This window comes from Tympanuchus pallidicinctus, unplaced genomic scaffold, assembly GCF_026119805.1.
Source record: "Tympanuchus pallidicinctus isolate F22 unplaced genomic scaffold, pur_lepc_1.0 scaffold5, whole genome shotgun sequence".
Classification (NCBI taxonomy): Eukaryota; Metazoa; Chordata; class Aves; order Galliformes; family Phasianidae; genus Tympanuchus; species Tympanuchus pallidicinctus.
In genome coordinates, this window is record NW_026294769.1 from 7,705,997 (window position 1) to 7,778,085 (window position 72,089).

At 37.4% G+C, this 72,089-nt stretch overlaps 1 long non-coding RNA gene across 1 annotated transcript; it reads left to right on the plus strand.

Annotated features, from left to right (window-relative positions):
* Positions 1-22,927: 22,927 nt before the first annotated feature.
* LOC128091031 (uncharacterized) lies at positions 22,928-27,355 on the plus strand. The gene is made up of 3 exons (XR_008211192.1): positions 22,928-23,094; positions 23,402-23,447; positions 25,891-27,355. It is a non-coding gene; the product is annotated as an uncharacterized LOC128091031 (long non-coding RNA).
* The last annotated feature ends 44,734 nt before the right edge of the window (positions 27,356-72,089 follow it).

Below are 72,089 nucleotides of genomic sequence, written 5' to 3' on the forward strand. Positions count from 1 at the left end.
AACACTGAAATAAGAAAATAAGTCAGTTCTTTTCAAGAACTTTATTCTTTATTCTGAAAAACAAATTGGAAATGCATTAATTAATTTGTAAATGGAAGTAATTAACCTCAAAATATGCAACACTCATTTATGTACTTAATCCTAATCACTTTGCCGTAGGGCACAGATCTTTGCTATAGAATTCCTCTTTTTATTTTATGGAGCTAGAATATAAAAAGTAAAAAGCAAAGTACAGTATACATGACAAATCTTACATAGGTGGCTTTCATACTTTGATTGCTTTTAAAACATACTGATGTTTGGAACTTAAAAGTTGGATTGTTTGTTCCTGCATTATTTATATTCTATTTCCCACTGTATGAAGAAGAGTTTGACTGTTGTGAAAACTGTATTATTCCACTTTGAATCCTATACTGGTGGCGAAACATGAAGTTTTTAAACTTTAAACAAGTGAAAAACCTCAAAACTATATAAATGATGGATCACACCTGGTCTTTATTGGGTAGACTTTTACATTTTAATCTTAATTTTGAGCTTCTCTGTTCTTATTTTTTTATTGCTTTTTTTTCACTCATTTTACTAGTTATTCTATATTTTCATATCATTTGATCTGCTTCTCCATTTTGATTTTTTCACACCTTTCTGGAATTCTTAACTGAAACTGTGCATACCAGTTAGGGAAATTCTAAGTTGTACATTTTATTTCATTAGTATGGTTTATACATTAGTGATTGGAAGTCATTTCTACTTCTCGGACTATGGTTGTAGGAAAAGCTTTTAAATTAGCAACTTGCAAGCACTCATGATGAGTTTTTGCTTCCTTTTCGTTGTTTTATCAGTTTTGCAGTAACTAATCAACAGTATGGTTGCTGGGGCTTTGGGCAATCTGGTCTAGCTGGAGGTATCCCTGCCTATAGTAGGGGGGTTGGAACTGGGTGATACTGGGGAACTGGATGATACTTAAAGGTCCCTTCCGCCCCAAACAATTCTATGATTCTGTGATCATTTTCCCTTATCTAGCAGGGGATAGAATAGATAGGTTGGACACTTTGTCTCTATTGCCCCGACTTACATGAGTTACTTTGCTGAATGAGGAGAGAGATGCCTAAAGCTGGGGTTCGACAAAACTGTTAGAATAGGAATTTCAGAGAAGAATGATACAGGATGTGGTTTAGACTAAGACACAGTCTTTTCTTTCAATGCAATTGAGTTGTATGAAATAACTTCCTTGAGAGTAGGTGTAGGAAATTAAGTATCTCCTTAGTGATGTGTCAAAAGAGTAACATCCAAGGATGTCCCTTAGTCTGCTGGTTGATCCTAGGAGGCTGGAGTTTGTGTTCCTGCTTCTACATTTGAAAACTGTATGTGATATAATGTGATCTTTATCATATGATCATTATAACATGAAGTGATCTTTATCCAAAAGCTCTTCAGTTGAAACTATGCATCTCGGTACGCTATTGATCTGGTAGACCTCATCCAGGTGTGTGTACTGGATTGGATTTTTAACAAGTAAGAAAAACAGAGGGACAGTGTCCAAATTTACTGTAAGGATATGAGTGCTGGAGGAGTCTGGTGAGTGTCTGGCTGCTGTAAAACTTGGTGCCAAAGATCTTCTGGTGTTTCTGCAACTCTACTGGAAATTTCACTGAAGTCTGAATGAGGCTCTGAATTAATCCTCTATTGTGCTTTCTTATCTGCTTCTTCAAAGACCAAAGTAGTTATCTTCTCTGTTTCAAAATCATGTTTGCAATAATTATAATATTTATTATAATATATGTGACTTTAAAAAGTAGTTTGGAGGACCCAAAGCCACCTATCGGTTGAGATAAGAGTCTTCTAGAGCTTCTGGTCTAGCATATCTAGGTCTAGTATCCTGTTGTCTCTTGCAATCATGTGCCCATGGGAACTGTTTGGCAAAAGGAGTTGATGCAAAAAATCTGAATTAGCAGAGACAAAATAGCAGAATCTTTTGCATTGGAAGGGACCCTGAAAGGTTGTATTGTCCCATTCCCCTGTAATGAACAGGGACATCTATGCCTACAGTAGTGTTAGATCCAGTTTGCTTTGGGCAATCAGATGTTCAGATAAAAAAAATGTATTTCTGTGAAGATGTGTATTGCACTTCATGCTCTACAATGTAAATAATATTAACGCTGCTTTATCAAATATTTCTATTTTTCTTAGAACTTAACTTTATCCTTTGTGTCTCACTGTGGAAGATTAAAATGTATCCAGAAACCTGATGGTAATTTTTAGGTAAAAAAAAAAAAATCATTTCTTGTGGAAGGTTTAAAAAACATAATAAATGTGAGTGAGATTTGTCAATAGATATGTAGTTAAGAGTTCTTTATTTTCTCCGAGGTACATGTCAAGATTGTGATACTTTGTTCATAAGGATGGACAATTATTTATTGTTGTGGTTTAACGAACAGAGCTGGTTGGAATTCATTTTTTTTATTTAACTTTTGATGTGGAGAGTAAGAACTTATATTTCTTGCTATTAAAAAAATTCCCAAAGATAAACAAAGCCTTGGTCACTGTCCAAAGGCACATTAATTATTTAAGTCTGTCATCACAAGACTAGATTTTTCCAGTTCCTGCTGGAAGTTCTATGTATCTTTGACAAGCACAAATTGTCCCAACAAGATGTCTCAAGGGAGGCAAAACAGCTTTCCTTGTTCAAAGAACCTCACCTCTGAAATTGACTACTGCTAGAAAATATACATTACTGAGCTAGGAATTAGTCAGAGAAATAGGCCTTTTTCAGGAACTGTTTCCTCAATCACTAGGAAAAACACAGGACAAGAACAGACCTCTGCAGACCAACTGATTAATTCCCCTCTTTCTATGCTTTATTCCCCTGCATGTGGACTTCAGCTGTATTGTTTTATGCTAAGAAATTGTCTAACCTGCTCTTGGATGTCTCCAGTACAGGAGATTCCATGGCAGATTCTAGTCCCTGAATATCCTTTCTCTTTTTCTAATTAAAAATGAAATAAAACTGCAACAGCAAGAAGAATGAAACACTGGAAAGGGATCAAAATGCAGGTCTCCTTCACTCCTGTGTATCCTAACCATAAGGCTGGATAACGTTGCTCACCCTCTTTCCCCTGACTCTTGGCTCAAAATCATTTATTTCTGTATGCAGAGTAGGCAAGAGGGACAGTGATCTTTTCCCCTGTGGCTCTGTAGCCAAGTTGTTTTCTTGCAGTATATTGATTCCCTCTCCTTCACCATAAGGAAAGCTAAACTCGAGTTTTTAATGTTTGAGTTACATTCAGAGGAGATGAGGAACCCTGCTGTCATTTAAATGAAAAATAATCCTTGTTGTGCAATTTCAGTTTTTAAGAAGTATATCCAGGGGAGTACCTCCTGCTGTAAGCATTCTCTTTCTCGCTGTACAGGTATTTACAAGGATAACTACAACAATTTATTGCCTAATCTTGTTAATTAAGAGAGAACAAAATGTGAATGGAATCACCTGGATTTTTGTGAGCAAAGCACAGCTCTTGCACACTACACCTGAAGAAAGGATAGCAGAACTTTTGTAATACATACAGTATAGGGCATTTATGGAAATCCTGATGAAATAGCAGATTTTTACATAAACAATGTCTGCTATTTGTCTTTCCATCTTTTGATTCATCAATATGTTGTTCTTCATTGCTTGAAATCTGTAATGGTGGACTGTTAAGAGACAAAGAATGAGTAGTTATAAGTTTACATAGTTAACCTTATTCTAAATAGGTGGACTTGATTGTGTGTGTATTTAAGTCTATTATTTTTTAGAAACAGATACATTTGTTCAGTCTTCAAACACTACCATATACATAGGTTGTCTCCAAAAGTAAAGCCTACTATTTATTTCCATAGAACTACAACATATACAAAGAGCACAAAAACGCTACTTCATTGGACAAATTCTCAGCTAGAAAGCACAAATTTTCAACACAGTCACCACTGCTATCTCTGCATTTTCACCAGCCATGAAGAAGGGCCTGCATGCCATGTTTGTAAGTCTTCACCAGCAGAAGTGACCTACTGTGGCTGCTGAATCACACCCCGCCACCAGCTCACTGTGCTCACATCCACTGTTTGGTCTCCATAAGTGTTCAGTGAGCATCAATGAACATTAATGGGTGCAATTTTTTCCAAAAAGAGGAATTCAATGACACACCATTGCTCTGTCTGCACTCATGTCACATGCATTCTGTCAGACTGCCCTCTGCTGCCAGCTCTCATCTGGCAACACAATGGGATGGAATATTGGCAGGAAGGTTCAACATCTACTGCCATACCATCAACCTATGCCTTTGTTGTGGGTCAACATCATCAAATAGGAGGGATTTCTTTCAAAGCAGTCCTCAGAATTTCTGTAATGTCTGAGTTTTGGGTGAAGATCTCTCTTCTTAGTAGAGTTTTTATTTGATTGTCAGAAATACTTTTTTTTTTTTTTTTTTTTTTTTTTACAATTCTGATTTTTAATTCTGATTTTTATTTTTTTTTCTTAATATGTATTTTCATTTAAATGGAGAAAAGCTTGTTCAAACACAGAAGTTTTTCATCATTTAATTTAAATGCAGTGAATGTTCTCAGGCCAGTGACAATAAATTAAATAGACAATAGATCTAGTAAATCTATTAGACAATAAATTTATTAGATATGACTTTTTTTTTTATCAAAAAAGCACACCTCTACCAACAAATGCACATGACCCTTTTTATTCCTGTCCAAAACTTTAAGGTAAGTTCTAATCTATGCTTCTATTTTGTATGCCTCCTTTCAAATTGGAAGGGAAATAAAAATCGATAGATCCTCAGCTTCCTAAGTGATTCATTCTGCAAGTCCACTAGCACTCATCGAGAGCCAATGCTTGTTGTAGTCTGAGGATAAATATGCATGCATGACTGGTGTGAGTGAAGTTCATATTAAAATATCGACAGAAAATCTTTTACTTGTCTACCTGTTAACAAAGGTAGTCTTAGATTTAAAGGGTAGTATCAAAAATAACAGAGAATGAGACCTGATTTGAAGGTTAAAAGCTAACCTTTTTGCTAAGGGCAGATAGAATTATCTTGACTGTCCAAAAAACCATACTATCTTCCTGCCTAAGTGGGAGGCCTTCCCACTTAAATGCATGTCAAAAATACATCATTTGTTTAGGGCAGGCCTTCACATCTTCTCTCTCATGTTTTTATTCCCTTGATTCTCAGCTGGATCATTTGAGTTCTGATTTCTTGTCTATGGAAGTAAATGGTGTCTCATTCCATGAACTGAATTTGAAATAAATTCTTTGCAGTATGGAGCTGTTTCAGGGAAGGGTCAGGTTGGATGTTTGTGAAAGGTTCTTCACCAGAGGGTGGTTGGGCACTAGCACAGTCTCACCAGGGCAGCCCCAAGCTGCTGCAGTTCTAGAAGCATTTAGGCATCTCTCTCAGGATTTGCATTTTGTGCAGCCCGATGTGGAGAAAGGAGTAGAACTCGCTGACCTTTGTAGATTTGTTCCAACTTGGGAGGTTATATGATTTACCACAATCATTCTCATTTGTATCGCAAGTGAGTTTGGCTGAAAATCTTTGTGTATCTGTGCTTTTCTCTATTTGAAGATGAGCATGCAATATACATAGAAATAAAAGCGTGCAAATATTTCATGTGAGAATATGGGTATTTACTCTCTTTCTGTTTCAAACAAAGCTTCACTTTTGCTTGTCTAATTTTCAAGTCTACCAATTGTTTTTCTAGTGGTTATACTGATTGTGTGGCAATTATATGTTAAAAGCATTCCCTAAGCAAATATAACATTTCTCCTGTGGTTTCTCCTGTGTTCTAGTTAAAAATAAATAAATAAATCCAATTAGTTGCAATTAAGCTAGTAATTATGTGTATAATATTTAAAGTGTGCTGCTTTGCATAATTATCATAGTATGAGAAAATCTTGAGTGTCTGACTGTAAAGTTGTTTCTTCATCAAAACTGATTTCAGATATGTTTACAAATAGCTTTTTTCAACATTACGTGGTTATCTTTCATCTGAATGCTATCTTCTTTAAGAACTTTGCAGTTGCTGCCAATATTTTAAAAATTTCAATGTGCTTTAAGGCCACCCCACTTCTGTTACTGATACACCATTGTTTAGCTGTCTTTAAACTCTGTAAGGTGTTAAGCTATGCTGAGTTATTTTTAAGGTCCTACTTTTCAGTATTCTGTAATAAAGGTTGAAGTTAATTTTTAGATTAGACAATGGGAAGCAACTATCAATAAAACCCTTCATTTTCCTTCTACCAGACTGCCTACTTTGCTGTATTTAATCTTTTATTTCTTCTTTTGGAAAGGCTAATCTCAGCAGTCTTACTGCTTCTTTTTTCTCTTTTTTCACTTTTTAAAGAATTTTTGGCAGAGGCTTTTTGTCTCACAGTACTTGATTTATTGTTACTGAAAATTCCTTACATGTAAGAGGTAAAAAAGATATTCTGTCTATAGTAACAACAAGAGCAATACCAAGAATAAATATGAAAAGATAACTCGTTTAAACAATATAGGCGAAAGAGAAATTACAAAACTTTTTTTTTTTCTCCACACTTTTGTGCTTTACTGTTAGGCGTTTTGGAAATTAAATAACTTTAATCTGATTCAGTCATCCATCTCATTCTAATAAATTACTTCAAGGAATACATCTGTCTACAAAAGTTTCAGATAAATCCCTGACTGAATTTTGCTCGTCTATCTAAGGATATTCCCAAATCAACTTTATAAATACGCAAGATATATTCAGTGTTTCCTTACAACTCTAATATTAGACATTAGTCTGTATATTACTCTTTTCATGTCTCTAGATTGCCTTAGCAAAACCAGCCTTCATTTTTCTTTATCTCCCTTTATCAAAACCCTTATTTGCTTTGATGACATGAAAATCCTTTGATTTTGTGGCTGCTGCTGCTGTTTGTCCTCAGTGCCTGCCAGTTCGGCAACACATCCATTTCAGTGAGTTTCTTGACTTAGTTGCTGATGTTCTTTGCCTGTTTCACACCTGAGACAAGGGCTCCTTTTTATTTAGATACATTTAGATTGCATCTGTTAGAAGGGATGTTGTTATAAACAGTCATCGTGAAAGATGAGTAACAATGGTTAAATTAGCAGTAATTGTGGAATCTAGCAGCAGTGGCATATACGTAACAGCTGCTTATGGTTGTCACTCCAAGGCGTAGTTCATTACATTTCAGGTCTGCGTGCTCATTGCTGGTTCCTTATGCCAGCGTTCATCGTGGCTGTGAAACCTTCTGCTCCTCAGCATCTCTACTTCGGCTGCATTACGTATGTTACCTTTGGACTTTGTACTTGTGACTATAACTGTCTAGGATGACATGACAAGCCTTATTTGTTTTTGGTGTTATCTCCTCTTAAAATGCCAAATCATTTCTTGTTGCTTTTCAACTGTTAAATATGAAGTGTTTTTATCTGTTCAGATTTCTATTTATTGACTATCTTAGGTAGTTCCTCTGTGTTAGGCTTTTCCCAGACAGAAACTGTCAAAATGAAGTGGCTAAAAAACATGGTAAAAGGAGGCCTGCTGAGAAGCTGTACTGATAGCATTCTAGGTGAATGGATGCTATCAGCTTATTCCTTGGCACAAAACAGATAGCCCTGCAGCAACGTGTCAGATGCGTTGTGCATCTCTGATAGCAGCATTTATCATTGCAAGTACTTCTGAACACATCAGTGTGAAGAGTGTGTTTTATATCCCGGTGTAAGTATGGTACTGTTGGAATTGATGATGAATGAAGGGAAATAAAGATGTTTTGTGTTTAAATTGAATTTTATTCACAGACCAGACATTACGTTTTGCAAGAGGTCAGAAAAGTTCTGTGATATGCTTACTCTTTGAAGGGAAAAGAGCAAGAAAAGGTCAGACAGCAGTTCTGTGTAGTGTGGATATGCAGATTCCATTTCAGAACAGTGGCCTCCTGACCTGCTGACATGTGATATAAACCACAGTTTGACACTCCACCATACCTGACTGCAGAGCAGAGATAAAAAAGCATTTCTCTCCCAGAGAATTACTCATGCTTTTGCAATACAAAGAGTAAAAACTGTGATTGAACACCTAGATTTGAAGAAAGAATAAATGAAATTTATGATGTCTAGTCGGTATCGCAGGCATCAAAAAGGAAATGACAATCATAAAACCATTCAAAGAAAGATACATATGTACTATGTACATTATATTCTCATTGAAGTGATAGATGTGGCAGGTAGCAGTGCAGGGAAAAGATCAGTTCAGGTATTTCAAATTTGTACTGACACATAGATTGACACGATAATTCAGGTAACTTTGTGAGGACTATATTTGTCGGAGCTTTCTGTAACTTGCATGTCATTTCCTGGGACTAGGACTGCATTTCCAGAGCTGCAATGGATTCTCATTCTTTCACTTGTTGTGTATTTTGTGTGTTTGTGTGTGTGTGTGTGTTTACTAATGGAAAACAATTATCACAATCATTGCCACAAAAAATGATTGTATTGCCTTATCGTTCTCTGAATGTCTCAACTTTTCATACAGAGTCCCTGACTATTTTGAGTCAGTGCTTTTTTTTTTTTGGGTGCTGTGACAGTCTTTTCATAAAGGAGTTGAAGAAAAACTGTGTCCTTACGCAGTTTATTTTCTAAAATGGGCTTTTAAGTTCAATTATTCTCCAGGGTTAAGTACAACTGATCCCAGAATGTGTAGATTTGTTGGAAATTATCATGGCTGTGGTGAATTCATGTAAACCAGGATCATATTTGTGCCTCTGTTCACATTTCTGTTTTTGCATTTAAATTACAGCATTTAGCATTGCATGTGAAGTCAGGCTCTGATGAAGTTCATGAGTGGTTATAAGAGAAAATGGCCTTTTAACAGGTTGAACTGAAATATGATGCCTTTCAGAACACTTCTGTCATTAATTTGTGTTTGTAGATCGATGAGCAGCCTAAATGAATTCTCTCAGCTTTTACTCTCCGCTTTTTAGCTTTCCTCTTTTGTAATATTTAAAGAATGAGAACTCTCAACTGTAGATTGGGCTTATTAATCTTAGACACTTTTTTTTACTTGAAAATTTATCATTTCATGTGTGAATAAGCTTCTGGAAGGTCTTCATATCTGTAAAGGAAAAAGGAAAGTTCTCTAAACTTATATTGGAAATAAACTGTGAATATCTGCTTTGAATTTTTTTTATTTTTTTTTTTTCCTGAGATCTTACAGTTCCATTTATGGTTCCAGAAAGGTTAAGAAAGTGGAGAAAAGAGGAATATGAGAGACATTTGAAATATTATTTTAATTTTTCAGGGGAGGTTTTGGTGCTGCTTTTTTCAAAACACATCATCTTTCCTATTACTCAGGGTTGGTTTCTTTTTGTTTGTTTGTTTGTCTGTTTTTTAATTTTCTTGTTTTTTTTGCCCATCTGTCTTAAGAGAAAAGGAGACTTTATTTGTATTTCTTTCATAATGGAATTGAATTCTAATTATAAGCTGTTTATTCTTAATCAGTGGAAATTCTGGAGGGAAGTCATTCTGATAGAAAGACTTCCAACAGACACATATGCACTCTTGTCTGGGCTTCAGTATCCTGAAAGGAAATCAATACCTTTCTGCCCTACTAACAGTATATAATGGCTATCAGTTTGCCACCCACAATCTGTAAAACTTGTTTTGTAAAGGAAGGAAAAAAAAGCAATTTTGGGAACCATATATACCATACATTTATTTCTGTATATATGGGTAGGTAAAGTACTGATTTAGTAGTATGCTGTATTGCAAGAACAAATTGATATGCAGGACTCAAAATTGTCAGTAACAATCTTTTATATTAACTACTGTTTTTTTTTTGTTTTTTTTTTTTTTTTCAGTTATGCAATAAAAAGAAATCCAGTACATTTTTTGTTTCCCCAACTTCTCCTTTTAAGATGTATTCAATTGTCATCTGTATATTTTCTGCATTTCTGAGAGATTTTTAGAAAGTTGTTATAATGAACTTCTTGGTAGCAATATAAGAAACAGCAGTTTAAGTGTGTCAACCAATTTTTGGAAGAAACTTGTCACGGGGGCACTGACTGACAACACAGATAACAGAACTTCCTGAACCAAGTCTGTTTTGGATGTGCAAGTTGATTTCTTCTAGGCCATCTGGTAGTAAACCTGAGCAATACGTCACCTTTGTGAGCCACAATATTGTCTGGGCTCTGAGATGTCTGGGTTTGCCACACGGCTGTTTCCAGACAACTGTTAATTAGGCACAGAGACAAAACTTCATTCTTATCCTGCAGCTGTCATCACTATTTATTTATTTATTTTAAACTTTTGGCTTTGATTGATTTTCATTTAGAATAGCCAGCCTTGTGCTAGTCTCCCAAGAGCACTAGAAATCTATTTACCATTCCTCTAAAGCATTCATAATATGAAGTTGTAGATGAGGTATTGCATAATGAAAACAGCAGCCATTTGACTTGTCGATGTGAAGGTACTTTTCCTTACTAAGCATAATTGTCATAGATGTTTGAAATAGTCCATTTTTCTCCCTCACCTTGTGTTCTCTGGTTGCAGGAAATCTCAGCTATTGATATTAGGGTAATCTGTGCTAAAGTTATGATTATCTTTCAGCATTTTTCCTCAGCCGAGTTCCTTATACTCAGATTTTGAACAGAGCTAGGGTGTGATTATGAAGCAAACTTGGAGTAATTTCACCAAATTGGCAGAGCTACTCAAGGTGAACAGTCTTTAGTCTGGTTTAAATTTCTGTTCTCATCCTCTTCCATCCCTTGTGGCTCTTTGGAGAGGAAAAGGTACTTAAAACAAAAAATTAAGCAGGCTATGATCGCCAGGGTTTTGCCCACAGAGATAAAGCTGGTATGCATGCCTTGCCAAAAGCAGTAAGTGTACGAAGCACTCAACTTCAGAACACTCAGAGCCTCAACACTTCCAGTCTGTGCCTGAAACTGAGTTTCAATGCAGCATGCCCTGCTTTGCCAGTTGGGCTGTTATATATAAGCATTGTTATGCTGTGTATAAAGCCTGTTGCCTTAAAGTTGTTTTGAGATTTGTGTTGATGACCTACATTGGAAGGCAACATTTAATTCCAGATTTTCAAATAAGGTTTGCAATTTATAAAATTTTTGAATAAAATTACTTTCCAGATCAATGCAAACAAGATCAGTAAAGCTGCCATTTATCTCTTTCAACACGTCCCCCCAAAAAGCAAGAATTAAAGAGGTTCAAAAGCCTGAGATTTATTTTATGTGTCAATTTAGGGCTGTCTTCATGTTCTGTGTACAAAAGGCCATTGGGTTATTACAGAAATTGCTGACTAAAATACCCAGAGCAGTTATATTTGTCAGAAGAGTGACAAGCAGCTGATTCAGTAGATGTTTTCAGCCTTTTCTTTGACATTTTGGTGGCTGGTTATCATTGTGAATGGGTTTGTTAGTGCATTATTTCCGTTGTAGAGCTCATGCAGATGTAGCAGTTTATGGCTTTCCGAACCTTCAGACCTAAGACAATATTCTTTTCCTTTCCTTGCATTTAAATGAACTTTGTTTTTAGTAATACCACTTTCCTTTGAGAGAAACAATATTTTTGAAAGGCTGTGACTGTTACTACAGCAGCACACCATTACTGCAAATAGATAATAGTCAAATCAGTTGGTCATTTCCCAGTATTTCATTTTGAATGCCTTCAAGTGATAGAGTGAGCACTTCATCATTCCCAGAGAACACATGTGACAATTAAATAGAAGTGAAAACTTCATGCAAATATTTTTCCTTCTGTGCTAGGAAGATATTATTCAAGGTCCAACTGTTACGATGAGATTTAATATAATAGTTGAATAAACATTTGCTAAGTGGTCTAATGTTTAATATAATATGGCAAGTATGCTATGGATTGTATTGAGTATATTTGTCTTCTCCTTATGCTGTATCATGTGATCTACACTCTATTTCTTGGCAAGTCTTTACTGGATTGAGAGTGCAGAAAGGGTAGTATGGGGAGCACAGGAAGCATCTCTCTCCATTTATACAGCAGTCTGTACTCAATAGTAGAAACCACTGCTCTATACCTGAGCAATAGCATGGCCCCAGTTTTTACTTTGAACCATATATTTCAACTCCCTATTTCTGTCTCAGAGAAGATAATGGAAATAATTATCTATGAATTTGCTACATACAATGGTCACAGTCAGTTTCTGTGCTAAGAGATTTTATCTTTTGGAAAGTGAGGTTAAATTTTCTAAGGGGTCATATGACATCCAGAACTTTCCTGCCTCTAAATGAAAACATTCTGAACCTGGCTATGTTTGCAGATTCTGATTGCTCTGACCGGAATGACAAATGGGGGAAAAAAGGTGCACTTATTTTTGTATAGTCATCTCATGGCAACAGCTTCTTCAGACAAAAAAAAAAAAAAAAAAAAAAAAGAAGATGAGGTTAAATTTATGGACTGTTGCTGCAGATGCCTGGAGACTGAGTAACAATGCACATTTTTGTGTGCCTTGAGTTTCCTTAGGCAACTACCCAAACCATCTTCTATTTACTGTGAATAAAAGACCCATGGTTACTTCTGCTTCTAAATTCTGAGAAACATATAAGTTTGGCCCTAGCTCAAATCAGCTTTCACAGCTTTCATTGTGTGACCTCTTCTAAATGTATGGTATCTCCTAGCTATGTTAGTTGCATTAGGGATCTGCATTCCATTCACTTTTTAGAATCACAGTGTTAAAAATGAAGATTTATGGTGATCTTTGTTGAAAAAGGCATGCTGATATTGCAGTATGCCTTTTTCTCCAGATACATGCCTGCTTTTATAGTTTCTGTTGTTAGCAAAAGTCATAGCTTCTAATGCCAGCCTAAGCTCAGGTTGCATGTCCGGGAAAGCAAGTATAAGAGATTCCCTCACCAAGGCATCTTCGGGCGGTTAATCCTCACGTAAACCCTTTTTACCTTGCCAATATCTCTGAGAGTCTATGAGAGAGCTATTACCTACCTCTTCCTTACTCCTATTTGTTACTGTATAGTTGTTATTTTCCTCCTGATTAGGTGGTATATTAGCTCAGGTAGAAAGTGTTGTTCTCCATCTTGTCATAATAGAAAAGAAAGATGATAAAGGAAAGATGATAACCCATCCTTGGATTAAGGAAGTAGAACTGTTGTATCTGTAGATTTAAGAATGTCATTGTTTTATTATAACCATTAATGGTGAACTGATCTTCAACTTGTTTGATGTAACATCTATTTCTCTGCCATCAGGTAGGAGTGATACATGGAAAAGTTCAGAACTCCAGTGAATCAGGACCATTCCATTCAAAAGACTTATGTTCAAAATCTATTTAACTCTTAAGTTTTTCAGTATTGTGTTATAGCAGCACTCTGTTTCATCTGGGGTTAGCTATTGTTATTACACTTAGATATTTGTTCAAAGAATAGATTCTTTATTTTCTGCAGAATACACTGAGCTCTCGGATACCCCATACTTCAAAACTGGGTGTCCAAATTCAGATAATGCATCCTACATACTCTAAATTTCACTGAGATGGTACTAGGTTTTGTGTTAAAGAAAGCTTTCTGCCTTAAACTAGATTCCTTATGTAGGTGTTACAAACTGTTTTATAATTTAGTCATCTCTTTGTCTCCACTTGGTTTTAAAATAGCTTGCTCTTTCAAGATTTCTAAGTGTTACTATGCCTTCAGTTTTTGTGTTGAGTTTGGCTAAGTACCATGCATTCTTTAGGCAAACATCAATTCTGCTCAGCACAATAGTTCTCCCAGTAATACACTTGGGGTTTTGGATAGTTCAAGTCAGGTTCTGTAAGCAGGTGCTCTTTCCATCTTCTCTCACTTGATGTGACAGACCCTATGCCATCTGCTTATATGTGACCTAATTTGTAAAATATTTCAGATCTGCTTCTGCATACTTAGTACATAACAGTGTCACCAGTACAGTAAAAATACTGTTTTGTACTGAGTTAATCAAGTGACATGGGATTCCCGCCTTTCTTTGGGTGAAGGAGAGCATCATTTGACAAATAGAACTTTGAAATGAGGACTGGAAAGCCCCACTGTTACAAATACCAAGAAAAAGGGTTACATTTTCAGGTCCTTAAATAAGGTTGTATAAAAACACATATCAGACACATATCAGTATTTCTGAAACTCCTTTTTCACTCATCTGTCTGTCCAAGAGTGATTTTAGAGCCTCCCCCCCCCTCCCCCATAGATCCATTCACACCTTTACTTCAAGTCATAAATGCTGAGTATGTCTCATTACTAGGACACTGCTGCTCTTCCTTAAAAAGGGGAGTTTACTCACAATGTAATCCAAATTTCCAGTCTCTTGTTCCTCTTATTTTCTTGGTTCAAGCATAACTACCCACTGGAGAAGAATACTCAATGAAGGAGCAGTCAACCTTCCGCTCAGCTGGAGTTGGAAGATCAATCACAGAATTGTATCACAGAATTGTAGGGGTTGGAAGGGACCTCCAGAGATCATTGTGTCCAACCCCCCCACAAGTTAGATTACAAGTTAAAAAGAAATGTGTAACCTCGGTTGATACAGCAGGCACTCCTGAGCTCCATTTAGGACTGAGCAATACGTTTCCGTTCTGAAAAGACCTTGGGAGAAGTTGAGAACTCTTGGGGGCCAAATGTTTGTATCTCAGGTAATCTGTTTGCTACTCTGTTGTATATCTGAGACTGTATCTTCCAAGAGCTGCTATTTTGACTTGCAAGGGGAGGGGGAGTAATCTGTGTTATTTAGGGATTCTTCTGCTATCTCTAAACAGCTATTTTCAGGTTCAGTGCACTCCTATGTACCGTTGCAAATTTCTTGCCCAGATAGTTGCTAATTTACCCCTCAAGAAATTTTTCTTAACTAAATTCAATTGCTCTAAGTCTGAAGTCGCACCTCTCGTCTTAAGAAAATTCTTATATTTACAGATTCCTTCAAATATTGGAAGGAGTATTTGAATTAATAGCTACAGGTCTAAAAGAAAATCAATTTTCACATAGTTATTGCTTTTTCTGCCCAAACAATACAGTCCACGAGAGCTCAAGCTAGGTCTGGGACCTCACTGAAAAATGTTTTACTCCCTGACGTTTGCTTAGTAGACCGAATCTCATTTTAAAGTTTTGCATTATTGCAGAGGAATTCACTGTTGGGCATGCCTTGGTTGGATAATCCTTCATTTACTGCCTGAATGAAGGGCACCAAGACTCTGGTGACTGAACTTGGAGAGTGTTTAAAGTCACCTTCCTATGGAAATCGATTTGGGCCATCAATGGAAGGTTGCGTTCTGGTAACTACAGCTTGCACATAAATTGAAAGTAAACATGTAAATGTTTTGAAATTCCAGTATCTGAGATTTCTTCAGTCTCCCCAGGAGGAGATCTGATCCAGTGAGGCAGTGTGATTCAGGGTTTGGAAGTTCTACTAGTGCCTGGTAAGTTTCAAAAAAGTTTCAAAGAAAGTTTGAGAATTTCAGTGTTGTTTGTAGTATAGATTTGTACATTTTATAATGATATTAGAAACGTTAAAGAAATATTAGCCTTATTTTGATATAAATTGCAAAGGAAGTTCTCTGGTTTTAAGGGCCCTATGTTATTCTTTTTGTTCCTAATCATCATTGTGCAGTATCAGAATGTTTGGTAACAAATTTGTGGCAAAGTTAAAACAGTTGTATGGTACAGTAGGTTTACTTTATCATCCTGTCAGTCACCAGACAACAATATTAAAACTGAAAAAGGATTAAAATTTAATTAAATCTTTATCGTGGTTTGTGAGCCCACCTAAGTTAAAGCCATATAAAAGTTTCACTGTTTTTTTGAACTACGACTGTATAGGGGAAAATATACCTTTGGGACTATGCTGAATTCTTTTACATGGTTGGTTTTTCCGTAAGGCTGTAACAAGTCCCCAGCAAACAGGAAACAGTGAGAGAAAATGACAATTTGAATTTTAAAAGTAGACCTTAGTATGAATCTTTCATAATTCAGGAAATATTGGTAGGAATACAGTTGTTTTTAAGACTAAAAGGCCCTGCATATTTGCATTTGCAAGATTTTTTTTTTTTCTGTGAGTGTTCAGCCCATTTTGTCCCTTTTTCAAAATACCATGGACTGTTTGCTGTTAAGAGATCCCTTATAGACAGTACTAAACAGGATAAGTATAGTTAAACTATGATGTTTTGAGACTAACATGAACGAGAATCTATCGGATGTGCTATTTACTCAAAACTCTAAGTGAACTTGCAACAGTGGTGTTGATTTGTGATGGAGATCATCTGTAGACTCAGTCCTTCAAGTGTTGCTTACCTTTGTCTACTGCTCTCTATGTACTGTTACAGTCACCACACACTTTTGCTTATAGCAAGTCTAGATGAAAACCCCAGCTACACAAATTTTGAAGCAGACGCTTGTTATGCTTATGCCCATCTGTTTGGCTGATCTGAAGGCTTTTGAGAAGTGTGACTTCAACATGTATTTCAGACAGATGTATTTGCTAGCCAAAGACCAACTTCATAGAAATCTGCAAAACACAAACAACATTCTTCCTTCCAGAAGAAACTTCAATATGATAACAGCACCCAGTATGGGACAGTGACGCAATATATTGCATCTTTCAGTGGGATGTGACTGTGCTAAAGATACTTTCTTTTTGATGTGTCCTTTTAAATGTTTTATCTCTGAGCTTCAGATGGAGTTCATAATTAGATGAAAATATTGAGAACAGTTCTTACCTCCTTTAAGAAACTGGAAGTTTGTCTAATGACTTCTTCTGTTATTGGAGTTCAGAATATTATTTTTCTGTATGTTCTGTCCAGCTGGACATAAAACAGCTTCTTTCTCTTGATCACCTCTTTCTTTTTCTTTGGAGTTCAAGTTGCTTTTTGCTTGGAAATGATCAGCATTTGCCTCAAGCATCTGAGTCCCAAACCAATCTTCCATCATCTGAGATGAATCATCTATTTCTGATGAAGTTATGCAACTATCTTTTCCTCAAATCTTTTTTACAGTTAGTGTTTGTTTCTGAAGTAGCCCCTTCTCAGGATATATATCTTGGACCTTTGCCCGTTTCAAACAACTTAGGCTCTTGTGACTCTATCCAGAAGATATAGTAGTATATAGATACAGTTTGTTGTCTTCAGCTAACCTAGATGCTAGTTCCTTATCAATTCCTTACTCAGGATTCGATTGCCTCCCACTGATTTAGTCTCTTATCTATTTGTGTTTTTGTTTACCACTAAGAAAATAACCTATAGCGTGAAAGCTTGAATTCTACTCTTATTATTTCCTATACAAGAAATAACAATATGGATGATTTGACTATCCAATAGTTCTGGAAGCAGTTTTATAATTCTGGAGATTTGGATCATTAAATTCATAAATTTACTGACTATAGAAAATCTAACCTGAAAATGCATATTTTTCTTCACTGAAGATATAAATCAGAAGCAGAAACACTAGTAATAATGTTGCAGAAGTTTTGAGTGAGCCTTTTGAATGTAAAACATGAATGATAGGATCTAACTTAATATTATATTTCATATATATATATGTTTTAGTCACCAGGTCTTTAGGGCTACTGTGAGAGGACTACAGTGACCTAATTTCTATCTTATTTAAATGAGGGGTCTGGAACACAGGCCATATGAGGAGAGGCTGAAGGAGCTGGGAATGTTCAGCCTGGAGAAGAGGAGGCTCAGGGGAGACCTCATTGCTCTCTATAACTTCCTGAAGGGAGGCTGTAGTGAGCTGGGGGTTGGCCTCTTCTCTCGTGTCATTAGTGATAGGACCAGGGGGAATGGCTTCAAGCTACGGCAGGGGAGATTCAGGCTGGATATGAGGAAGTATTACTTTTCAGAAAGGGTGGTCAGGCACTGGAATGGACTGCCCAGGGAGGTGGTGGAGTCACCGACCCTGGGGGTGTTCAAGGAAAGGCTGGATGTTGTGTTGAGGGACATGGTTTAGTGGGAGCTATTGGGAATAGGTGAACGGTTGGACTGGATGATCTTTTAGGTCTTTTCCAACCTTGGTGATTCTATGATTCTATGATTCTATGAAATACGCTTAAGGCTTTTTAATGCCTGCTTATACAAATATTAAAGGAATGCACTATAGTAGTCAACTTTAAAAGGGATCATATAGGTTAATTTTATTAATAAAGTCTCTTGAAAAATCTGCTCTCTACCATTTTTGAGACTTTCTTTATCCCTTTTTTTTTTTTACTAATCAGATGAGTTAGTTTATCTCATTTTAAAGAGTGTGAGGTTTCTACCAACTGTTTTGCCTAGTATAAACCTATATTAATTCATTGACTGAATGAATTGCAACCTTTCAGGTTTTGTTGGTAGGTTCTTCAGGCTTTTGCATGTTTTGTAAAATTAGTGAATTTCAGGGATTTTCTATGGAAAACATGTAATCTATATTCTGATTTCAAACACTTTCCTAAAGGTTTATATTTTTATCCAATATCCTTGTAATGCTCCCAGTTTGTGGTTTGAAATTTTGACTTTTAAGATAGGAAATAATGTATTAAGTGCTTACTCAAGATCATAAAATCGTCAATTTTGATGTTAGCAGTTTTATTTGGAAAATGGTCATATTCTCCATTTTTATTACTACAGTCTCACAGGTAAATGACTTTGAGTGTGATTTTGTGCAATGATATAATCACAGAATCATAGGAGTTGGAAGGGACCTCCAGAGATCATCGAGTCCAACCCCCCTGCCAAAGCAGGTTCCCTACAGTAGGTTGCACAAGTAGGTGTCCAGGCAGGTCTTGAACATCTCCAGAGACGCCACCACCTCCCTGGGCAGCCTGTTCCAGTGCTCCATCATCCTCACTGTAAAGAAGTTCTTGCGCACATTTGTGTGGAACTTCCTATGCTGCAGTTTCTCGCTGTTTCCCCTTGTCCTGTCTCCACACACTGCTGAAAACAGTCTGGCCACTCTGCCCCCAACACCTTGGATGTTTATAAACCTGGATCAGGAACCCTCACAGTCTTCTTTTCTCAAGGCTGAACAGACCCAGTTCACCTTGCCTTTCTTCACAGGGGAGATGTTCCAGATGAAGTTAAATATCTGAGTGATAATATTATGCATGCTTCTGTGTAATTGTAGGCACCTGTAGTATATAAGCCCCAGAGAACTGGCAAAGTTTTTCTTTTTTAAAAAATTGTACTTCTTTTTGTCACTCATTATAAAGGTTAGAAACCAGTGTACTCTCATTTTGAAAATGCACACTGTGCAAAGAAATTCATATTATACCTCTCTCCACATGAACTTCCAGACTAATGGCCTCAGGAAAATGGATATAGAATTTTTTGCTGTATTACTAATAACATCTGCAGAGATGAAATTATCAAGGTAGCTATTAATACCTCCAAATTAAACCTTACTTATAATCTGCACCATGCTGAAGGTAGTTCTTGACATACTCTTTGGGAAATCTGCTCAAAATAATCAGCCCTGTTTATGCCTGCACAACAGTGAAGGTGCATGCTCCTTTCTCTCCCTCCTCTCTACAAAGTTAGCCTTTGGTAGGTAGATTTTTGATAATGCTATGAAAAAGTATTACACAATTCTCAAGCTAATGCAATGATATCCTGACTGGGTTTTACTCACATTTGTTAATAAGAAAAGTCCACTTCAGTGCATTAATTTGAGAGCTGCTGAAAAAGAGGCATTACAGCAACTAGCAAGTTTAATGTTAAAAGAAACAGGAACAGATGCCATAGATTTATGATTAGATACTAAGACAATGTGGGGCAGGAAAACCTGAGTTATGTATTTTTTCTTTCTTATTTGTATATAGGTTTTAAAGAATAGCAAACTGATGCCATCTGTAAACATTCCCAGAAATAGTAATTACTGACTAATTAATAAATGACCTGAATTTTAACTGATAGATATCTGGTATATAGAGGTTCACATGTCTGCAAAGCTAAACAATGACTAAAAGGATCTAAAATATTTTTTGGTATCTGGGAGAACACTGAGGTACCTAGCTCTCTTCCACATGTTTAGGGTGAAATTTCCTTTGGAAATTTTCAACATTAAATTTGGAGAGACTTCATACACTAAAGGGACTTTTGCTAATGCAATGGAGAGGAGGAATTAAAGCTCTGCAGCAGCATAATGCTTGAGTACCTTCTGCTTAATGTAAACAATTAAGTGGTTATGGATCTCACTAACGTCTGTCATCTCTTCTCTATGCAGTAGATATAGTGGGAGTTCTGATAACATAAGAGCTAGTTGAAGTATTTACTTGAACCTCAATATAAATGTTAATTTGTGATTGGAAATTTTTGATTGAATTATTTTGTCTTCCCAATCTTTTTCAGAATGTGATAAAATAAGGAATAGGATAGGGCAAGGGGCAGTGGGTGCACATGAACATGAGAAAAAACTTTATGCTGAGGGTGACAGAATACTGGAACAGGTTGCCCAGAGAAGTTGCAGACTCACTTCTCTGAAGACATTCAAAACCTACCTGGACGTGTATGACCTAATCTAGGTGTTACTGCCTCAGCAGGGGAATTGGACTAGATGATCTTTTGAGGTCCCTTCCAATCCCTGACATTCTGTGATTCAGTGAAGGAAGATTATTGTTATTTTTTTTTAATGCTGTTGCTTACTTGTGTCCAAGAGATGCTTGAATTTTTGAAAGAAGACTATTATTTAATGGAGTTTTGTCTCTCTACAAGCCTAAATGTTCCATATTGCTAAAAATGCATGAAGAATGGGCTTTTTATGGCTTTTGTTTTTTTTTTTTTGTTTGTTTGTTTCTGGTGTAATATAGAAGAATAAATATATAATGTGTGGAAGGGAGCAACGTACATATAATGCAAATCCACCCAGCATTAGTTTGTAGTTTCAGTACTCAATATTCTGAATTCTATAAGAGGGAATGTTTGTGTGCATTTAGTGTTGTGCCCGTGCTTAAAATCTTACAGAAGTAGGTCCTTCAACATTACGAGAATCTCAAGACATAAATCAGATAAAATTGTACATTTCCAGACTATGTTAATAAAAACATTAAATAATTCACAGGAATAAATGCATAGAAAATACTTAAAATAGGTTTGAAATTTATTTTTGGTTTTTAATAGGTCTGTTCCATTTTTGAAAATTGTAATTTAAAATGTATAATTCAGTAATGCTGGTAGGAGTTATTATCCTGCATTAATACTTTGGCATTTTGGAATGTTCTGTGTAAAACTTTAATGTCTTTGTTTTTATTAAAGTCATTTCAGCAAAAATGTGGTCCTGCACTTCGAGATATCTTCAGATGTGCTAACCTCAGTCAAAGACGTAAATGAAGTTGAAGCAAAAATTGTAGTATTTTTCATTTTCCCATGAAAATGTGATTTGAGTCATTATATGGCAATACCTTAACAGTTTAAAAAGTAATACTAGTTTCAAAAGTCTTACTGCTTTCATGACTGGGCATATGGTAAGGGTGGTGAGAACTAAGTACTAGTATGAGTTGCATTTATCACTAATTTAATTTCTTCTTGACAACTCTTAAAAGCTATCTCTCATTTATCATAATGTAAGTAAGGAGTAGCTCTACTTACAGTAAATGTTTTCAGTTTAATTGTTGAAATGCTGATTTGTATCCACAGAGTAGCAGGAGAGCTCTTGTTAACTCACCTCTAGTTAAATCTGCGCAACTCTTGGGTATAAATAAGGCTCCATATGTCAGTATGTGTAGAAAGCTAACCAGTTCCTTCTGGCTCTGTTTAAAACACTGACAATCCCTGTGCATAACCTTATTTCAGTTTTGAATGGCTTATTTTAATTTTCAATCAAATATAGATTTGAGATTTAATTAAAACAAAAAGTCCAACCAGTTTATAACATCAAAGATCAGCAACTTCCTGGGTTGTATTAGTAAGAATATAGCTAGCAGCTCCAGGGAAGTAATCTTTCCCCTGCATTTCTTGGTACTCCAATATAAAGCACTGATATATGGGAATGAGTCCACTGCAGGGCCATCAGTGTGGCCAGGGAAGTGGAGAACTTGAGATAAAAAGGAGACAATTGAGTTTGTTCCATGAAAAAGAGAGCGATCAGAAGAGACCTTATTGCTGTCTGTGCTGTTTTATTGAGTATTCTTCCTGGTGGTACACAGTGGTAGGATGATATGCAAAGTTGAAAGGACAGAACTTGCAACTTGGAGAAAACTGATTAAGGAAGGAAATAAATTTTTGTAAAGTATGATCAAATACAGGAAAAGGTTGTTCAGGAAAACGGTGGAATCTCTGCCTCTGAGGTAGCTCAAAGCTTGACTGGGCATGGTCTGCACAACCTTACCTAAGGACACCTGTTTTAAACAAGAATTTGGACTAGATAACTCAAGCCTATATTCTGTGTCTATGAAAAAGTGCTACTTGGAAACCTAATAATGTGTTGGCTTCACAAAATTGTCTTAAAACTATGGTAAGAGTAATTTATGTGTAGATGGAGTTCTCACTGAAGGTTTTATTCCTTAATTTATCAAGTTTGGAGAAAACAGCAAGGTACTTACAAGTTAGCTTGCAGGAACAGAAATTTGAAGGGCTTTCTTCCCACTAGAACTTTGTACTCAGTAAGTGCTCTTAATTTAATAACTGTGTCTGTAAGACCTTCCCAAACAAGTAATAGGGGGTATTGAGCAGGACAGTAACGGAGGAAAAAAGAAGTTATGGAGTATGGAGTTATCTAATTCAGTGTTAACATAGCACATGTGATTTCTGTGAAAAATGGAATAAGGCTGGATTGTCTGTCCTAGTCTTGCCCTTATCCTGTCTTAACGTTCCTTGAGGTTTGGGCTTCACCTTTCTTCAAGGCCATATGGAAATTACCAGTTTATATTCTATAGTTGGATTTCTAATGCTTTTTTTGACATTTCATTTCAGAGGGGGCAACACAGAGGATCCCTCAGCCGTATTTTAGTAGCAGCAAATAACCACTCAGATGCAGCATTAATCCGTTACCTGGGACTCCCAGTACATCAAAGAGGATAACACTAATCGTGGACCAGAAAGCAGATCCTTCCTTTTCAGCAGATTATGCTTTAGTTTTCTGAGGTAGACATGAAAAAGTGTTTTCTCATTTAAACTGCACACAGATGCATGTTACATGCTAATTCACTGTTCATGTCTCTTGTGGTAAGGTTTATTTTTAGCAATAAATGTGGTTATGCTATATATACAGGAAAATTTGGAAATACTGGAATTTCATGTAATAGATAAGTATATTTTGCTCTAGCAACATTATATATATATATATATATGTATATGTATATTTTCTGCTGCCTTTCAGAATGCCACAGCCAACTTTATTTGAGGTAAAATGACAATTAAAAATGAACTGTGATGTGTTTCATTGTTCTAGGTTTTTCTGGGAGTCAGTTTCCTCTTGTTTTTACACAAAGACAGAGGTAAGCATTACGACTCTAGTAGGAAGAATTATATTACAACCAGCAAAAGCAAAAACAAATTGGTGATGATGGAAAACGTTTGAATTAGTTTGTGGCATAAATTAAACCTTCACACTATTTCAGACATTTATCTCATTTTAATAAAGGTAGAAGGCAGCAGGCACTCTGTGACTCATTTAACCTCCAAGAGCATGCTGATGTTTTTCACCGTGCCTTCTTCCAGCAAGGGAGAGGGAACATTAACACTTTACAGCACATACATTTTCTGTGCACAATGGTGAAGAGATGCACAGGGCAGACAGCCTCTGCCGTACAATTAGTGTCATTTAACTTAGGTCATATTAATTGCATTGCTTAGGTGAGTAATCTAACAATAAATTCTGATGTGTATCAGGAAAAATTGCTACTGATTGCACAGAAAGATCACTGTGAATTTTTGCCATGAACTTCTTTCTGCACCCAAGGTTTGAACAGAAGAAAAGAGACACTTCAACATGCACTCTCTTCATTTTCTTTATGGTGGAAATACAAGGTAGTGAAACAATGGGTAGAACTAAACTTTTCTTAAATGATTAGTTTAATTCCTGTGTACTTGAAATAGGCATTAAGTTTTCTTTGTGTTTAGATTTGTGGTAGTATTTCACCAACAGTGGGTGGAAACACAACTAGTCAGAGATGAGGAGATAGAGACTTAAGGCAATTAGAGCTTTTGAGTCAAGGAAAATAGCAGTGATTCTCTTGACATCTACCCAGTAGGTCCTGGAAATCTCTACTTTCCTTTTCCTTTGCAAAATGTATTCAGAGAAATGCTTCTGAAACTGATGTGAAACCAAATGTGTTCAGCTTTTTCATACCTAGTCAGAAGAAAAAAATTTGCTTTTCTTGCCTAATCAGACAAATAATTAGCCAGTCAGCCTTTGTTAGAAATTGTTCAACTGATCTACTTAAGTGAAAATTTACTTAATCTGTGTTTTCCTGATTTCTTTTTGTTTTTGTCTTTTCTTCTTATAGTTTGTGGTTTTTTTCTTCTAAATAAGTGAGATTTTATTTTATTTTCCCTAAAAGATGAAGAATATCAGCAAATTAGGAATTAGAATTGCGCCTTATTTTGAGTACTGAATCAAAGGCTCCCTCTTGCATCTTTTGGACTAAATACATTTTCTAGTCAGCACAATTCCTGAGACAGGAATTGAACCTGGCTTTGAGATGTGGTCAACTATAGGCTGAACTATCCAAAACTGCAGAACTATCCAAAACTTTTATGAAAAAATTAATAGGTTTACTTTGTCTTCCATTATCTAACAAAGCAGCGAATAAAGTAGAAAAAAAGTTGCCAGTTTAGAAATTTCATTAAGTAATAATATAGCTTTGAAAAGTCCATCTGGACTTTTGAGGTAATGGAAAAATGCTTCTCTCCCCATCCTGCAATGCAGTTACATTGCTGTAGAGATAGAAATGCTGCATTAAAAAGGGAATAGGAAAAGTGTTCAAGAGATGGAATCTATACGTGATTATACCTTTGATTTTTGCTCTTCCTGCTCTTCATATTACAGCAAATGTGTGAAGTTCTGCCTGCTCTATGAGATGTGCTGAATTAACAAATATTGCTTGTGTTTGGGTATGTGCAAAGATGGATCACTTACAGGATGCTTAATGAGAGCTATAAAAATTAGGCAAATACAGAGTAACATATTCTCCTAAACATCAGCAATTAGGTACAGAAATGTTTTTCATCTTTCATGTCTTGAAAGTGTATGCAGGTACCAGTCTCTTGCTTGGGTAAATATGCAATTTTTATATTGTGATTTTTTTTGTCTCTGAACAATTACTGTGTGTCCTCCATCTTCCTGGGAATCTTCGTTTTTTTTGTCATTCTTTGGGAAGGCTGTACATCTACAGTTTTGTACATGGAGCAATTTTAGCACTACTTTGAATTCCTCTAGTCTTCTGTTTGGAAGCTGGTTATGAAAATTATCTGTATGGGTAAGAAAGGAACAGAAAAACTGATGAGGAATTTTAAAGCTAGAGCCAGTTCTGACCTAGTTTAGGTCTAAAACTAGAACAGTTCTTCATGCAAATATTTATGTTGTGCTTGAGAGGTTTTTCTGTATAGTAATATCAGAATGACATTATGTACCAACTATCTAACCCCCAGCAGAGCTCCTTATTTCAGCCACTGTACATCAGTGACCAACCTTGGCCAATTTGCACTATGCTTGATCATTAGTTGGAAGTATATTTCTTTGCATTTATCACCAATAAAGAAAGGATTAAACTAGTTCTTCTTTCTTGAATAGGTTTCTCCCCAGCCACTCAAAATTATCCCTTTCCTCATGCATTCAGTTAACACAGATAACATGTTAGTAGTATCTGTTGAGATAACAAGATCTTTCTTCCCCTGAGCACAGCAAGTTTTGACCCTGGGTTTTTATCTGCTTTTCAGAAATTTGTGCCTCTGAGAAGAACGGACCACGTGAATTACAGTAGGAAAGAAAATCTAAGGCTTAAATGTTCATGAATAAAATATTGTTAGAAAAATAAATGTGGAAAAAAACCCTAAGTTGAACAGAAATGGTCTAAAAGTGGCCTTCCAGGAAGGTCAAAATGTCTACTGTCAGAGAAGAAATATGCAGTGGTCAGAGCTGCCACTATGCCAGTCCCAGTATTGCACAGCTCCTGCTTGTTGTTCTCAGAAACCCAATCCGAGCTGTCTCAAGGACCACTATAGTATATATCCACAGTTTACTTCAGAGTGTCCTGATGTGAATATACATTTGCAGCAGTCTATAAAAATTAAGTATTCAGTGGTTGTGAACAGTTCAGTGAAATATCCTATATCAGAAGAGCAGTAAGATCATCTTTTTTTTCCTTGTTTGAAGCCTAATACTACTTCTTGCAATCATATTATGTTGTATGCTGTTGTATGCATGTTCTGCAAGATAAGGTTCATGATCCTCTAAACAACTGTTCAGTTTTTCTTCGAATTCAGACAAGAGGTCTGATATTTCACTCAGCTGCTAGGAATTCCTGACTTCTCAGCAATATTAAGGATAATGTTTTGTGTGTCATGCTGGGGCAGCTGACATCACTTCTCCAACACTTGAATACATGGTGTGATGTTTAATTTTCTTTTTAAAATCACTGTTGTGTATTTTGGGGGTCTTGAATTAGAAATTGCTGTTAAATAAAATGGGAGCATTCTATATTTAGTTATCCCTGAAATTCTATGGACTATCTTGTCTCAGTTGCCACTGAGGAAGGCTTCTTGCAGACTTTGTAGCATTAAGGTGCATTTGAAAATGCTTATTGAATACTGTCAGTAGCCAAAGGGTACAACACAAGAAGATACCTTTCCAGAGGACAGGTGGCAGCAGCTGTTACTTTATTCTGATCACCCTAAGATGCTGTTGAACAATTTGATTATCCATTTTAATGATAAAATATTAATTCTTGTATATTAGTGATAAAAATCCTCCAGCAGTATGTCTTCACTGAAAGTATGAGCCATAGAGCAATATCACAAGAAGACTCGTTTGTTTGATTTCTCTTTACTGTGCTAAACATCACACCCTGTACTCACCTTTGTCTAAAACCTGTGTGAGTGAAATTTTAGTGCTACTGAAATCAAAGACGAAACTCCTGCTGATGTTGTTGGGCCAGAGCCTTAGGAGTCCTAACCAAGTCACAAAGAGCCACAGGAATGTTCCCTTTTCTAAACCATCTAACAGAAATTATGAATCATGATGGAAAGAGAACAGATAGGGCAATCTATCCAAAAGAGGCACGGAAGTCAGTGCATCTATAATCAGAGGCATCTCAGCAAGCTTACAAGGCATGAGGTCAGCTGCATACCTTGGTAAAATTCAGAGCTATTAAGTCTTTTTTATGATTCTTCATAACCTACTTACATCAGCTGAATTGACAACAGATATGTGAGCATAAGTGGACAACCTGAGGTTCTCACTGATTTTTCAGTAATCCATACAGAAAAGACAGAAGTGTGGCACAACTCTGTTTCTACTGATAGTACATATGGCTCAGAATATCTGCCTAAATACTTTGGACAAGATTGTTCTTCTCTAATTTAAGACGTGTGTTTTGCAGTGTCCCTCATGGTCAGTGGAGATAAAAACGCGGCAGTAGGTATGGCTCATGATCTGATGTGTATCCTAAGATGAGATAACTGTACCTCAATGTGCATGCTTCTGCTTATTGACTGTGGAAGAGCTTTAGGCAGCTACATTGGATGCAAACGTTTGCTCAGTAGAGCAATCCTTTTCAGTAATCCCTGCGAGTATTAATGAAAACTAGCTGTATCCTTAAGACTCACTTGCGTGTATTTCTAAATGCTTATTGTTACATTTTAGTTCTGTCTTATCCTTATTTTTGCTGATTGTACCGTAAGTTAGAGCATAGCGTGAGTCCTTCTACAGTAACCTTGGCAAAATGCTGAAACAAAATATAAATCTTGTGTATTTTCATATTACAATAACTTTTCCATTATCATTTGAACGAAACAAACTAATGTGACTCTTATTTTTCTCAGTTCATAAACAGATTGTTGTAGTACTCTCAATAATTCTAAGACAAGCCTAGTAAGGATGCTTATACTGAAGATTACTGCCCCAGGAATTGCACTGCGTGATTGGATATTAATCATTGTCACTCAGTGATATCTTGAGATCCTTCTGAGTTCATTCTTCCCTACGACCCAACTTGCTGATGCATTTTGATTTAGTAACAATAGGTGTTCTGGTGCATTATTCAGATGATTAATGAAAATATCTAGCAGAGCTGTGCAGGCCGGTGTGGAGCCCTAACTACACAGCAGTAATGTAATTATTGATTTTGCAACTTTTGTAGCTTTTGACCTTGGTTTCCTAGCTTCCTTAAAAAAAAAAAAAAAAAAAAAAAAAGTTCAGATCATGCAGTAATCTTTATAATTTATAGATTTTGATGCTCTTCCATAACTCACAGGCCATGTAATTCTGCCAAAAGGGCAAATTACTTTGGTTAATACAAATTATTCATAAACAATATGTCTTAGCTATTATTTATGTTTTTTTATCCTTGTGCTTAAAATTTTGTTTATGCAAGTAATGGTTTATGAATGTATGTTAATTGAAAACTCCCCTGATTCTTTTCCTCATTCTTTATATTGTTTTTGTTTCTTTTTCTGATTGCTTACTATTTTCTTTTCCCTTGAGATCCTACAAGTAGTCATTTTGTTGTTGTGAGGCCCCTTCAGCCAGATCTTTAATTATGTTTGCATAAATTCATTCTAACTGGGCAATTTGAGAATATTTAATTTAGCATAGAATATTTAATTCCTCCTCTTTTAAGCTGAATTCCTGTCTATTAATATAAACTCAAAATTGGTAGATTAGCAGAGTTAATGTCTTCCGTTTTATTTTATTTATTTCTTTTTTTTTCATGCTGTTAAACTTCCTGGGGTCCCATGTCAGTAGTTTTTTTTCCTCTGACCTTACTATACTATGGACCTACACTATAATTCTTTTTCCCTTACTACTAACAAAGTCTTTTCCTGTTGGTTTTACGCACTCTGTTTTGTGATTGGGTCTGTTGGTGTTTTTTGGTTTGTGGTTTTGTTGTTATTGTTTTTTTTTTTTCCTTATGTTTGTGCTGTTCTTTAGTATTTCCAGTGATGTGAGCTTTTCTTTTAATAGTTTTCTATATTTTCTTTTCATGTTTGATATCAGTAAAGCCAAGAGCTCATATGTCTTGTCTTTCCTCTCCAGTAGAGTAACTTGGACTTTTATTCTAAGATTTACTTGAAATCTGTCTTCTTTATTTCCAGTGTTTCATTTTGTCCTTCCTCCTTTCTTTTCTCTAAACGTTATGAATGTTGTTTTGTACTTCATCTCACCAAGATTTCTTTCCCAGTCAGTTTTTTTATCTTCACAGAATCACAGAATGGCTGAGTGAACTTTGTGTTCCAGTTTGTCCCCACTGCCTCTTATCCTGTCACTGGGCACTACCAAAAAGGGCCTTGCGTTGTCCTCTTTAACCTTCCTTTCATCTTCGTGGCCTCCTCTGGACCTACACCAGTAGTTCCATGTCTTGTGCTGATGGCCCCAGGTCTGGATGCAGTAAACCAACCTAGACCTCACAGGGGCAGAGCAAAGAAGGAAAATCACCTCCCTTCCACTCCTGGCCACCCTTCTTTTGGTGCAGCCCAGGATACTGTTGTTCATAGCCTTCAAGCACATGGAAGGTTCTGCATAGAAAGGAATAAATTATTTATGGAGTCAGGGGAGAGTAGCAAGTATCCTGAAATAGCAGTAAGGATAAGTCAGATTAGATTCTAGTCATTCTTCCTTAATGATTAAGATAATGAAGCCTCGGGTAGGAGCGCCTATAGAGGCTGTAGAGTATCCATCACTGAGTATTTTTATAAACGGCTGGTCAGATTTTCCTTTCTTTTTGTCTTATCACAGAGGAATATGTTTTGGCTCTGATTTTCTGCTATTCTTGGATAGCTAATATAACATTTCTGCAGCAAAATCAGGTCATAGATATTGTGATCAGAAACTATGAATGAGCTGTGGCTTTGCCTTATCTGTTGTATACTCTTCTGGCGATACTGTGCAATAATCAGTTCAGTTGTGTCTATCTGTATCCCATATGGAGCTCATTGTGTTGCTGCTGAGGACAGCATCAAGTTAGCTAATAGAGAATTCTCTGGGATGACACATGATGGACATCTGGCCAGAAGCTGCAAAAGAGCTAAGGTGTGAACTGGGAGAAGAAAATACTGACTAGCTAAAAAAAAATGAAGACTGACACACTCTAAAATTTTATACCTGTGAACTTCACAAATAGTTTAACATATGTTCTTGCAATGCAAATTTCACATGTTTATTAGGTATTTCCGAATATCATACTTGCTCAATGTTTTGTAGTCTTAAGTATGATGTGATTGTGTATTCCTTAGGCCTCCAGAAAGGGCAGAGAATCTTCTTGCCTTTGAGCAGATACACGTATTTGTGTAATATTTATGGGGAGAGGGAAGGAGGACACAACGAGCAGTTAATTAAGGTTTAGATTGTATGCAAGTCAACTCCATTCTTTGGTATGTAAATAAAACCTAGTACTCATGAGTTTTTTCAAAAAGTTATTTAATTAGTGCTTTAGTGGTGGGAAGCAATGCCAGCCTTTTTTAAACTCTTCAATGCAGACAGTGGCTGTTTTGCTCATAACTTTAATTAATTTGCTTACTTTTGACAACCAGTTGTCATCATGATGGCACTTTGTATCTCTGTGTTCTGCAGATACACTGCAATTTTTTTCCGCAGCATAAGTATGGATATCAATCAACAGAATACCTAATTATTATACAGTTTGTAGCATAGACGTGTCTCTGAAGATTCTCAGGTCTGATAGTCAACTCATTTTTAGAACTAGCTCAGATTCTATAAACTCAGTCCAAACTGGATCATCTGTGCCATACAAAATTGTGGAACAGAAGTTATGCAAGAATTTGAGTAGAGCTCATAAATCAGAAGAGACTTCAGAAGTTGAGGGAAGAGGTCCTTAAAGTGATGGAATTACTATCTTTCAGCAAAGCAAAAAAGTACTGACCCAAAGTTCAAAGACATTAATGTTGAGCTTTCAGTTTTAATTTGGTTACTTCCCTTTTCAGGTGTCACTAATGGGCCTTACTGGCTCTAATTGGACTCATCTAGCTTTTTATCAGCATTCTCTGCCTGTGAGCCCAGAAGCTGCACTTCAGCTTTTCTCATAGGTAAGTCTGCGTCCTGTTGAGTTTTATACTATTCTCAAATTGGATTTCTCACGTTGATCTTGGACCTGGTTGTTTTTTGCTGCCCTGTTACTCTGGGGAGTGAAGGCTGCTTTGTGCCCTCACCAGCCAAGCATCACTTGTCCTCTGTGGGACTATGTTGTGTTCTTGCTTTGTCCTCCCACTGGAATCAGCTGCACAGCCCCTGCATGACCTACAGATCTTTCAGGGACCTATGGTGAGTGTGTAGAGGTAATAATTTTTGTCCCTCTTTGTCCCTCTTTAACATCCTCTGCATCCAGACTGACCCCTGTTCTTTAGCCAAGGTGGAAATTTATCAGTTGTGTCCATCTGATAGTCACTCTTGGGGTGTCCAACCTAAGAGATATTAGCTGCTCAATAGAAATTATTTTCCAGTTCTTATTATCTCTGAACTGAGCCTGACCTCTGTATTCAGCTGCTCAGTGACCTCTGCACCAAAACTCTGACGTCATATTCAGCACTTTAGAGCAGCATTTGGGAACAGTATTCATGCAACTGTGGCTAAATCTGTCTCCCTGAAGCTTTGGTGAGGGAGTAAGCTGGGTGCTAACTACAGGAATCCATTAATGAATCTGGATGTGGAAACGAAATCTCTGCAATTGTTGGAAGCTGCTCATTTCCACCAGATATACATTCTCTGCTTTGGTACTGGCATCTTCATGGTAAAGGGATCACATCTTTGCTAAGGCTGATAATATCACTGTGCATATAAAGGTCACCTACTGTTCCCCTAGAGCAGTCTGTTCCTTTCTCAAAGATGTTACATTTGATTTAAAATTTGAGCTGTGAAGCAGAAGGATAATTGTCTTTGCATCTCTTTGCTCACGGTTGATTTTATTCATAAACCTTTGTGACTTCTGTTCTTAACTTAATGTGCTCTTTCCCAGCATAAAGTCAAGCTCTCTGGTTGTCTTTGAAAGTGGATGTTTCAGATAAAGCTGTACAGCCATCAAGTTTGCCTAAATATAGTTAGCTTTAAGCACAGCAAGCAAAGTTGTGTGAGCTGCTAATGTGTGATCTGAGGGGGATAGCTTTTTTTTTAGGACTATTCATTAATTTACAAGGGTGTTAAACATCTTTCTACTGTCAAAAAATATATCTTTATGATTCATGTATTTATGATCTGTAGATTCATATTGCCAAATGCTTTCCACATTTCTTTGAATTTTTCATAAACAGATTTGACAAAATGAGGTATTTTGTATATACCACACAAGATTTGGAAAGAAGTAACCAAACTTGAATTTAATTTCTTTGGGAGCACATGGGTAGTGTTTTACAAGATTGATTATTTATTTATTTATTTATTTTTGAATGTTCTGGGCAGTTTTCAGTGGGAGTTCTAACAAATGAATAACTTAAGATGGTAAGATATGATCAACTTCTATTGCCTTGTTACCTCACATTTTGGATTTGTTTTAGTCCAGTATGAAAACATGAACATCTATTACATATCCAATTGAGTTTTCAAAGACCTTCAGCCTGCCACTGTCTCTGATATTGCTTGTAAAGTTGATGAGAAATTGTGGCTCAAAATGAAATGTTTCAAACCTAAAAAGATATTAGCTCATCATTTTTATATTGCACTTTTGTGTAGTTAAGTTTATTAACGCTCAGAAAGCTACATTTAGAGTGTGAAAACCAAAGTTAATGCTCTATAAGTTCACTTATTGGCTTCACTTATCACATCGGCTGATCACCAGCAGTGATGAGGAAGGAACCACCTGTAAGTACATTAAAGTTCCATTGTAAATAGCTGTATTTCACCAGTCAGTGAAAAAAAAAAAAAAAAAAAAAAAGAAAAGCACCTGAAAGTACTGAAAATGTTGTGTTTATAGGAGGTGGGATTAGAATCTGCTCTGGTTTGGCAAGCAATGCACTGTTTTTTTCAGGTTTGAAAATAGCTAGCTTTAACCTCTTGATCCTCCTCCAGGATGAACAATCCCAGCTCTCTCAGTCTTTCCTCGTAGGAATTATGCTCTGGTTATTTGATCATCTTGGTTGGATCTCTGATGGACTTACTATGGTGTATCCCCATCTATCCTGTACTGAGCAGCCTGGAACTAGACAGGTATTTCAGGTGTGGCCTCACAGTTCTCAGTAGAGAGGAATGATCATACTGCCTAATGCAGCCAAGAGTGCCATTAGCCTTCTTAGCAGCGAGGGCACATTGCTCTAAAGATGTAAAACTCATTTTAAAAGATTAAAATTGGATTTAAAAGATTAATTGGATTAAAATATTTCATACTAATATCAGCGTATTTTTATGCTGTTCTCTGTACTCCTTTCTAATTCTTCTTCAGAACAAAATTCAGGCATACCTCTTCTTTTGCCATTTCTTTTCATGTAATTTAATACATGAAAGTGAGAGCTGAGACCATTTTCCTAACCTCATAACTGTAGACTTATTCCTGTTGGACAAAGAAGTTTCACTTTATGACTGCTCTGTTTATGAATTCAAAAACAGGATGTTGAGTTCTGTTTCACCTTCATTCCTGAAATGACCTTGGCTTTTATTAGCATGTTGCATATTGTAACTTGGGCATATGATTTTCTTTGCCATTCACGAAAATATTGCACATTTCAGTAAGTTTCAAAGCAGAAACAGCTCAGTAATGGGGAAGCATACTCAAGCTTATAAATCTAAAGTGGGAGGAAATGATGAACTATTGAGGTTACTGTCTGCCATGAAGTGACCTTTCTGCCTTTGGGATGTGTTGTTTCTTTTTTTTGCTTAAATCTTTCTGTAAGTATTGCAAGAAAGTGTTGAATAATACTTTTCCAATGAAAATTTGAAAATTAGTGTTATTATCTGGGTGCATTTGTGATTCAGGAAGTAAAAAGATAGGTATTGGAAATGATGTTTATAATTGGATTTTGCAAAGCAGATTTTTCAGTGGGCTAGGTCCTGAAGTATTAAATATTTTTATATCCTACCTGAAGCCAGCCCATACAAAATCATGGGAAGAGGTCTGACATGTAGAGATTTGGTTCTCTTTCGAGCATGGTCTGCTCTTTGGAGGATATGCCTGAGATTTGCAGCTGTGCAGGCTTGTGAGAGGTATGGGCCCTACCTGGGGGTGAACCAGAATTCCTTTGCGAGAAAGTTTGAATGTACCTTATGCATTTTTAAAACCACAGTGAGAATACTTTTTTCAGAACTTGGAAAACTTCAGTGCTGGCTGCCTTTCTCAGCTGGGAGGGCTTGTTTTTATAATGGCATTAAGTTGTGCCAGGGCAGGTTCAGATTGGATATTAGGAAGAATTTATTCTCAGGAAGAGTGGTGAGGCAGCGGCACAGACTGCCCAGGGAGGTGGTGGAGTCACCATCCCCGGGAGTGTTCAAGAACTGGAGATGTGGCACTGAGGGACATGGTTAGTGGGCATAGTGGTGGTGGGTTTGTGGTTGCACTTGTTCTTAGAGGTCCTTTCCACTTGATGCCGTGCTAGGCTTGGAAATGTACGCTCTCCGTTTGTATCTGCCCTATCGCACAACAAGGAAGGCGAACTTTTCAGGAATTAACGTGAGGCAGCACAGGAGCATGTAATCTATAATATGATATTTCTAACTTAACTGTAGGTGTCAGCAGCTAGCTGTTAATTTTAGGCTGGTGTCAAAACTCCATCACAGTCAGTGGTGGAATCAACCGGTCAGCAATGATCCACCTCACCAACACATCTGCTGTGGGGTGGTAGCTGCTCTCTAGTCTCCTCTATGTTGGTTAGCTCTTTCTAGTATGTAGAGGAACCTTAGACACCTCCATAGGAGATGAATTCCCTGCTTGCTATTTAGCTACAATTGTATGGTCCTCCTGAATCTTTTCGTTTCTTTCAGATCAACTTGTGTATCTGATCCAAGGCCTGCATAATGCAAAATTTAATATAAAAATCCTGAAGCCAGGGGAAGAGCTACAGCTGTGTTTGTAATATACTCAGAGATAGCTACCATCCTGGTGCTTCAGTGGATTTATGTAGAGGATCTCCCATTTCTGAATCCCATTCAAGCTCTGGTGTCAGTGACCTACTGGTGATGGTGCTGTATAGACCTGAAACTCTTCTGAGCATGCAGTTACTGTCTGGCAATTACAGATCAGAGACTGACACACATATAGCATTTGGATGCCTGCATGGTTAGGTGGCAACTGTGAGTGGAAGGTAAAGCAAGGGAGAGGGGGGATTGCAACCCCAGGTCTGGTTGCTTTCAGTTTTGCCTTTGCTCTGTTTTATGCACTTTTTTTTTTTTTTTTTTTTATGTGACCTTCAGAAATGCAATCTGAAGACAGATTTGTTTTTGTCAGCGAGCAGATTTGGTTTGTTTAATGTATAGGTTCTAACACTTTTCTGAAACATATTCTTTAGCAATTTTTCCTTTTGTGAATAGCTTTGACTTTTTTTAAGCCAAAGACATATTAAACAGCAATGTAAGGAAATATTCCTTTTGACTGTGCTAAGATGACAAGTAATATTTAGTCTTCTTTCATCTCAATTTGATCTCTTTCATTTTCCCTGTTTTCATCATTTCTTCCAATGTATTTTGCTTTCTTTGTGATTTTTTTCACACTTCAAATTCTCTGTTAATTTTTTTAATACATTTTAATTATTTGGTTATTATTTGCTTTTGAATTCTTCCTTTTATTAAGATTCCACTTTTTACTGCTTTTATAACCTTTTTTTGGCTGTGAGAAATTGTTACTCATGTACTGTCAATTCCCTGCAGATTTTTTTTCGCATTTCAGGAGGTAAGTCCTCTTTTAAAAAAAAAGAAATGTATGTGTTTGCATATATTACTATTCACGTTATTTAATCTCTTGGGCATTATCACTGTCAGCTATTCAGTAAATAGTTTTTGTAAGTGGTTCCTCTAGATATATTCAACTGGATGAAGGACTCCCTAATCATGATGCAGAGTTTGATCCTTGATGCTTGCTCTATTCAGAAGACTTCAATCATCTTATTTTTAACTGATTAATTAAATCAAATCAAAATTTTATGCCATCAGCAAATTTTGCTACTTTGCTGTTAGGCCTCATTTCAGTGAATCAGTAGTGCATTTGTGAGCACCAAATCTGCTACTGAGATCTGTAGATGGGAACAAACCCTAGGATATCTTTACTCTATGGGAAACAGATATTTTTACCCTGGTTTTCTGTTTGTGTGTGTTTATGGGTATTTTGTTTGTGTACTTTCTTTTCCCTAGTGGATATAACTGATTATGCAATGGGGATAAGTATTTTGCTTTAGGACAATTTTAGATTTGGTCCGGGAATGGAATTAACATGTGCTCCCCAGGCAGAAGAGCTTCGGCTCACTGATAACTGGCAGCCTAGTAATAAATTCTAGCTCCTTTCTAAGGACTTTCTTTATGGCGAAGAGGCTGAGAACATGCTAGTTGGTAGTTTTGAATGTATGATAAACAAGCATTTTGTTCAACTTTACAGAAATACATTTGAATATGTAAATGAAGGCTGTCTAGAGCCAAGTCTGAGCTGCTTTCTGGATGTTATGCATGGTTTGCTGCAGTGATTACTGAGTGTTTCCACAAAAGGGTAGCAATTACCACTGCAACCCTTACATTAGATGACACATACACAAGTACAGAAACACTGGAGTAGAAAAATAAACCTAGTTTGTCCATGAATTAAAACTTCTCTGTGAGACACATAAGGGGGGTAATTGGTGAAAAATGAGGTGCTGGATCTTCAACTAGAGAGCTTCCAGTATCTATCCAATGAGTAGAACAAGAAAGAGGCAAGTGTTTGGAAGTGTGGGGTACAAAAGAAAGGCTATATATTTATGGGGTGCAAAAGCAGTTTCTTTTGTGCACAGACACCTAAGATTAGCTTATTGCACTGTCCTATGTAGTAGCTGTACTCAGTGTACTGCACAACATACTTAAAATCCTCTTAAAATTTATTATTTTATCTTGCTCCCAAATGCCCCCTTAATATCACCACCATGCTTTGTAGGCTTTCACATGAATTTCAAAGAAGTAATTATTTTCTTGTTATGTGGGGGATGGGAAAAAAAGGAAAGTTTAGGCATTTCCATTTTTTTCCTTTTTTTTTTTTTTAAGTTTATTATTATTGTTGTCATTATTATTATTAAGCTTTAATGTAATTGCAAATATGTTTTGGCCAAGCAGCACATGCAGAAGTTCTAGATTACAGTAACACTGTAGATGCTTGTGCATAAGAGGAGGGGGAAGAAAGTAAAGGAAAACGGAGAGTGAGGCTAGAAAGACACTGCAGCTGATTTGTTGATGCAACCAGAAAAGCACTGAAGATGTCGTTTCTTTTGCTATCTGTTCTGAGTGCTCATGCTACAGAAGGTGTTGGAAAACACAAGAAAGATGCACGGGATTCTACTCAGATACTAGTTTATCATGTAAAATCCACTTTATTTTAAACTTACACTCTAGCCATTTCATTACTGCTTTTTTGGTTTTAAGATCTCTTTTTTTTTTTTTCATTCATTTTTTTGTGTGCCCCATCTATTTCTTCCTTCTTTCCCTACACACAACAGAGTACGCTTTCTGAAACCTTGTGTTTCTCCTGTCCACTATGTCATAAGTGTCCAAACTTTTGGCTTGCCTGGGCTGCATTGAGTGAACAGGAATTGTTTTGGGCTACATATACAAAAGACACTCCAAAAGTAATGCTTCCTATTTATTTCCTTGGAAAGTACAACAGATACAAAGAGCACAATAACACTATTTGATAGAACAAATTCTCAGCTACAAAACACTATTTTTCACTATAGTCACCACTGTTAGCTATACGTTTTTGACAGGAATGAACAAGAGCCTGCATGCCACACTCATAAAAGCCTGCACCAGCAGGGGTCACTCGCTGTTGCCACTGCTGAAATACACCACCTAACACCAAGCTGTGCTCACATCCACTGTTTGGTCTCCATGAATATTCAAAGTGCCAACAAATGTCAATGGGTGTCAATTATTTTTCCACATCGAGGAATTCAGTGACACACCTCTGTATCATCCAAACCTCCATGTCAGATACCATTCTGTCAGACTGCCCCTCCATTGCCATCTATCAAACGACAATAAAATGTAATGAGATACTGGTGGGAAAATTTGCCCTCTACTGTCATGCCACCAACATCTGCCTCTGCATCATGGGCCAACATCACAGAATAGTTTGCATTATTTTCAGAGCAGCCCTCATAAAATATATAATATAGTTCATATATATCAGTAACAAAACTTTTTAATATTTTTTATTAAAAGAAGAGAACAATAGAAACACAGAACTAGTGGGAAAGGTGACCTTGTTTTTGTGAAACTAATGCACCAGGCTGGTTTGATGGCAATGGCTGCAATTCTCAAAGCTCTTGAGGTGGTCCTAAGAGATTTGTGATGAAATTTTATTCCTCCTGTACTTCTTCTTTGAAAAGAGTTGTTCACAAATGTATTTAACGCCAAAAACCGATGACATGAATGAGGCGTGATTATGAAGAGAGGAATGTTTTTCTCTTTAAGATAGGGCTTATAAAAGTAAAGAGACCTGGTCAGAGTTTTGAGTTGAATGTCTAATTGTAACTGTACACGTTCTTGATATTTGACTGTTGCTGAGCGATTTCTTGTGTAATGAGAAAAACAGTTATTATCCTGAATTTACTAGTAATAGACATTTAGTGTACTACATATAGATTTTGACAACTCATCAGCGCAGGTGAATTGATGAAGTCAGAAAAGATAAATAATGGTTAACTAGGACAGAGCATGATTGACAGCAGAAACATAGTGAAAGTTTGAGCATAATAACAAATTGCAGGTCATGTTTTCTTATCTTTCTCTTATTTTCTAGCTTTTAAACAAAATTAGTAACAACAGCAACAAGGACAGTATGTACATCAGATAATTTATGCCAAGGGAAAATGAAATGTCACGGAGCTAGCTATCATCAACTCCTAAACCTTAGATTTTGAATTTTCCATCCGATTTTTTTTAGCTCATTGAATATTTAGAAATGAAATTAAGTTTTGATTTTTGCGGCAGTTATCACATTTAATTAGTGGTTTTTGAACATGTCCTGGATTATGAATGTAGGCATGAAAATGCAAATAAAACAGATTCAATTTATAATTTTCCTCTCACTTTTTCTAGTAACAAAATTCCACATTTGACCACTGATTTGAGGTGGAAGGAAAGAAGCCTCTCTATTAGCCACTGATGTTCTTTATGTTTTTTGAGTAGCACTAGGGAAAACTGGGGAGAAATTATTAACAGGGTTGGATTAGGCAGATACAGCCTTTTTTTCAGAGGTAACCTGCACATAGAAATTATATATGACTGGATGCTATTACTCTGTGACAGTAGGAGCCTGGATGCAGAAATTTAAGCAGTAAGTCTTCTGTTCCTGGTCTCTGAGGAAAAAAATAAAATAATTCTGAACTATTTCTATTATTGGTTTCTTTTTTCTCGATATAAATTGAATGCTACATATTAAATAATCTCATCTAGGATAGTGAAGGCCTTGGGACATCTGACTTGTGCTTAATCTTTTGCAAGGGTTACAAACCTATCTTGCTCATTCTTACTGTGGAAATCAATGCAGCTGCATGTATGAAGGTAGTGCTGCATTAGGTTTGATAACACAAAACTTGCTGTCTTCTCTGCAGATTTGGTGAAATGTTTGCCTTGAACTTATAGGTTTAGTTCATATTGTGATGTATTCACACAAACTGGACCTTCAGTAATGCTTTAAGCTGATGTACTGCTCTGTGATCTGGAGTAACTGAGTCATGCATTCCCATCTGATGTGATACAATAACATCTGTAGAGGAATGGTATGGAACTAGGGGAGTCAATAGATTAAACCATTCCTTCTTGATTTGCCAGATTTCTTCTGTCAGAGGCCAAGTCCATGAGTCTAAAGGATGCAATCTACTTCCTGCTTATCAGTGTAGTTCTGAAGTAACTGCAGTTCTGAAGTTCTTGGTCTTAAATCTGAATTGGCTTGATGTAACCAAGGGCAGAACTAAGACTGCAGAATCATTTCGTGTAGAATAGGAAGTAGTTGCTTTTATAAAATACCATCAGACCAGATTCTTTTGTTTAAAAGAAAACAAGTGCATGTGTCTGCTTGAATTTTGCATTTTGCTACATGTTTCTTTGTGTGGTTGTCTGCTCATATACGTAATACTGGACATATTTGCATCATAGTAAGTTCTTTCATGTACAAGTTGGGCAGGAAAAAACATCTGTGTTAATAAAAAAGCGCTTTGAAGGGATCTGGGTGCAATGTGAAGGTATTTATAGGACTGACACAGTGTACTTACTGTCTAGGTGTTTACAACCTAGGTCTAGGTTCCTTTGGATGGCATCCTATTCCTTGGGCATGTTGACCACACCACACAGCTTGGTATCATCTGCAAACCTGCTGAGGGTGCACTCAATCCTGCAGTCAATGTCACTGATTGAAGTTAGAGTATTAGTCCCAGCACTGACCCCACAGGGATACAACTTGCCACCTGTCTCCATCCAGAAATTGAGCCATAGACCACCATTCTCTGGGTACGGTCTCTGAGTACTTGTCTACAGGTACAGGAAAGGAAGGAATTTGGAAGGCCATCCTCCAAATTCATATCTTTCCATTTTGTAGGGAAGGATGTTATGGGTGACCATGTCAAAGGCCTTTCTGAAATCCAGACAGCATCTATAGCTGGTCTACTGATACAGTTACACCATCACAAGAAAACAAGGTTCATCAAGCAGGACCTGCCTTTGGTGAAGCTATGCTGATCATCCCATATCACCTCCCTCTCTTTCATCTGCCTTAGCATACCTTTCAGGAGGGAGTTAGTTGTTACTCTTTACGCTGTTTGTTGTTTTTTTATTGCTGTTCTTGCTTTTTTTTTTTTCTTGTCTTCAGGTGTCAGATTGTTAAGAATTAATGCTGTAAACTGTTTTCACTTTTTTATCAAATGTGTTCCAGATGCTTTTTAGTATTCCTGAGCTTCCACAGGCCTTCTCACTTACACATATCAAAACTCTTCAGCAGCTCCTTTTCACTTTTCAATGAAAAATGTAGCCAGAAATGTTAGATGGTTCCCAGATGGTTTTTTTTTTAATTTTTTTTTTTAAGCAGAAACATAAACCTCATAGCTGCAGTAGCTCTAGAAGAAAAAAGAAATTCATATTCACAGTGCTACTTCAGAGAAAGGGAGAGGGAGATTTTTAAACTGTGCTGTGTCAGTGGCCAGAGCTCCCTATTCCCCTCAGCCTGGATGCAGCTGCATCAACTATTTGCTTTACATTTCTTTAAGATGCTGCCCTCCCTCTGTGCTTTTCGAGCTCAGCAGCAGCTTGGATGTTTCATGCGAAATGTAAGCCAAGTGCTCAGCTGAACTGGAAAGAGCATCTGGGAGTCAGAGACAGCAGAGGAGACCCCCTTCCTTCTTTCCTCTGCCCTCAGTGAAGCCTGAGCAGCCATTGATCTTCATGTTCTGCTGAAGCACACAAGCTGGATCTGCCTAATGCTACTGAGCTTTTTCATTAGAAATGGGAAGATCAGCTGAATTAGAAATCTGTGTAATAGGGAGAGAAGATATAAAGCAAAGACAACAAGAACGCAAGATGAAAATTGTTTAAGCAATGTTTCAAGAAGTTCTTCCGAGGTGCTGTCAATCCTGGTAGTTCTTTTCTGTTCTGTCTGCATTTGGAGAGACGGACTTCTGCAGCTTATTTTGAGATAAATGCTTTTTGAGCTCAATGATCAGCTTTTTCTCTGTGGCTCACTTTAATCAAGTCTAATCAAGATTTTACAGAGATTGTTTTTGTTTTCTCTCCGTACTAAAACTTTTACATTGATTTATTTTCAACAATCTCTTGTCACAATAAAGATGTCTTCTCATCCTGCCCCTAATTCAAATGTGGACAGGGACAGCTATGCTTTGTTGAGTAAAGAAATGGCCAGGCCCAGAGAGCAAGGGTGGTGAATAGAGTTAAATCCAGCTGGTGACCCATTGCTAGTGGTGTTCCCCAGGGATCAGTACTGTGGCCTGTCCTCTTCAACTTCTTTATTGATGACCTGGATGAGGGCATTGAGTGCACCCTCAGTAAGTTAGCAGATGGCACCAAGTTGGCAGTAAGTGTCAATCTGCCTAGAGGTAGAAAGGCTCTACAGAGGGATCTGGACACTCTGGATCACTGGGCTGTGGCCAATGGGATGAAGTTCAGCAACACCAAGTGCTGGGTCCTGCACTTTGGTCACAGCAATCCCAGTCAATGCTACAGGCTTGGGGCAGAGTGGTTTGAAGACCGTGTGGCAGAAATGGATCTTGGGGCCCCTCAGTACAAAAAAGACATTGATGTCCTGGAGAATGTCCAGAGAAGAGCAACAAAGCTGGTGAGAGGTCTGGAGCACAAATCTTATGAGGAGCGGGATTGTTTAGTCTGGAAAAGAGGAGGCTCAGGAGATCTTATCTTTCTCTACTACTACCTGAAAAGAGATCATGGTGAGGTGAGGATTGGCTTCTTCTCCTGTGTAACTACTGACAGGACAAGAGGGAATGGCCTCAAGTTGTGCCAGGGGAAGTTCAGATTGGATAGATATTGGGAAAAATTTCTTTTCTGAAACAGAGGTCATGCACAGGAACAGGCTGCCCAGGGAGGTGGTGAAGTCACTGTCCATGGAGATGTTCAAGAAACCTTTAGATGTTGTGTTAAGAGATACGGTTAATGGGTATTATTGGTGGTAGGTGGATGATTGGACTAGATGATCTCTGAAGTCTTTTCCAACCTTGCTGATTCTATGATTTTATCTATTTATTTATCTATTTAGCCAAGTAGTTCTATTTTTCTTTAAGAACTTCAGCCAATAAAAGCTAAACCACAAAGTCTGTACCGACTTTTCCATTTCTGAAGCTGTGGACTACAACGGCTCCTTTGTATAAGTAACGATTAATTCATAGAAAGCAGTGGATTGTTTGAACTACAGGTGCTATGAGTTAAGAAGATTGGAAACCGTTTTTTTATTGCATGATATTCTGAAAGTCTGCATGAATTAAATTCATTGTAGATATCAAAGTGCACTGGCTGTCAAACCTTTACGGCTCTGCTTAGGCAGACAATAATACTGTCTGGCTGTGTTTTACTTCAGTGTAATTTGACCTGCAAGTAAAACTGAAAGTACGTTATTAGAACCACACCAGTAATACTGCTAACTTTTCTAGACCTATCCAGGAATATTTTTGTTTAATCAGATTTTGCATTAGCTTTTCTTTTTAAAAACTGAAGTCACCTCTCTGCAATTCTTCATGTCCCCTTGTTAGAAGATATGCCTTAATTTGTTGGTTGGATGGGGAAATTTCTTGTCTTCCTTTGATGTTTTCTTTTTAATTCCCTATAAGTTGGGATACTTCTGAAGATATTCAGTCTCTCTAAATGCTTTGTAACCTACCATGTACTGCAAAGTGCGGAATTATGTAAAACAGGTGCCTAAAAGCACAGCTCCTGTACTTGCTGTACAGGATGCTGTAGCTTCATAGGCCACTCTGTGCTTTTCAGCTGCTCTGTTTGGAGGAGGAGGAAAACTATGGTACTGTTGTCAGTCTCTGTGAAAATGGTTGAATGTTTGAGATTTATGAGAAGAGAAGGCTCTGGGGAGACCTGATTGCAACATTCCAGTACTTGAGGAGAACTTAAAAGCAGGAGGGGGACTGACTTTTTACATAATCTGATAGTGGTAGGGCAAGGGTGAATCGCTTTAAAACAAAAGAGGGGAAACAGTGATAGGAAGAAATTCTTCACTCAGAGGGCAGTGAGGCGCTGGCACAGCTGCCAATAAAAGCTGTGGTGCCCCATCCCTGGAGACACTCAAAGCCAGGTTGGATGGGGTCCTGGGCAGCCTGAGCTGCTGAGTGGCAACACTGTCCACTGCGTGGGGTTGGGACTGGGTGGGCTTTGAGTCCCTCCAACCTAAGCCATTCTATGATCAGTATGGCCTTGTGGCTATTTCACTCATTTGCAGAATTAAAAAGAGAGTCATTGTATTTTCTGGAATTTCGGTTTTCATTTCATGGCATGTAAAGTCTAATGATATTGAAAAGTAAAAATTAAGACCCACTAGCAAAAGATTTATGTGTTTCCTTTGTGGTTGACTTGTATATTAAGGACAGCTTGCTGAGTTTTTATTTGTTTCTGGAACAAAGGAATGCATTATGCAACTTAGTTGTAAGGGCAACAAACGAGAAGAGAGACTGAGAGCTGAAGCAAGTACACATGTGTAAGAAAAAAGTAATTGGGAAAAGGTTATTCGTTTCTCAAGACACTGCAGAGAAGTGTTTATACAAATGAAAGGTTTTGACTTTACTCCTAACATGAGAATTTTCCAAGTTGTGTTGCTGTGAATGTAATTAATGCACAGCGATAGGTAAACAGATACATGGTGAGCATTTTAAACAAGTGTGGACTGTGTATTGGTAACAATGCATAGAAAGCAAGGAAAATAACACTCCCAAATTCAATTACTAAGGGATTTATCTAGAATCAGCGTGTGAGAATGCTAAGGGTCAGCATTGATCATCTTCTCTTATTATGTGAGATTTTTAAATTAATGACTTCTGTTTAAATTAGAGACTGAAAAAAGGTCTACCAGATTATTGTTAATAAAACATAGAATCAAGCCCCTCAAGACAAAGACTAGAATCATACTGCCATGTAGGACCTCAGAGGAAAGGTGATGCCTAAGGATGCTGGCTAAAAGCATAAAATCATTCATAATGAACTGCATAGTTGTCTTCTGTGGCTGGTGACTCATAACCAATCATGCTCTTGTTTTAAACTTAAATAGAGTTGCTGTTCTTACAACTGTTGTATCTTACTTTGATATTATTTTATCTTATGATATACACTTCTATTGCTTTACTTTTTTTTTTTTTTTTTTTCCCTAAGGTGGAAAAAACTTCTCCATTCTTAACTCAACCTGAGGGAACAAAGATATTAATCTGTGTTTAACTCCATAGCTTAGATTCCTGATAACTGACAATTCTGGAATGGGGTCTTTCGGTAAGCTCTTGAATTGAGATCCAGCTGTGTAATTATTAAGTATCAGGATGACAATACCAGATTATTTTTCTGGTCTTCTCCTATTTTTATCTATTTATAGTTTGCACTTTAAAATAACTTCCGTTCTGCTTTTATACCATATGTGAGATTGTGACAAGCACCATATAGAGCTGGGAGATTGCAGTACTGTGCCTGTGCTATTCCTTGTCTACTTCTTATTCTCAAATATTTCCAATGGAGGCTGAATTTGCTGTGACTGTAGAGAAAGTTTTTTCCAATAGTGGAGTTATTCTGAAGTATGTTGATAATACTTTGCAATCTATTTGCTGTAGAATGTGCCCTCTGTGCCCCTGAGCTGCTCTTCTGTATTTAGTGAACTCACTCAGGGAGCCTGATAAATTTTAATGTGATTGTTGCTTTTAAAAAGTATCCAACAATAAGGAAAACATTTTCAGGACTTAAAATGTATGCTGTTTCTATCCATGTAGATGTACCTTAGCCTTTCTCCTCCCAACACAATATTAATCATTTGCAAAGGCAAGAGATGCAAAACTTTGCAGATTATTAGCAGGAAAGATGACCAGAGCAGAAGGAAAAAAACCAAAAACAACACGTTGCCACTAGCTCTAATTACTAGTAAAATATTGTTTCTGGTAAAGCCTAATTTCAAATTCTAGATACAGTAGAACTGTCTTGTTTTAGTGGAAAAGAAACAAAGTATGTCTATAAAATTCAACTGCCTCATTGATTCACAACATTCTGCCATGCATCCTTTATGATTAGAGGTTTACAAACCATGCAGGTCGCTGCAGGTCACGTTATTTGCACTTTTGGTTAATTCCTCTCCACTGAGAGCCCTGTGTGTGCTTGGGAACAAAATCTTTGGGCCCTTCAGCATTGGCAGATTTCTACAGCAGTTTTGTGTCTTCATTTTATCATGCTAAACAGAAACATAACCTGCATATTTTCTGGGGAATTTGCTTTTATTTTTTCATTGTGCTTCCATCGTATTTTGAAATAATCAGCTGTACCACAGAGGGAAGGAAAAAAAAACACCAAGAGAACAAAAAAGCTTGTTGAAGGGTGGGTAGCTGAAGACATTGGCAGCCATTCAGATTTCTATTCAGAAATTCTTTCCACTCAGAAGGTTGGCATAGTATTAGCACAGCTCCACGTGCAGGAGTTTCAATATGTGCTATATATGTCAGATGTGTGTGCTATACGAGGGCTGCTCCAAAAGTAATGCCTCCTATTTTATGATGTTGACCCATTATGTCAAAGGTGACTGTTGGTGATATGGCAGTACAGGTTGAACCAGCTCTGAAACTGTGGGCTATCTCCTCTGGTGCACACTATTACAAACACAGCATGCAGGCCCTTCTTCATCACAGGTGAAAACAAATAGCTCAAGGCGGTGACTGTGTTAAAAAAATGGTTTTGTAGCTGAGGATTGTCTCCATAAAATATTATTACTGTGCTCTTTGTATTGGTTGTACTTTCCATGGAAATAAATTGGGGACATTACTTTTGGAGTGATCTGCACATAAGTATATTATGTCAAATTTAAATTTTTATCACAAGGTATTATGGTAAAATCTATTGATGTGTTTTTGTTTATGTAGAATAAATAGTATTATATATTATCTGTATATCATACACATTTTTATAGAGAGATCTATCTGTTGATGACTGTTTAAATTAGCAGAGAAAGGGCCCTTCCTAAGGAAGAACTGTGGTACTCATTCATATTGTCTCAGCATATGAAAGCTGAAAGTATGAAAAGGATTGTTTTGTGGAACTTTATCTAACTGTAGAGGTAGAGATAATTTTGTTTGTTTCATATTCTTTGCAAAAGTCATACTCTTTGAATAAGTTGGTATCCATTGCCCTCATCCTTCCAATAAATTCAACAAATATTAGATTTAAGAAATCAATTAGAAGCTTCTCTAAAATTAATAGTAGCTGTGCAAGTGCAGAAAAAAAAAACCTTAATTTTTCTTCATTTTTTTCAATTTGCTTTCAGTCTATTCTAGGAAAAAAATATTTTGAATGGGAAATCAATTCCAGAAAAAGCAAAAAGGAATCCTTGCTCAAAAATTAACTCTTACCACACTTCTCGCTGTGTTTCTTCTAGTTCAGGATTTTTTATGATCTTGCTTATCACTATTGTTTATCACATCATGAGTTATCATCTGTTCTCAAATGATGCTTGTTTCATCCCTGGTGGTGATGGTGTTTTGGCTGAGTTTTACTGGCGCTTTTAAAAAGCCAACCAACCAACCAACCAAACAAAAAAAACCAAACAAGCAGTGTTGTAATTCAGCTTCCAGTGTGGCTTTTCCAAGGTCTTATCTCGACTTATGATTTCTTCACAGTTGATTGAAAGGTAATGGGGAATAGCTTATAGTTTATATTCAGCCGAGCAAATTAGAAGCATTGTTGAATGTCTGCTGAAGTTGTAAAGAATAGTGGACAATATTAATCTATTGAGAAGCCAATGTCAGCTTTCAACAGGAATATAAAGTGGGGAGAAGACAAGGAGATGAGCTATAGCATGTCTGTGGGGTCTGTACAGGAGAAAATCTGCCTGAGGTCCAACTGGGAGGTGTGGTCAGGGACTAGCATATCTGAAGACCAGGCTGCGGCTGAAAAGGAGCCCAGTGACCATGGGCAGAGTGCAAGGGGGGCCCCAGTGAGGCTGATCAAGGCTGTTTAGGCCTGTTGGGGTTCTCAGAGTCCTCAGAACTGAGGCAGGAGTTGATGAAGTGTGTTCAGATCTATAGTGACTTCCAGTATTGTCATCTCTCAGTCAACTTAGAAGCCCTGTGGGAGTGAAATGATGTGGGGAGCAGACACTGGTTTCCACAAGGCACAGCAGTCCTTACATCACCTGAAGGTCCTACAGCAAAGCCAAATTATTCCTCATGGGCTGGGTACAGCTGCCTTGATTGCTGGCAGGGTTTTGTTGTTACAGGAGATGAGCTCTCACCTCATTTTTGCCAAAGATCCCAGTAGAAGGCTGGTCGATGAAAAGCAGGGGGAAATCTCCTCTTTTCTCCGTTCTCTTAATCCTGTCCACCAAAACTATTGACAGACTGTGTTCTGGACTTAGCTGCAATTGTTTTCTACAGGTGTGGATTTCTGTGCAATAAAAACAAGATAGTATTTTACACTTTTCTTTGTTTTATTTCTCTGTACTGGTTAGCAGTCACGCTACTAACTGGGAAATACTATCTTCAGTAGTAGTACCTTCAAGCCAGAAAAGAGGGGCTGTTGGCAACTCCAGCTGAGCCTGCATCTGGTTCAGGTTCCCCTCCTGCTATGAAACAGTTTAAATGGTTTCCTGTGAGTCATTACCGGAGTTAAATCAATATGTAGCTCTATGAGTGTTAGAATTAATGAAGACTGGTTTCTGATGGATTAGTATCTTGTGATTACATCCTCTGATGTCTATTAGAGCACAAACTCCAAATGAAACTTTTTGTACAATTGAGACATTGAAAATCTGTGCAGATTTTCTGTTAAGGATGACTGCATGTTATAACTGTTTCTTCAGTGAAGGCACTGACTGGGGTCTCCTTTCCAGTTTCCTGTTTCAGTTAAATTCTAGGATGTAATGATCTTGGAGGTTTTTATCCTTATGTTGAAAGTGTTTGAAATTGGCTGACAGGTTCAAAGGTAACTGAGGAAATGGAATGGCAAATTATCATGTGCAGACAAAGTGTAATTGCATGAGATGTGCTTCTTCAAGAGGGCAAGTTAAAAAGAGGTGGGAAGAGGTTCCCTGCAGAAAAGTGCTCTATAATGTGCGACTAGAGGGGTGGAGAACAAGGCTGCAATCAGTTCTATTTGTAAATGGAAGCCAAGTTCAAATAAGCAAATATCCTCTAACTCTGCATATCTCAAGATCTTTTTTTGCAGAGTAGATTTAGGAAGGCTTATTTCTAGAGCTTTATTTGCTACATAAGGATGCTCTGAACACAGTATTTAATATACTTGCAATTGGCAGTCACAACTCAGAAAAGAGATTTTGGAGTTGTCGTAAGTATTGTTGTGATAGTTCTCTGAAATCCTTTATCTCACTTTGCAGAAGCAGCTGGAAAAATTCGAAAGTGAAAAAAATAACAATAAATACTCTTTGTCATCATCAGGAAGAATCTTGAAGGCAAAATGGAATGCATTACTTTACTGCTCTGTAAAATCCTCATGCAGTTGCATCTTGAACATTGTGTATAGTTTTGGCCTTTGGACCTGAAGAAGGATGTAGTGCAATTGAGGAAGGAACAGAGAAAGTGGCAGCTAAAATGGTAAAGTGGGTGAAGCAGTGTTTGAGGAGGGTCATAAAAGATTTAAGTTAATTCACTTTGGAGAAAAGGCTGAAGGGCAAGATGACTGAGGTTTCCAAATCATGAAGGGAGCAGACAAAGGTTGCTGAAACTGCTGATCTTCAATTCCAAATACAGGGATTGAAGGTCATTAGATGAAAATGATGGTAGATAAATTTAAATCAGTCAAAAGAGTGTATTTTATGTTGCAGGTTGTGAACTTCTAGCATATTCTGCTGCAGGAAGCTGTGGAGACTGATAGCATCAGCAAGTTCAAAAGTCAGATTAATTCATGTACCATGGCTCATAAATGGATACCTAAAGCATGGGGGAGGTTACTACCGACCAACATCCCTAATTCATGAAATCTGGTTGCTGGAGAAAGGAACAGACTGTAGAAAGTGTCTGAGCCTGTGGTATTCCTGGGAAACGTATCTTTCTGGGCTTGATGGGCCATTGGCCTGAACACACATTAAGTTTTTGTGTGTCTGATAGCATCCTAAGCCCACATAGAAGGCAAAAACTGGAGTATGAACTGGAAGTAGTGATGAATAAAAACACCAGCTTCCCTAGTTGTACCTTTTCTGCGTCAAAGGCAATAAGCAGTTTTCTCCCAAACATTGGTCAGGAACAAATATAAAACTAAGAGGTCATGGATGAAACCATATTCAGATAACTGCTTGAAGACAGGATTATAGATTTTTCTTAGCTTGCCCTTTTATAGAATTTTGAGCTGCATGTTTAACCACAGCTAATAGAGGAACCGAGTGAAAAGGTGACAATTTTATCTTACAGAGAATCCTGTGAATTGCCTTAATTGTAAACTGTTAACTAGATTTTCTTCTGTGACAATAAAGCATCTGCTATTTCAGCACTGTGCTATACATTCAGTTAAAATAATGCAATGTAGAATAAAGTGCCTGTTTTAAGGGGGGGATAAAAGGAGTTTTATTCATATGCTGGTAACCCAAAGTAGCACCATACACTTTGTGTGTGTGATGGTAACACTCTAACTTCAAAGTGCAGATGATTGATAATCTGGAAGTTTTAATCTCGTTCAGAAACAATTAATGAAGTACTTTCTAAATGACTGTGGAAGAGGTAGTATGAAATTAAGAGCATTTATTTCCAAGTCACGTGCTAATTTTTTAATGGAAAAGATCTGTCACAATGTAGTGGCTCTCAATGTGATCTTTTTTAGGAGATAACAGGAATAAGAACAGAAAAATAAACTTTTTTTTTTTTTTTTTTTTTTTTTTTTTTTTTTTTTTTATGTTGTACATTACAGGATGTTGCTCTGACTGTCTTACTTTGTGCAAAACTATCCCTTCCCCGTTAGGATTATCAATGACCGCAATAATCTGCATTTAAAATAACATAAAAACATAAATGGTTTGTTTGGGGAAATTCAATAACTACAATGACACTGGAATGGGGAGGTGATGGATTTGCCCTGGCAGTGTTCAAGAGGTGTCTGGATGAGGAGCTATGAGATGTGGTTTAGTAGATTAGGGTAGTAATGGTGATAGGAGGACAGTTGGACTAGATGGTCTTGTAGGTCCTTTCCAACCTTGTGATTCTATGATTCTATGTGATTGTTGCTTTTATTTATTTTTTTTATTTATTTAGTACCTGTCAGCTGGAAGAAATAAGGCAAAATATCAGTTGGGAGTTGAAGTTATGGAAATAAGAGAGAAACTTGTATAAAGGATGCTTAGGGAAATAACTATAATGAGAAGGGACTTTTGTATTTTACTTGTGAAAAACCCTGCAAACTTCAAGGCATCTTGGTAGATAAAAAAGAATTTCTTGCCTTTGAGATGGTATATAACATTGTAGAACATTTAGAGGTAACTAACAAGGAGAGGACCAAAAACATTGAGGAATATGACTGAGGCAACCAGCTATAGCAGGAAGAGTGTCAGGCACTAATTGCTACTGGTAGCTCAGCTTCAAAGCCTGTAATGTGCAGATCGTCTCATCCTTTCCTTTGGATGCCATGGCTATCGCAGATCCTGGCATGCTTATTATTTCCATATTGATTTCCCTGCAATCTGTGTGGGTTTTTTTGTGGTTTGTTTGTTTTTTTTTTAATCAGAAAAATCCTATAGATCCAAAGTGAGCAGAGATGGTCAGCATGGCCACAGTGTGTCTGGACAGACCTTGATCTGTGCATTAATGCTGATGGAGGTTGAAGCGCTGCACCAGAGTGGCAAGTCTGGACAAAGGGATTCATTAAATACCACATTATTTCTGCCAAGAGAAACATGTTTACCATCTAGGCAGCTTTTTTGCTCTCCACGTGCACCTTGGTAGTGTGAATATATCTCTCTATTGAGAGTCCTGTGTGACTAGTGCAATAGCTCTTCCTCTTCTGTTTCTGGTGTAGTGGTGTAGGTGGACATGTAAAAAAGAGGTTGAGAAGGTTTTGAGAAGTGTATCCTGGCACTGAAGGGTGGGAGAAGCTGCCGCTAGTCACGAGGTGCTGGTTTATCAGAAAACCATGGATTTTCTGGGCTGGTTTCTGGCAGTATAGGTAGGGCTGTCAAGCTGTCTGTGAGGACCTGGGACAGAGTGCTGTGGTGACTGCTTTGTCTTGAGGTTTACTTCTCCTTAGCTCTCTGAGTGGGTATTCCCAAATGTGCTCTGGTTTTGCTGCCCTGGGAAACCACTGCTATGCAGAGGACAGGAAAAGAATGGATGAATGGATTAATTAATATGTTCCTCGCCTATTCCTGGTATTCTTAAGTATTTAGTTTGTAATTGCTGCTCCATTGACATATAGGAAGTGGAAGATAAAAAGAGCACCTGTCTGAAACAATTCCTTTTCATGTGTGTGTTTCTCCTTTGATTACTGTTCATTTTCTCTCTCTGATCTCAATAGTCTTAGAACAGTGGGACTTCTATTCAGAGGTACCTTTGGTCTGTGAGGTTCTGCAAACTGCCATGTGTTTCTGCTGCGGAGAACAGACTTCTGTCTGTATGTGCTTTCAGGGTCCTGCCAAACTGGGAGTCTCAGACATGCTAAGTATGACTTCATTGTTTCTCACTGCAGTCTTAGTAATTCTCTAGACAAGATTTTTATCGCAGAAATAATGGCAAAGGGTAGTTTTACAATATAAACATATTTTTTTTTTGTTGAAATGTTTGTTTTTATTTGAACCAGTCAAATAAAAAATCAAGGTGATTTCTCCCTCCACTCCTTTTGCAGATCAAATTATGAAACAATTTATCTGTGAATAAGTGCATGTGGACAAGTAGAAGAACTAAAAGTCTACTCCAAAATCCCCTTAATCTGCAGGCTCCTCAATTCTACTGAATTCACATAGCTTTAAATCAAATCTTAACTGAAAAGATGAAGATTAAAATCAGTTCTCGCCACATTTTCTACTGAATCATTGTCTTGCTTTGTTCAGGCACTGCATTGACTTTGTGCACGTGGTGGGGCAGGCATAAAGAACTTCAACACTTTGTTTGGATTGGTCATGTAGCTACAACCAGAACTTTTCCAAATTGCTCAGACTTTTGGTATCAACTTTCAAGACTTTGAAATGAGCCTGACTGCTGATGTTTTCATATATTAATATGTTAATAATAATATATATTTAATATATTAATACAATTTGAAGGAATCTGATGTCTGATATGTATGTCTGATGTGTAGCTCTCACATATGCATTTGTCTGAGAACAATCATAAGATGAAGGTTTCACAAATACAAAATGCATAGGGATAAATTTTTTGTTCCAAAGATCAATGACAGTTCTCAGGCAGAAAAGTGAACTGTAACTGTTATAGGAACCTATTCTTCTGTGAATCTTTGTGCATCTGTGGTGCTGATATAGACACTTATCAGTGCGTCCTGTGTAGCATAAGCACATTACTGATATTTATCAAAGATGCATCTGAAAAAATCATAATTTCTATTTCCATTTTTGGATGAAATTCAAAACCAGGACATTAAAATGATGAAATCATAGCTATTATCCTGATTCTTTCAGAGCTTGTAATACGTTTAGTTTATTAGAGGTTAGAAGTTTGAGATAACATAAATTTTACCTGTGTTATTCTTTCTGCTCACAAAACAACTCAGGATTGGAGGGGGGAAAAGAAACAGAAAAAGCTGGAAAGGCTACAGAAGTAAAATGATGTGAATGTTAGAATTAATACTAACTGTTGAAATGCTCTTTACCTTTGGCCTTCTTTTCGAGTCTTGAACTTTAAGTTTTAAAATATAATCAGCGCATGTTTTAATCTTAATATTTGCAGATTGAGAAAGGTAAAGTACAGAAAGGAGGGCATGAATTATACGCTTTTTTCTATGAAAAAATTATGATTATGAGGTGGAGGATAGTACAGGCAAGCAGTAAATGTAACCTATTGTGTTGCATACCTAACTATCTGTTCACCTAATTATCAAGCAGCCAAATAGATGTATTTTCACAGAGGTAGGGAAAAGAGAGACTATGTAAGTTCAGCTGCTACTATTGTGAAAGGAATCAAAAGCAGGACTCAGGCCAAAGCAAGAACTATTGGAAATGCTTCTTTCTCTGGTCTTTGCTCAGCCAAAGCCACTCTTCCGAGTCACTGTGAACTAAGTGCCCGAGAAGGTCACTAAATTTGTTGCAAAAGAGTGCTTCTGGAAAGAATCACAGAATTACAGGTTATTTGAAGGGACCTCAAGAGATCACCTGGTCCAACCCCTACTAAAGCAGGTTCTCTATAATGGGTTGCACAGGTAAGCGTTCGGACCGGTCTTAAATACATGGATAGAAGGAGACTCCACAACCTCTCTGGGCAGCCTGTTCCAGTGCTTTGTCACCCTTATTGTAAAGAAGTTCTGTTCCCCAAAGCTGACAGCAGAAGTGATCAACATGAAGAATACAAGACAGAATCCAGAAAAGATTATGGTACCATATTTCTAGAGTTTACTATAAAATATTACATTTACTAAACTATGAGACACATTTAATGGGTGCTCTTTAGGGGCTGACTAATGATGTACATAAAACTAGAGGAGGTTTTGTGGAATTCTTGTAACAGTAGCATTGCAACACGTTATATTGGCTTTCTCTACATGGTCATAAAAACAGGAGAAAATATCCACTGTAAAGGAGTGAGGTGCTTTGCAATAACATTCACCACTTTTGAAATCTTTGTGGTAAGCTTAAGATGGTTATCTCTACATATGTATTCAATTAGTGTACTCAAGTAAACTTTCACAACTGAGTTTCCATTGTTGGATACAATTTCTGAACTTCTCCAAGATTCATGTAGGACTTTATTTTTCTTAAAGTAGCTTCACTGATTGTATTTTCAGCAGTTTTTGCTTGAGAGACAGCGGAGAGTAAACCTTAAGAAGAATTGGTTCTGTTAGTTTGTCTTGGCCCAGCTGATTTCCATGAAGAAGAAGAAAACATGTTCCGATATAGTTGCATGACTGTTTTTTAAATTCTTCTTGTCTGAATCCTCTAGGCCAGGAGCAGGATATTTTACCTAGCTCTGAAGTACTTTTATTACTTTAATAACTCTTTATTACCTAGAAATATAGCTCAACAAAAAGCATTTCAAAGCTAAACAGAATTAAAAAGTATATTCAAGTGGAAACTTTTGGAAGCCTTGTAGATAATGAAACCTGAAAGGAAAGAATGCATTTCTCTATGCTTCTTTCGTTCAGTGGCGAGGTCATTCACCTGAGGGGTGGAAGGGCTGCCCGACGTGATCCCCAGATAGTGTTTTCAGCAGTCTATCTTGGTTAAACAAACTAGTATCTGTGTTTCAGCAGAGTCTGTCAAGGAAGTAGGAGCGTGGCTTGGAACTCAGCCACTGTCTGGAATTCTAATTACTCAGGTTATAAGGTGCATCAGGGTGCTCTGAAATTGATGCTTAGTGGAGACCAGGAACCAGCAACTGTTCTCTCAGTATGGAGTCTGTGGTTGAAGTCCATGGCACAAACCTGGTGGCCCCAGCGAGTTTAGAGCTTAGCAGGATTTTATCCATATATTTTCAAGGTAAGACAGTTTTGACAAACTGTGTCTTAGTGTGTGTGAAGCAAAACTTTTCTGCATTGTTCCTTGATTTGTCAATGAAGTAATCCACATTTTTAACTTGAAATTAACTGTACTGAGGTTTATAAGACTTCTTTGCAGGTTAGTGCTTGTTGACACATTGCACCAGTCTAATCAGATCAACTTTAGCCTATCTAATCTCATGGATGAGTGTTGTGCCCCATTCTCCAAGCTAGTACTTGCTGATGGTGATGATTCACCTGCTGCAGCCCTCTACTGCCAGGCTTAGCACTCAACTGTATTTGTCCTTGACTTTACAGTATGTTTTCCCTATACCTTTGAGAAATGAGCTGACTCATGCAGGGCTGATTTGAGTGTAACTGTATTCCTTTTTGAGGTAAATTCTTGTAATGTAGAAATGTCTTTAAGGTGTGTGGTTTTGTTTTGTTTTGGTTTTTTTGGTTGGTTAGTTTTGCCTTTTGTCCCCTTCAAATAAGACTTTCCATTCATTCGTAGATCTCAGTCCTAAACTAGGTGGTACTACAAAACAAATTATAAGCAAAGGACTTTACGGCCCAGTCATTTCTTTGGCATATTGACGCTTTAGAAGATCACTTACATGTGAACAGTTAGAGTAAAAAAGTGTTAGCATTGCTTTGTGTCTTGTAGGCAGGTTAATTTCTTCTCACTGTATTTCAGAAAGAATGTAAACAAAGCCCTGCCTTACCCTTATGACTCTTCTATTTGGCTCTGAGTGAGAGGAATTCTACAAAAGCTGGCAATGCCATGGATATCTTCATTTAGAGGTACTAAAGTCTGCAAGGTATGAAAATAGACACATTTTTTGCTCTATTATGAATTTTGGCCTCCAATTGGTAAATTAAAACACCATAAATAACTAACCCAAGTTATAAATACTAACATCCATTGAGTACATTTCCATGTGCAAAAGCGCAAGATTTTGCACTTGGGCTGGAGGAATCCCAGGCATATACACAGACTGGGAGGAGCAATCCTTGAGACTAGCCTTGCAGAGAAGGACCTGGGGACCCTGGAAGATGAAAAGCTTAACATAAGCCAGCAGTGTGCTCTTGCAGCTCAGAAAGCAAATGGTATCCTGGGCTCCCTCAGAAGAGGGGTGGCCAGCAGGGACAGGGAGGTGATTGTCCCCCTCGACTCTGCTCTTATGAGGCCCCATCTGGAATACTGTGTCCAGGTCTGAGACCCCCAATGCAAGAAAGACAGAGCTGTTGGGTCCAGAGGAGGGCCATAAATATTATCGAAGGGCTGGAGCACCTCCCCTATGAAGACAGGCTGAGGGAGCTGGGCTTGTTCAGCCTGAAGTAAAGAAGGCTGCAGGGTGACCTCATTGCAGCCTTTCAGTACCTAAATGGAGCCTATAAACAGGAGGTGAACCAACTCTTTACAAGGATAGATAACCGTAGGGCAAAGGGAAGCAGTTTTAAGTTGTGGGAGGGAAGATTTAGGCTGGATATCAGGGGGAAGTTCTTTACCAAGAGAGTGGTGAGGTGCTGGAACAGGCTGCCCAGAGAGGCTGTGGATGCCCCATTCTTGGTGGTGTTCAAGGCCAGGTTGGGTGTGTCCCTGGGCAGCCTGGTCTAGTATTACATGTGGAGGTTGGTGGCCCTGCCTGTGGCAGGAGGTTGGAGCTTGATGATCCTTGAGATCCCTTCCAACCCAAGCCATTCTATGATCCTTTGTTATGTTAGTGGCTTTTTGTCATTAGCAGCTGCGTGAATTAAAAATGAAGTGCTTGTACTTTGCTTTTATCTACTTTCTTGCTGTCTTTTTTTAAGTGAAACCAGCAAACTACTAATCTGTTTGTAAAATAGACTATAAGCATCCTTCTTTGGGAAGGATTTAAAAAAAAAACAACTGCAAAAGTTTATGTCTTGCAGCAGTAATATGTAACATGATCAAAAGCTCATTGCATTTAAAGGAAAAGCATCTATAGATATCAGTGGGCTTTTTGTGAAGCTCTTGTTGATAGTTGTGGTGTGTAAAAATGCGAAGGGTAAAATTATTCTTTTCTGAATATACAAACAATAAGAATTGAATATTAAAATGAGTGGCATTATTTCCATAAGTCTGTGCTCAGGGGTCATTTACCCTTCTTTGTCAATAAACAGATGTGACACATGATGTGACATCGAAATGGTGCCATGCAACCCTAAGCAGTACCCAGAACTGTATTCCATGTTCCTCATTATATTTTAATTAAATATTGAAGAACAGTTTGTTTACATCAGGCTTTTATTCTGTTAAAAGTCATGCCAGCTTATTATTATTGCTAGTGAAATAGCTGGAGCAGCAATTTGGTGATTAGTGTCAATTTCTCCTGTGACCCGAGAAAGTTAATACAAACTGTATTAATTAATAATTGTCAGATGAGCAGTTTTGCTGGAGTGGAATAGACTTAATCTTCTTCAGCAAAATCTAGATTAATAATCCCAAAGCATTTTAATGTGTGTAACTTATGCAGTTATGAACCTTGAGTATATGTAATGAATTATGTGAATTGTACTATATAGTGCATAATAACAAAACATGCAAACATTATACAACGATTATTGTTTGGGCAAAACTTGGGTGAGGAGCAGTGCTTTTGCTGTTGCCTTAGTAGCCTTCCTTTGTCTGGTTATGCTGCTTATTTTTTTCTCCTCTGACCACCTAACACTTGCATAACATCATGAACTTTCATATCTCAGTTGTTAAATTACTGATAGGACAGAATGAAAAGAAATTAAAAGAAGTTTCAGGAAATAAAGTTATGCTAGCAATTGGAACTGCCTGTCTTATGTTTTTCTCATACCTACTTCTCTCTGTTACTTTTCGGGAAATAAATCCTGACCTCAATATGATGAGTTAAGTGCTGGCAGTGAATAACATGAAATGTGTGAAAAACACAAAACCCTCAAATCAAGGCAGAAAAAGACTAAAATCATAACATTATCAATATAAGAATAATTTGTATTAGGTAGATGGAAGCAGGGATAGATCTGAAAGTGAATACTTTATAATGAAAGATATCTTTCAAATACCTCTAGATGATATTTTAGACAGTTATATGGGGACTTCTATGATAGTAATGACTCCTAATTTATGATATTGGCCCATGACATCTGAGGAGGATGCTGGAGGTGTGGCAGTAGAGGCTGAATCTTTCCAACATTATTCTGTTACATTTTGATGCTGTGCAACAGATGGTAGAAGAGGGGCAGTGTGACAGAGTGACATCCGATGTGGAAGTGGGTAAGAAGCAAAGATGTGAAATTGAATTCCTCCATTTGGAAAAAATGGCACTTGCTGACATTCACTGACACCTGCTGAACATTTGTGGATACCAAATAGTGAGCACAGTGATATGGTGGGTGGTGCATTTCAGCAGTGGCAACAGCGACAGTGGGTCACCTCCACTGGTGCAGATTGTTATGAGTGCTGCACACAGGCTCTTGTTCATGGCTGGTGAAAATCCATAGCTAATGGTGGTGTCTGTGTTGAAAAACAGTGTTTTATAGCTGAGAATTTGTCCTATCAAATAGTGTTCTTGTGCTCTCTCTATTGATTGTAGTTTCCATGAAAATAAATAGCAGGTATTCCATTTGGAGTGATGTGTTTTGAAGTGTATGCATTGACCAGGTGCTAGGCTAATTAAACTTCTAGTTCTGTGTTACAAAATACACAGCTGATAGTGATGAAAAGAGGATGAATTTTGAAAGAGAAACCCCACTTTCAGCTCTGTTGAAGAATTATTTCCTTAGCTAGAAAGGGAAATGTTTTGAATCACATCATAAATCTCGTAGTCATCAATAAAGTTACTTAAATAAGAAACAGATGCCTCTCTTTCTGAGAAGCTAAGTCACCTTTACAGCTTGGTCTTATCTTTCAAGCAACAACATAAGTCCTAGAGAGCTGCTGCGTAGGGATGTTGTTAACTAGTATGCCAGGGAATCTTTATAGCCATACAATAAAAAAACAAAACAAACAAACAACAACAACAACGAAAAAGAACTTCTTTAACATGGAAATGTGTTTTTAAGCTTCCCGAAAAAAGGAAAAGAAAAAGGAAAAATGAGAATATGGGAACATTTTATTCTGCTTAGTTTAGGAGGAAAAAAAAAAAAAAAAAAAAAAAAAAAAGAATAAATGGAATAAAGAGCAAAGCATTTATTAGAAAAGAAGATATCAAAAAGTTGCTATCATTGTGGAACAATAGACTGATCACCTGGACCTTCTCTCACTTAAAAAAGAATCCAGGGTGAGGTTGCTCACAGCAGCCTTGTCTAGTCAAGGTTTGAGTATCTCCAGGGATGGAGATTCTGTACAACTTCTCTCATGTGTCTTCATCTTGAGATTAGCCAGATTTCCTATGACTATCCTATCAGATATCTGATGAATTCTTTAAGGCTTTCCCCAGATTACAGGCACTCCTCACTCATTTTGGTGACCATCTGCTGGAACTGCTTCAGTATTTAAACATTTTGTCTTTTCCTGGGGAAGCCAAAACTGGACATGGTACTCTGGATGTGGTCTCAAAGTATTGAGCAGAGGAGAGTGACTCCTTCCCTTGAGCCACTGGCAGTACTGCTATCAATGAAGCTCAGTCTATTTTCTTCTGTTTGCCACGAGAGTGATCTGCTAACACACATTCAACTTTTGAACTTTTCTGCAGAGCTTTTCCTAAGCAATAGATGTCAAGCTGAGGTTATTCTTTCCCATGTGCAGGATTTTTATTTATTTATTTTTGCTGCTGGTTTATTGATGCTAAGCGTCTATAAGTTCCTGGTAGGCATCTTTCCTAGCCACAAGGTCTGCCTAAACAGCAGCCCTGACCTCCAGGCTATTGTTCATGCAACTGAGATTAGTATGATTGATGAGTAAACCCATTGGTAAATACAGATGATGCCTTGTGCTTACCTGGGTGCTCAGTTACTTCTACTGTGAGTCTTGTGCGTCAGGAATGTTTCATTGTTCTGCTCAGGGCAATGAGTTCAAAGTAATAATAATAATTAAGAATGTATGTTTTTAGCATTCTTCATTAAGCTTCATCATTGAAAATCTACTGTGCCCTTCCTGCAAGTGTCTTTTTTTCTTGTTTACCCATAGCTGCCTATCAAAGTAGAGATGTTGGATCTAGAAGCAATGATGTTTGTTCTTTAGGTAACTAGCTGTTGTGTAAAGGATTATAAGGCAAGCAGAATAAGGCTGTGCAAGATTTTAAGTCAAAAAGAAGAACTAAAATCCAGAAACTTTTAACTCCAGAATTCACTGTATCCTTGTCTACAATATCTTAGCTCAGGAATCATACTGGAGAAAGAAGCTAATGGATATTCTGTGCATTGCCTACAATGTGAGCTTGCACCCATGTGCTAGCAAAAAAACTTATGAAAGATAACTCCAAGGCATGAAGTATTATCTGCACCCCACCTAGTTGGATTCTTGTTCAGAAATCTTGTTTGCTTTGGTGGGATTATGCCTTTTGGGGAATTTCATTGGGCTGTTCTGGCCTCTGACCAGCTTTTTAGATCATTTAGATCATAAGGAACTAAGGTTTTGTTTTGTTTTGTTTTGTTTCTTTAGAGAAATACAGAGATTTTAGTAATCTGGTACTGCTTTTTCTTCTGTCATGATGACCATTTGCTTCAAGCAAACTAAACTCTGTTACCTCCCACCACTTTTTCAAACTGCTCATGATAATCTGCCTGACTGCCTGCAACTGGTTAGAGGAGGTCCACAGGACCTGTGCTACTGACAGTGGCATGGTACAGATGATACAAGCTTTGATGCCATGAACAAAATGTGTCCCTGCGGTCCAGCTGCCTGCAGGTGCTCACTTCTCTTTTAGGTCCATGACTGCAATGCTGCTGTACTGCTTTTGTGGTTAGTAATTCTGCCTCTTTTGCTGCAGATATTAGTATGCGAGCTACTAAAATTCAATTAAATGGAGCAGGGTATGATGCAGCCACATTTCTGTCTGAAGCACAGATATTCCTTCCAGGTAGAATACAATATCCACATAGGGAGTTTGCATGCAACAACTGAGGTGTATTACTTATCTCATAGTTTATTTTCAGCAGCTTTCTGGTGTAAAGCTGGAGACTCTAAATGCAAGTATACCTAGCAGTGTCAGTTACCAACAGCTTATTCTGCGGCTAATGCAGGAACCAAAACAGCACAAACTTTTGGCCTTACTTGCATAGAGTAACTGCAAATTGAGAATGGGTAACTTAGATTAGAGTAGGCACGTTTGACTAGTTTCCGCTTTTGTGTATCCATCTTTCATGATAAGAGTGCTTTACTTCACGTTTCATAGGCTCACAAAATGGCTTCAGTTGGAAAGGTCTTAACATCTGGTATTTCCAACTTCCTGCTGTGAGCAGAGCTGCCACCCACTGGATCAGGCTGTCCAGGACTCTATCCAACCTGGCCTTGAGCACTGCAGGGATGAGGTACCACAGCTTCTCTGGGCAGCTGTGTCAGGGTCTCACTGCCCTCTGAGTAAAAATGTTTCCTCCTAATGGCTAATCTAAACCTCCCACCTATTAGTAATACTATTCCCTCTTGCCCTATCACTATCAGACCATGTAAAAAATTGACCTTCCTTCCTATTTATAAGTTCCCTTCAATTACTGGAAGGTTTCCCCACAGCCTTCTCGAGGCTGAACAACTACAACTCCCTCAACTTTTCTTTAAAGGAGAGGTGCTTCAGACCTCTGATCATCTTCGTGGTGCTCCTCTAAATACCACTCCAGTAGCTCCACATCCCTCCTATACTTGCATGCCCAGACCTGGATGCAGTACTCCAGATGGGACCTCACAAGGACAGAGTAGAGGGAGACAATCACCTCCCTCACCCTGCTGGCACTCCTCTTTTGATGCAGCCCTGGATACTGGTGGCTTTCTGGGCTGCAAGCACACACTGTGGGCTTATGTCCCACTTTTCATCCATCAGAAACTCTAAGTTGTTCTCCACAGCGTACTCTCAAAGAGTACTTCTCCCTGTCTGTGCACATATCTGGGATTGCCTCAACCCAGGGGCAACACTTTGCACTTGGACTTGTTGAACCTTATTAGATTCACATAAATCCCCTTTTCAAGTCTATCCATGTCCCTCTGCATAGCATTCCTTCCTTCTACTGTCTCAACTGCACACTCAGCTTAGTGTCATCAGCAAACCTTTTGGGTGTATGCTCAATCCCACTGTCTAGGTCATTAATAAAGGTGTTGAAGAGCACTAGTTCCAAGATGGACCCCTGTGATTAACTACAACCTTCTGACCACTACCATCCAACCAATTCCTTGTCCACTGGATAGTCTGCCATTCATATACATATCTTTCCAATTTAGAGATAGCATTTTTTGAAGAAAGGTCATCTGCTTCTGAAAAGGCAACATTAATCTGCCACAGGTCTGTACTACTGGGAATTAGTCAAATGCGTAACCATTCCAGAATAAATCTCTGTGGAAAGGGTCTTGTCTTTATTTCAAATACTGCTTTCAAATGAATCAGTGACATGTCTGCACCACTGCATATATGCATACATTATTTCTGAACTGAGTCCAAAACAACACGATTTGCAAATGTTCATTTTTCTCCCAGCTTAATAGGAAGAGGTGAGTTTTCACCCAGCCTTGTCCTATTAGAATCATGCTCTAACAGGACACGTAGAAATTTGCGTTGCATAGAATATTGTGTAGGTGGTGCACAAGACTTGACATGGTAATCAGCATGCGTGAAGAAGCTACTGCTGAAGCATTTGTACTTGAGTAATCCGGTTCCAGCAAATCTGATTTATATTAACCTGGAGGCAAGTGAGATTCAGGATTGAGAGTTTTTCCCCACCACTCTGAAGTATATCTAAGAAAAGACTGAGTTATTTTGAAGTACATGTGCCGATTAGGAATGTGAGTAAATCTCTGAACTGTGTTGCCAATAATGTGTCATTCTAGGATTTATCTCCACTTGTTAATTTATGCTTCTGTTTGTATTGACAGGGCTTGCTGGGGAACTAATGGTGCCTATATGTTATATTGTTGTCTTTGTCAGGGTTATGGTTAGGAGTGAAACACATAAATGCATATACACGTAAAATATATCTATTGCCTCCTCACCTAGTAAACACAGTAATGCCTGAGTCAAGAGGGAGTTGAATAGATGTCTGTGTCCTGACCCAGAAAGACAGATGTGATGATATCAGTTAACAGGAAGTCAAGATACAGGAAAAGATGATTTCCTTTGCCTTTTAATGTGCCTGAATACGGTCTTCAAACAGATCTGAGGTATCAGTGCTTTGCTCAGTTTTCTTTCTCACTTAAATGGTTCAGAAAGTCAAAAAGTAATTTCTCACATTTGAATGTAGCAGTAATTTATAATCTAATCCTGTCTTTTCAGATTAGTTATGCCTTGGATTCCCAATGATCACATCTGGCGGAGTGTCTTTACTGTGCCTATTTCAAACCTTGTGGTCTCAGTCCAGAAATTTATTTTTGTTACTATTCCTGTTATAATAATAATTAATTCACTAAATACAATATTAACTGGGAAAAATACTTTAAAATCTTGTTCTTCACCAGAACAGAACTATCACCTCTCTACCCTAAAATCCCTCCTTGTACATCTAGTTCTTCTCTGTGTTTTGTGTTAAAATTTATTTTGCTTGATTTCACTCTGTATGGCTTCACAGAGGAAAAGGCTGCTTTTATGAACAAATGACAAATGTCACAAAATAAATGTGATTCATAAAAATTTAACAGCCAAATTTAATACTTAATAAGATACTAGAAATTATATGGTATGAATCTTCAGAATCAAAGAATGTCCTTGCCCTTTCTAGCTTGTTGGAATTCTATTTTTAGTGAGAATCCGAGCCCAATTACAATCATACTTCAGAAAACATTATTGTAAGCGCAATGTAACAGAGCTGGCCAAAGCTTTGAAGTGCATCTGCCTAGATGTTTTTTATTAACTGACTCCCCAAAGACAGTGACCAAAATGGCTTTAAAACACTGAAGAGCTGACTTTTACTCAAATATATCTTAGGAAAAATCTAGTTTTTAAATAAAGGGGAAAAATGACTAAGATAGATTAGAATAAGGAGAATTCAGAATTAACTCTCGCAATTCCTGCTAAGTGGAGAATTCCTCACTTTCAGGCTCTGCTTTGGCTTGATACTGAGATGGAATACTGAATATTCTCTGGAGTCTTGAGCCTCCATAGTGTCTAAAAACAGTTTGGTTTTTATTTTACATTCAGAAGCCTCTGATGCTTCACAACTCTTCTCTCACAGTTCCCAGTTGCTACCAGTGTGCTTACCTGCTTTCTTTTTTCTGTTCTTTGCAGCCTGGAGACCCTTGCCTCTGAACAGTCAGTTGCGTCTAAAATAATGAGCTGCTTTCTCTTCTCTTTCCAGACTCCCCTGAGACCTGTCATTTCTTTTTAAAATAGTATATATGCAGTCTGAAAGTAAACAGTTAAACAGTTGAACAATTAAACAACTAAAATAAATGGCGTCCACCGCACTGAAGTTGTTAGAATTTGAGATTGTTTTAAGGAAGCATGCAGGTGTAATTCTGTGGGATTTAAGCAATTGCATTTTGGAATGACATAGAAAATAACAGCTGTAATATTTACCAGCTCATAAATACTCAACACTACATTTTCAAATCTGAGTATTTTCAGTGAATTTTAGAAAAATTACATTTTTCTTAAGCACCTGTGTTTTTGCTCTGTGTTGCACTGGCAGATCCTGATAGCCGACCAGAAAAATTTGCTCAAGTTTCTTTTCATATTGATTGCCAGAGAAATAAATTTACATTTTCAATAGCCGACCTATCAGAAGAAATTTGTTCCAACAGAAATGGATTTTGTTATGGTTTCTTGGTGTGTGTTATTCCTCATTGCACCAAAAATAGTATGTTTATCTACATTATGGATATTGTTTCTTAGCCAATGCAAATCTAGTGATTTGGGTCATCTTTGTCGTGGAAAATGTTACTTTTTCACTGAAAACAATGTCAGTCCTGAAAATCAGGCAGACTTTCCTTCATTGTCTTCTGCTTTTCCTTATGTGTATTGCTTATTTATCCCTGTAAACTGTTTACTCTTTTAACATATTCAACATGTTTCAGTCCATTGACTTTTATGTGGGATGCATGTGTTGCCAGCATTGTACTTACCATGCAATGTTATTTGCACATATCTTACGTGAACACGTACATCTGCGGGCAGTGCCATTTCTACTTCTATTTATTTACTCTTTTATATGCTTTTTTTCTGAACAGCATATTTGTGACAAAAATTTGGAAGATTATTAGGAGTGACAAAAAATGTGATAATGAGAATTCTAAAAAGAGTTTCTTCTAAGCATATGAGATTAAAATCTAGGATAAGTCAAGTAATTATGCTTGTTAACAATGAAGTTATGCTTTTAGACTAATATATGTTTCAATCATAAATCTCAGGATGAATTCCCAAAGATTATTCTCAAAATCAGCTTGTGGTGAGGATGATCAAACACTCACGTGTAAATTCCCTAATATCTCTTGTAGTAAAAATAGGAGAAAATTGTTGGCCTGTTGGGATTAAGAAATAAATCATGTTTAAACTAACTCAATTAGGATACATTAGAAATCTAAAAACAGACCCTGTACCCTCATACTAAACATAGGTATTTATGATTTCTTTCTTATAATGCATTTATGCTTTTAATCTGAGTTTTAAGAGGGAAGGATTCTGTTTACCAAAGTGTACGTATATAATCAAGCAAGAAATAGCAAAGCAGATTAGGGAGATAGCACTCATCTTCCATCATCCTTCTGTTCAGGCCAGCTTAATAAAATCATACCAAACTGAGCCACAACAGTGTTTGCTTTTATCATGATTTAAGAAGGCTCCACACTGAAATCCAGAGTGGACCTAGAAAGCAATATTTTTTAAAAAACAACTACTGAACCTTCAATATCACTAAATTATCTGTGACAATAAGTTTGATTTGAAGGTTCAGTTTAGATTTGGGCAACAGAGCCTCTGCACAGAAGCTTTATGGTGGTTCTGTGCTCTCTGCTGTAGCTTAGCTTCTTTTCTTGCACTTTCTATTGCTTTCCAAAATAGCACCACCAGTTTCAAAAGAGCTGTTATCATGTTGGGATGAACTCTTATGAGAATGTCTTACACAGGGCTAAATATAGTGAAAGCTGAATTCATCTTTGGCCTTCAACTTAAAGTAAATGTGTTTTATGTTGAGGGCAATCTAAAATGTTTGTTCCGCATACATCACTTCTGAGGTGTGTCATCAATTTGAATCTACGGTTCATATCGACTCTGATGTACGTTTTCATTTCTCAGCATGCTATATCCAAGTACATAATTTGCTAGCATTGTTGGCTGCACAAATGTATTGTTCTGACGTAGAATAATAACTGTTTATGTTTGCTATCTATGGGACAAATGAAGAATGATACAGCTTTTGAAATATAAGCACACATTTTAATCATATCTGAATGATGTCAGATTGACTGCTTTATACTGATATATTCCTGTATCTAAAAAGTAGTAAGCTTGATAGATCTGTATGCCAGGACTTCAATGTAATATTTTTTCCTATTGTTATTATTAAGGATACATAAAACAATCTTGGTATGCTGTATTTTTCAAACTACAAATCTCTTACTGTATTTCTATTTTTGTGAAAGTTCAAGCAAAGTGCCTCTACGTGATATGTGACCATAACCTGATTCAGTTTTGTAATATCTTTGTTTTGCTGTAACATGATTCTCCCAGTGTCCCGCGGGCTAAAAGTACATGCATCACATGGGATCTGAGGATAAACAAATGATCAAGAAGTGAATATTCTAAACTGAAAACACCCTGTAACAGGCCCCAACACATTTCAGTTTCATGACCTAGATAATTATGATTTTCAGAGAACGGTTGAAAACTATCTCTTAAAAGGCTAACTCATACTATGCAGGAATATGTAAAGGCAACATTCATCTTCTGATTTACATATACAAGAAACAGTCATACGGAACCATCTAGAGGGGCCTGTTGTGATGTTAGGCCTTTACCAGGAAGTTACCTCCTCTACCAGTATTTTCCCAATATTTAACTAATATCTCGCACTATTGAATTAAATGTGGAACTACAGAATATTATTATAATTTAGATTGATAAAAATGCAAACTTTACTTAGAAAAATGAAAGCTTTCCAGGACGTATTGCTGCATACAGAATAGACTTAAGGTATTACATCTAGCATTTAACAAAGCTATCCTTGGATTGGCTAGTGTCTTGGTGGAAGACAAAAAGAATGTTTTGATAGAAACTTAGGCCTTGACACTGACTTATTATCAAGGTTTTACTTGAACAAACACATCTTTGTTTCTGGAGTACTCAAGTACCTAATACTAGAGGCAACCAGATACATGTTGGAAATTAGGTGTGAGTATGACCAGTATCCCATCTGGGACAGTTTTGACAGTCTCCTCTTTCCACCATCTTCCCATTTTTCTGGGGGAGGAGCATATTTGTGTTCAGCAAAACTTCAATAAAAGCTTAAAAAAAAATCTTGTTGAAATCTTGACAAGGAGATGATCAGCAAAATGAATAAAGGTATTGGCAGTTTCATTCCATAAAATTCCATTTAATGGAATGACTTCCATAAAATTCACTTTTTACAATCATTCTAATGAGAAAGCATTCTTTCTGAGTTAATCTCTCAGATTACTCAAATTAGTCCATCTTTGTCTCTGAATAGGGTTGCTACATCAGGTAAATTTTGTAGGCTGATGATCAATAAATGTACATTTAATTAATAGATCTCAATCATGTGGCTGTTTTTGAGAAACGTTTTACAATCTGTTTTATAGGTGAGATAATTAAAGCAAAAAAGATGTGAGGGAGTTAGTAAATCAGCAGCAGTGGCAAGAAAGGGAAGACAAAGTTCTCTTGATTCTCAGAAGAGCATGCTAGCTACTGGGATCTGAATGAATTTTTATAGGAACTGTCTAGTGCAAAACTTTAAATGAACCATAAAAGGAAAGGTTTCAGTTATAATTCAGCATTTCCTCCTAACTCCTCTCCAAATTGTCTCACCTTCACTCTGCAGGAATCACAATCCTGATGACGTTTTAAAATCCCCTGCTGTTTATTTCAGTTGCAGAGCAAAAGCAATGTGATTTTAATTATGAGACCAGTTGTGCACTTTAGAATTTAAATGGAGAATATCACACACTTCCACGCATTCTCCTGGTGGATTGCTGCAAGTTTAAACAGAGTATTTGTTTGCGGTAATTTTGACTATTCCTTCACAATAAATCCAGCATGTCATTTCCAGCAAACTGTGCCATAAGGGCTTTCCTCCCGAGCCAGTGTTCACATCTGCATTTTTGTCTTTCACAGTTTTTAATGGACTTTTGTTCCATTAGTTTGCCTAATCCCTTGCTGAACTCATTTGCAACATTCTAGAAAGTTATGAGGTAACCAAGCTGCCTGATTATGCTCTGCATTAAAAGAATACTTAGTGCTGTTTGCTTTTAGCCTGATCTTTTTCATCTGGTGACCCTTAGCACTGCTGTTATCAAGAGCAGTGAGTAGTCACTCACTCTTCACCCACTGAATGCTGCTTTTTCTTTTTGCAGGTTTCTGTTGCACCCCTTCTATCATTCCTTTTCCTGTCTGCAGTATCTACACAAAGCTGCTATTGTTATCATTGCTTATTTTTCTTTTTCTAGTAATAGCACATTTTTGAAATGCAGAGAAGATAATTCTGAATTTGAACACATTACTGATACATGTGGTGATAAAAACGGACCCTGTTTTGCTTTGCACTTATTTGCTAATGTTCTATTGTCCTTTTGGCCACAAATGAGCACTTTGCTGTTTGTTTTCACAGAACTATTTGCAGTGAGGCTAAGATCCCTTTCATAGAGTCATAGAGACTCATTATGATTCTCGCACATAGAAACAAATGAGCTAACTGCAGTCAGTATTGCTCATTCCAGGTGTTTACTGAATTCTATCAGCTATTTTATCACATAGTTGCTGACATGAGACCCTTCTTTGACTGTTTGCAAACTCATGAATGTTTAGACAACAAAGGAAATAATAGACGTGAGTGAAAACTGTTTAACCTCTTAAAGATTAACTTCACTGCACGTACAGTCAGTCTCCCTTCATACTTGGTTTCCTATAGAGCTTTCTGGACATGGGCACAGGCCTTCTGTTAGATCCTATGACTGCTGCAAGGTATTGATTTTTATTTATCTCCTCTATAAGTTAGCTTTTTCTCCACCTATCTGTTGGTCATCAGGTGTGAGGTGTCAGTCTTTGGTAGGAGAACATTGACAGGTATAGTTTATGTTTTAGGCACCAGGCAGGCTATTTCACAGCCTCTGAGGAGTTTTGGGAAGTATTAGATCGGTGTATAAGTTGGTGTTGTCAAGGCCATGGACCTAGCTGGCTCCCAGCTGCTTTTGCACAAAGAGAAGCAATAACACAAGAGGCACTGAAACTGAAGGTGAAATGCATCACAAAGACAATAAAAAGCGCAAACAAACAAACAAAAAATGGTAATGTGAGATAAATTTCAGTAAATTGAAGTGTGGTGAGTCTATACCTGTTGTTTTGGAAAATTGTAATGGTTTGACATTGTCAAGCCAGTGTCAAGATACAGCCACTGAACACACCAGTATCATATTTTATGAAGTAGAAAAGAAATGTTTTCAAGAATTTTTGATCTCAGTTAATGGAGACTGCATACGTGCAGCTTACCTGTGCCTAGGAAAAGGTATCTTCTGTAATTTGAAATCTTCCCCCTGTGCTTAGTGCTGGTGAGGCCCCACCACAAGTACTGTGTTCAGTTTTGGGCACCTCAATACAGAAATGACATTAAGGTGCTGGAGCAGGTGCAAAGAAAGGCAACAAGGCATGTGAAAGGCATAGAGAATGTGCCCTATGAGGACAGACTGAAGGAACTGGAGCTGTTCAGGCTGGGGAAAAGGAGGCTGAGAGGAGACCTTATTGCTCTCCTCAAATACCTGAAAGGTGCTTACAGGCAAGAGCGGGGCTGGTCTCTTCTCACTGGTGACAGGTGACAGGACAAGGGGAAATGGCCTCAAGTTGTGCCAGGGAAGCTTTAGGTTGGATATCAGGAAAAACTTCTTTACAGAAAGGGTTGTTAAGCATTGGAATAGGCTCTCCAGGAGGTGGTTGAGTCACCATCCCTGGATGTGTTTAAAAACATTTGGATGTGGTGCTCAGGGACATGATTTAGCAGTGTTGTTAGAGTTAAGATAGAATAGTTAGGTTGCAGTTGTTCTTGATAATTCTGAAGGTCTTTTCCAGCCTGAGCAATTCTATGACTCAGTGTCTTGTGACATCCCACATACCCACATAGTCTCCAGCTTCCATAATGCCCCCCTCCCCCCCAGATCCTGTGTTACGCTTGCCTTAGCTACCTATGGCCAGTGTTGGAAGGGACCTCAAGGATCATGAATCTAATCACAACATAGAGGTTGTAGATAAGCAAATCAGTGTCCCTTCCAGACTGAGTGGCTGTGGGGACTGAACATTTGACAAAAATTATTTGAAAATCTGTTCAGCTGCCGAGAAGACCTTCACAGAAAAAGCTTGATGATGACTCCGCAGTTAAAAGTAAATCATAATTCAAGGAAGGTTTTTAATGCAGGGAATTATTTCTGTGTTGAAGTATCTCATTTATATGAAGCAGCATATATTTGGCAAGATTTGATTTGAATGATTTAGTATCATTATCCTGTCTTCTCCAAAAGTTTGTCATTGTACTTTCACAAATTTCCTTTCTAAATTGTTTTAAACAAATTTAAACAAAATTCAAAAACTAAACAAAAGTCTTCAGATCTAGTGTAGTTTTTCTACCTTAATAAGAAGTAGGAAGTAGTACTAATGATCAAGAACTGATATGCACTTGACTGGAAGTTCATGCATAGTTCTTCTGAATTTTCATTGTGACTTTTCTCTTCTGAGCATGATGCAATATTTTCCCACAGCTGCCCTAACAAAGAAGTCCCTTCAGATTTATTTATATCTTTGCATGAGTATATGAAATGCACAGCTTTGAAGACTACTGTTCAGTACAGCTTAAAAACAAAAACACTTTCTAACAGTTGAAAATAATTTCTAGTCACTAGGGGCCTATCATAGTTTATATATCAGAGGCCTGGTTTGTGGGCTTTTTGATTGTGTTTTAGTTTTTTTTTGCCAGCTTTTTTGCAAGGTAATAACTTTTGACCAATAAGTTTCAGAAGGTGATCAGAAGGCTTTACTACTAAACTTCTAAACTAAACTGAACAACACAGAAATTCGGTATAGCAGCTTACTGGATTCATTGTGTTCCGTCAGTTACTGTTAGTGGGCAAAAAAAGCATCATTAGAAAAACTAATGTGACTGAAGTTACCTTAATTCTCTGCTTTTACGA